The 56,089-nt window shown below is 40.4% G+C and overlaps 2 protein-coding genes across 6 annotated transcripts; both read right to left on the bottom strand.

Annotated features, from left to right (window-relative positions):
• Positions 1 to 5,814: 5,814 nt before the first annotated feature.
• ikzf1 (IKAROS family zinc finger 1 (Ikaros)) lies at positions 5,815 to 26,606 on the bottom strand. 4 transcript variants are annotated; one of them, XM_072677917.1, is made up of 8 exons: positions 26,495 to 26,606; positions 20,257 to 20,310; positions 19,104 to 19,223; positions 11,812 to 12,090; positions 9,782 to 9,949; positions 9,397 to 9,525; positions 8,802 to 8,930; positions 5,815 to 7,555 (listed from the first exon to the last, which is right to left on the bottom strand). In XM_072677917.1, the coding sequence occupies exons 2-8, from the start codon at positions 20,294 to 20,296 to the stop codon at positions 6,822 to 6,824; spliced, it is 1,599 nt and encodes a 532-aa protein (XP_072534018.1). In that variant the 5' UTR covers positions 20,297 to 20,310; positions 26,495 to 26,606; the 3' UTR covers positions 5,815 to 6,821. The 4 variants fall into 4 exon arrangements, with proteins under 4 accessions (XP_072534018.1, XP_072534020.1, XP_072534021.1 ...); XM_072677919.1 differs by lacking the exon at positions 8,802 to 8,930; XM_072677920.1 differs by lacking the exon at positions 11,812 to 12,090 and having other exon boundaries at positions 26,495 to 26,592.
• A 6,851-nt stretch (positions 26,607 to 33,457) lies between these two features.
• Positions 33,458 to 42,857, bottom strand: LOC140554092 (protein SPMIP7). Of its 2 annotated transcripts, XM_072676904.1 has the most exons (9): positions 42,213 to 42,857; positions 41,514 to 41,584; positions 41,080 to 41,156; positions 40,690 to 40,828; positions 40,499 to 40,566; positions 39,711 to 39,752; positions 38,493 to 38,600; positions 38,211 to 38,312; positions 33,458 to 35,067 (listed from the first exon to the last, which is right to left on the bottom strand). In XM_072676904.1, exons 1-9 carry the CDS (start codon positions 42,676 to 42,678, stop codon positions 34,953 to 34,955), a joined length of 1,188 nt encoding a protein of 395 aa, XP_072533005.1. In that variant the 5' UTR covers positions 42,679 to 42,857; the 3' UTR covers positions 33,458 to 34,952. The 2 variants fall into 2 exon arrangements, with proteins under 2 accessions (XP_072533005.1, XP_072533006.1); XM_072676905.1 differs by lacking the exon at positions 33,458 to 35,067 and having other exon boundaries at positions 38,234 to 38,312; positions 38,474 to 38,600.
• Between the last annotated feature and the right edge of the window lie 13,232 nt (positions 42,858 to 56,089).

The following is a 56,089-nucleotide window of genomic DNA, read 5'->3' as shown; positions in this document are numbered from 1 at the left end:
TATGGGGATCTGTCAGGGGAAGTTAAGCAATGTTGCAGGCATTCTGTTTTCATGATAAGAGTTGCCCACAGGCTAACTCTTGCACTACTCTTCCTGTTCTGGCTATGGCCGTGCGGTCTGGGACTGCACTAGGCTAATCTGAGAAAAATGATTTTGTATCTAGGATGGAGTCGGAAGGATTCATTTGTTAATGCTGCAGATTCCTATGATTTACTCTCTACACTTGCTGTTCGCATTTTTTTTTTCTTTCCCCCCCTACTCTAACGCAGCTGATTAAAATCATCAGCTGGGAGAGCACTTCATGATCTAGATCTGGTTGGTTTCATTAGAGAAAACACAAAGATGCAGAGTATTGTATCCCTATAGATGACAGTGATGCTATTGAGACCATTTAACCATTAATTATTATCAAAGTATTGTGAAGCTGTCTGCCTTTCGGACACAGTTACATGCAAGCGTGTATGCATTAATTCATGTAGATTTCCCTCAGTGGCCTTACTTCCTTTCGTGGGAATATGAGCCTCTTCAGATGTTTTAGGATGTTGCAGTGCCCGTTAGCTCACTAGTGTTTGCACAAGCAGTTTTGAAGACATCCCAGACAGTTTAATGAGTTCAGGGTCTTCTGTTGCTACAGTGTACTGTGTGTAAATTAGTTTCCTGACTGGTCATAGACTCGAACCTTTTTGTTTCTGATATGTGACTAATAGCTATGATCAGAGTTCCCTGTGGGTGAGCAAAATGGGGCTCTGAGCTGTGGTTCTGAGCTGCTTCAGAATTTCCCCTCTTTAGTCAGTGTTTATCGGAGTACTTTAAGCATGAAAACGCATTTTTGAGGTCTTTTAGAGACAAAGTATTAAAACGAGGGTGCTAGAAATGGTTCTTTAAGTGGTGCCATAGAAGAACTATCTTCCCATACAGAACCATGTTTGTAATAGTGCTGAGCGAGTGTGAAGAACTTGGGTGAAGACAGAAGGAGACCGTTACATCAAGTGAAACTGTCTTTAAGTCTTTAAAAGAGACTTCACACTCACACATCTATTTCAAGCACGGTTCTTTGTAGAACCAAAAGTGTTTGTTTCTGTGGCATTGCCGTTTGTAGCACCTTCATTTTTAAGAGTGTATTTTTGATCATCTTAATCAATACATGTTAATATTCCATGATGTAAATGAGGGTTATTGGCTGGTTTCCTGGAAACAGCTTTGTAACCGTAAAGTTAAAAAAAAATTTAAAATCCTTAGTTGACTACAGAGTGTAGTCTAAGAAAGCCTGTTTATTTTAATGCAGTATAAAGTATCCGGAGGCCCAGATTTACAAGAAGACAAGACAAGACAACCATATACACCATTTTTGACATTGTGTGAATTTGGAATTTGGCTTCCACCTTTAACCCATCTGTGCAGTGAACACACACACACACCAGTGAAACACACATAGTGGACAGTGAGCACACATGCCTGGAGCGGTGGGCAGCCATTGCTGTGGCGCCTGGGGAGCAGAGGGCCTTGCTCAAGGGCCCCAACAGTGGCAGCTTGCTTAGCCCGAGTATCAAACCCACAACCCTTGAGTTATCGCTCAGTCTGCACAATGGCATGAAAGGGTTACTGTGTGCAGGGTTTGGTAGCAATGGAATACATGTAACAGTGTTACATATCAGCATCCAAAAAACAAGGCAGTAAAAAAGTGAGTAATTAGGTTTACATGTAAATATTTAAAATAGAGTGATTATAAGCAGAATTACCTTACAGTGTAAAAAAAAAAAAAAAAAAAAAATATATATATATATATATATATATATTAAAAACTACGTTTACCATGTTTGTTTCTAATCGAGTGCGCAAGGGTATTTGTGAGATTTGTAAAGACACAGAGCTAGTTGAGTGTAACAGTTGAGTCCCCTGGTGGAGAATCTTGAGCTTTCTTTACCTGGCGTGCTGTAAAGAAATCTCCCAAAAAAAAAACAAATGGCAAAAACAAAATTTAAAGCGAAACGGAGAAGATTGTTATGCCTCCAAGCGGTGAATATTCTCTCAGCTTCAAAAAAAGACTTTAAAGAAACACTTGAAGTGAAGAAAATCGCCTTTGAATCCATGTAGATGTGCTGCTGTATAAGTGGCTGACTGCTGGACGCTGTGTTGCTTAAATCTTTCTGCTGCTGAACGAATGTGCAGGCGTATTGCTGTGGAATATTGTGCTAATAGTATCAATCACAATAACCTGCCTTCTTATATTTCCTCACTGACATGATGAAATATAATATACCACTTTGATGTTTTTCAGTTTCTTACATACTCTTAAAGAGGCAGCTGACCTTTACACTGTCCTGCTAGACAAAAACAGCATTTCAGATGAATGTTTAAACAACATTGTAAACTGAATGGACCAATTCAACTCATCCAGAATACTGTGAATAAAATCCTTTCACTTTTAACATTTTTTTTTATATATGTTTTTTAGATATGTCTGTTGAACACACGTTTAATGTGGAGTTGGTATTGTTTTTGAATTTAAACTGTAAAGTCAAGTAAAGCTTTTTATGTCTTCATTTAAAAATATAGCTTAAAAAAAACAGAACTGAAATGAATCAGATTACAGTTCTTTAATATAGTAATCTTTTGGATTATTACTTTTTTTAACAGGTAATCAGTAATCTGTAATGGAACACATTTTTAAAGTTACCCTGCCAGCCCTGCCTATGTGTATAAGTAAGTGAAAGATGACATCATTTCCAAAAAGCATAACATTTTTCCATCTTACAGTTTCAAAATAACAAAAAAGAAAAAGGCCACTCAGCCAACGTTTGGGAACCCTGCAGGCTCAGTACTTAGACTACTTAGACTTTTTTGTAGTCAGTTAAGAGCCTTTTAGTTTTCAGGGGGTTTTCCGGCTATCCAAAGTGTCCAAGGCCAAAGCATAATCAATCCACCTCTATTCTTTTTTTTAAAGTTGGAGATGTGTTCTTATCCTTACATTCTGCTCCCTTTTCTCCTGAAACACATCTTTTGCTCATTGTTGACAAAATGTTCTAACTTAACTTCATCAGTCCAAAGGGTTTAATTTTTACCCCCAAAACTCATCGGGCTTGTTTAGATGTTTAGATCTTTAAAAATGTCTGATGCTGAAGTTTATGTGGAGGATGCAGGAATATTTTTCTTTGATGACTCTTTCTTTCCTGAATATATTTGGGGTTGACAAATGAGGTTGGTGGTTTGCCTTTCTATGCGAGCAGCTCTCTGTAAAAGTTTTCTTGGTCGTCTGGACCTCAGCTTACATTCAGATTACATTTACCCTAAAACTGCATAGTACAGCATGCATAGTAGTCCATTTTAAACCCAGAAGCTGAAAGATCTTTGAAAGATCAATGAATTTCCCACTAATTTGCTACAGGTTAAAAACACTGAAGCTGTAATAAAATAAAAGCTAGCTTAAACTGACTAACTGAACAGAATAATCATAGTATGGTCCTGATGGCACTGAAATAAACTGTTCAGTTTTGTATGTGTGAGAGAAAGTCAGGGCAATATGTACAGTATCTGTATTCCCCTGGTGTGTGTGTCTGTGGTCTTGGGGAAAAAATGTGCTACATGAGTTTACAAAACGTTGTGCTCTCTGAGGTAATATGACGTTTAGTTCACTAGAATCTCTGGAAATACTCATTAAGTGATGATTCATTAGGCAACGACATAAAGGGGTTGTAGGTGTGAGACTGAGATGTGTACTTCAGCTCTGTTGTGGCCGCAGATGGTCTAAGAAATGGAGTTTGCTGGTCCAGTGATGGGGAGATCATTATCCATGCCAAACCATGAGGCAGCTCTGATCGCACAAATTTAACATTATCTTATTTTTTGCACAATGTATACCTATATCCTCTTTCTGTATTTATTAAAGGATATTCCATAGTAATTTTAAAAAATTCCTGATACTATTGCTGAATAATGTCACAGGGTAGTGAGTTAGATAACCATCACCTTCTTATGAAGCTGGTGGGGTATCTGCCAGCCTGTGGAGAAAGTGTTGTGTGGAAACGTACTGAAACCAAAGATGGCTATCAAGAATTAAGGTCAACTTAAGCTTTAAAATGTGTTAGGGGTGAGATAAGAGAGGCTATAGCTCATCTATAAACTCCTGGATTGCTCTCGCCAGTTTTAGTGACACTCATTATAGATTGTACCCGCATGAAATAAACCGGTCATGTAATTTTTATGAAACAATCTTAGAAAAACTGGAAGCCCATGAAAAAAGATTTCATTTATTTTTCATCTTTTTTTTTTTTTTTTTTGTCAAGTCGGTTAATGAATATTTCAGGGTTGTGTGGTTGGCTACAGTGTTGGAACTTTGTAAAACTGGCCAGCAGTGCAAGTAGTGAGCACATCCCTAAGGGCTGATGGAAAGCTGTCAGAACAGCAGGGGCGGTCCTCAACTGGACAGAGAGGACAAGACGCCCAGAATTCCTCTGGAGCAGTGCAGACTCCTCCCAGCACTAAGTGTTGTCTTTATATGCATCTTAACTACACCTCAAGAGATCTAAATCTATAGATAGCTCACCTGAATACTTCTAGTATGTATACTGAGTACATATAGACTCTCTTATAATATAAAAACTTGAAGTTCTGTAAAAAAGGGCTGTGCTGTAAAATAACCACTTTTGGTAATATAACTGGATGGTTCCTCAAGACAAAGTTTTGTAAGTTAGATGTTTGAGTGTGAAGATTTTTGTTTATATTTGAACCTCCAGACAAGAAGGTTTTATACATTTAAGCAAAGAAAGGATACTTTCTCTGGATTCATGTATTTTGCATACTTTACATACTTTGCGTACTGTGCCTAAGGCTATGCACTAACCCTGCATATTTCAGGGTTTTGTTACCAGTCCAGTCGAAGGGCTGGGGACAATAAGCAGACTAGTAAGCCTTGTATTAGTTTGCCTAGAAAGGAGAAGTGAGATTTTGGATAGAGGCTGGTGGGTGGGTGCTGGCCAGATTATCCCTCTCATGCAAATGCGCTGTCTCCACCGTTAGGTCCCACTGAAGCGTGGGGACTCCGCACTGGCTACAGCTGCTTCCCGTTTCCACCCAATCACACAGGAGCCATCTGGATGTGTGTGTGTATGTGTGTGTATTTTCAAACACCGATGACCCAGTACCTTTCCCAGCAGCCATTAGTCTATCTGATGTCAGTTGTGGATGTAGCAGGTGTATCTTAAACATATGGCAAGTGGATGAGACACATAAGTGAAATTCCATGGCAAGTGTTTACTGCTATGTCATTTGTGCCTTTGATGTTGTCCAGGCATCCAGTTTTGTATGTTGTGGGCAAAAGGATTCAATCTGTGAAGTTGAGGTTTGTTGTGTGAGGTATGAATTTCAAAATGAAGCTTATAACTTATATTAATAAATATATATATATATATATATATATATATATATATATATATATATATATATATATATATATATATTCATTTGAAATGTAAGGTGCCATCCTTCCATTTGCCCCATTATTCACTGAATTATGTTTTGTTTTTTTTAAAAAACCTTTCCAGCATAAATTCATTTATTTTCATTCATATAATGTGGGTGTCAATCATTTGTCCATCCTACACATGTTTTTGTCTGACAGGTGGCAGCTACAGTCAGGGTTGATAGACATTTGTGGTCAATTATTTACAAAAAAAAAATGTCATTTAAAATTTTGAATTTCTTTAACTTAACCATTCCTTGTTCAGCTACTTTAAGGGAGGTGAGTTTTGGCTGAAAATGAACATGGACCTTAATCAAGAAAATGCTAATGGAAAATGGAAAACTCCCGCACTGGTAGATGCTGCACAAATGTAAAATATCTTTATTGATATTTTGCAAGCATGTACTTTATTAGGCACTGACACTAACGTGTAAAATACTGTCAAAATCTACAGTTAAATAACAACAATAATAATAATAACAATAATAATACAAAAACAAGAAGATACAAAAAAAAAAATACAGTGGGCCAAAAACTGTTCATTATTACACAGGTAGGAAGATTACAGTTCTATTAGAGGTCTCAATACTGCTGATGAAAAAATGTCATACAATCATTATTCCAATATATCATTGCTGTCATACAAAACATTGTATTACTTTACATGAAAAGAAAAGCCTTCTTAATTTTCAGTGAGGGTCAATGAAAAAAAGGTGTTATTCCAAGGCATTTTGGAGAATTTCTGTTGATCCATTCATCGTGACATTTGGATACAATGTAAAGAGCAACTGCCAGATGTAAATTATGTCCAAATGTGAAAACCAACGAAAATGGAGGTACATTGCAGGACAGCGATGATATATAAGTTTTTATTTTTATTGTCTCACAGACACCATTACATTTTGGTGTGATTTGGCCAAACTACTGAGAAATACAAAAAGAATTTCCACTCACTCTAGCAAACGATGCATATGGAATTTTGTCTTTAAAGCAATTCACTTTTAATGTTTTTTTCTTCAGTTCCATTTCCAGTGTCAGGAAAGTGTCTTCTTCCACAGGTATCTCCTACCATTTATTGGTAACACACAATTGTAGAAAAATAGACAAGACAGTAAATTATATTTACATCTGTCCACACTAATCAGTGACGAAATGTAATGTTCAATTGAATGTTGCAACATGCCTACAGTGTTTACATGTGTAAAAAAAAAAATCCAAATAAAACTCATGTCTAAATAAGATACTTATGATGCATATCAACTGACTGTGTGTGTCTGTGTATACGTCATCTGTATGTTAATGTCTGTGTGTGTGTGTGTGTGTTTGTGTGTGTGTGTGTGTGTGTGCATGAATGCACGCACACTCAGTAGCGGTGTTCTCCACGTGTGATGTGCGAGGAGAACTCGTAGCGGTCCTGGCTGCGGTAGCCGCACAGGTTGCACTCGAAGGGGTCTCGGAAGCCGTGGCAGCCCATGTGAATGGTGTACATGACATGGTCCAGAAAGAGCACCCTGCAGTGGATGCAGCGGTACGCCCTGACCTCCTCACCCTCCGCAGTCAGCACCTTAAAGCCTTCGGCGGTCACTCCCATGCCTAGCTCCATCCCAGCTGCTCGCAGCGCTTCAAAGTGCCTCTGCTCCTCCTTCACCAGGGGCAGGCCTCCGTTCCGCACGCCAGGGGCCATGTGATTGGTCAGATAGATGAGGCCTCCTGCAGCCGCCGCTGCTGCTGGTCCGCCTCCCCCGGCACCAGCCCGGTCCTCATTGTTGCTCTCTGTGTCGGTGGAGTCCTGGCCACTGGGGCTGGGGGAGCCATCCTTTTCGCTGGATGCTGATTTGGACTTGGACAGCAACAGTAGATTCTCTGCTGCACTGTCTTTAGCCGACAGGCCGTTGCCCTCCACTGGCTGAGACTTGTGCAGGTTGTAGATGGGGCTGACAATGTCTGTGCCGGTGCCGGGTGGGGTCTGGACCAGTGGGCGCAGAGACTCTGCCCCCAGGTAGCTTATAGCGCTGTTGATGGCCTGGTCAATCACATGAGGCTGCATCATTTCTCCCGAGCCACTCTCATACGGAAGGTCAGCAAAACGCTTCTCACCTAAAAGAGAGTGAGAGAAAGGCAGAAAGAGAGAACTGAGAAGATGCACACACATGTGTATTTACATTACTGTGCAGAGGATTTAGGCACCTGAGCAAACAGTTTAAAATGTTTGATTTAGGCGATAAAAAAAGAAAATCCAAATTCAATCCGAATAAATGTAAATAAAAATGATTTTAGTAAAGGTAGTTGATATGAGATATAAAACATATATGTGGTTCAAGAACCCTCACTGATGCATTGTCATCACATAAATATGTCCAAAACATAAGCAGCATCAGCCAAACTAGGTATTGAATAAAAACTACTATATATAAAAAAACTACAACAGGAAAAACAATATGGTATTTTGTGCAATTTGTAGAGTACAATGCCTGCTTATTTACTGAATGTATATACAATATATTAAATAAATAAATAAAAATACTGTATACTGTAATGTAAAATGTGTCATAACCTTTCTACATGTTACTGTCTTCTTCCTAATATGTTAAAATTAAATAATAACAGTACTTGTGCATTAAATTTTCACTTAGGTGATACATTAGCTAATTTGCCCAGTGGTGCCTAAAATGCATGCAACTGTACATATACATAAATCATTGCTGTCACACAAAAACATGTAACCTATGGAAATCCCCAAAATGGCAACTTTACATGAGGAGATTATAAACTTAAATGGAAGTCAGTGTAAAAAGATGCCAAGTCATTTTGGTGCATTTCTATTGGTCCGTTCATCACATTCAACATTGTGACACAATATAAAGAACAGCTATCAGATGTCAAAATGTCAAAAGGTCAAAAATGGAGATAGAAGGTTTTGCCTGACAGCAACGATATGTACATATGTGTCTATAAAATTCTGAGATGTGATTAATGGATTTCACACTTTTACTTTTACAATTTTTAAAAAAAGAAAAATTTGAAAGAAAAATACAACGTCTATGTATGCAGTGAAGCACAAGTTAAAAGTAAGGTAAAACCTCAGTAGAAGATAATATGCTTGTCTTGTTCCTTTTTTGTCATAATAAATTACTGCTTTTAAATGATGAAAAGCTCCAGTACATATTAGACACTAACTTATTATAATAAAATATTATGGAATCTACTATTATCTTAAACATGTGCCTTATATGCACTTCAGTTAGTTCTTTAAGCACACAAATTTCATGCAGTAAAACTATCCTCATTTTGAGAAATATTGCAACTTCCTTTAAACATAAAGAAAGCAGACTGCAACTCTTACCCACAAACTTCTGTGGCATAGAGCTCTTACGCTTAGCTACATTAGCTATTCTGTCTAGCACCAATGCTCTCTCAGTTGCAGCCAGGTTTATGTCTTCCCTCTGCTCACTCTGGCTGTTCTCTTCCTTCACTACAAAAAGCAAGACAGAAAAACCATATATAAGATGCAAATACACAAATACACCTGGCTGGCAGTGATAATCTCCACTGACGCTCTGCTTCTTCAGTCTTTTGTTATCTTTAAGCTGTATGTCTTTTTGTTTCAGCTAAGTTCCTGCCTCTGCTTATGTTTACATGTTCAGGTTTTACTACTTTTTTAAATATATAATGCAAACAATTTACAATATAACCTCACTAGCAAGTTATGCCCAAACTTCACATTCCGGACGCAGTCTCAAAGTTATAATGAATTATCTTAGCAAATAAACACCTGCCACCAGTCATAAAGTACAGGCCTGCCTATTAAATCATTTGTTTTCAGAAAACAATATGTGAATCCACTCAGTGTTATTAAGGCCTTTTGGAGGATTTGATATGATAAGATTTGCTCTGTGTTGATAAGCGGGCATGAGAGCTGTGTGCTGGCCTGCTCCTACCTGCACTATAGATGCTGTTCTGGAGGCCCATGCACTGCAGGTAGTTATGACATCGCTCCTTGTGCTCTTCCAGCGAGCTTCGCTGCTTGTAGCTGCGCCCACAATAAGCACACTTGTGGGGCTTTCCAACTGCAGTTCAAAAGAAAAATATGAGGTGTAGAAGACGACAAAAACAAACTTGGTGGCACCAGTTTATTTCAACATTTTTTAAAGATTATTTTTCAAATTAAGAAAAGCTAATTTTATATGTTCTTTACTTTTCCTCCAAGTGAAGAACTGCTACCTAAATTATAAAATGGCCCACAACAGATGCAGGTTGTGGGCCATTTTAACACCCAATGCAGTATTTAACAGGATATATGTGACTGACAGTGCTGTGAATTACCTGAATGAGTGCGAAGGTGCCCTGTGAGGGCGTCTCTGCGGCGACACGCATAGTTACACAGGTGGCATTTGAAGGGTTTCTCTCCAGAGTGGAGTTTGATGTGCCGTAGGAGGTTTCCTTTCTGAGTAAAAGAGGCGCCACACTGAGTGCACTGGAAGGGCCTTTCACCTGAAAGAAAAGCACAAGGTGGCGAAAGGGAGTCAGCGCAAGACAAATCAGTGAAATCTATTTATTAAAAAAAGCTTTATTTATAGTTGATGTATTTGTTTTAATTATGTATAAATCACAGTGCCCCTGTTTCACTGGCATTTAGTTCTTTTGGTTTACTACTACATAAATCATAAATGCTGAAATATAAATACTAATACTATTTTTACCACTACAAGCAAAAAATAATAATAAATTAAATATATGCTTTTTTGTTTTAAATTTTTCTAAATAGTTGAATTCTTAATATTATTATTAAATTAAATTAAACAGAGGTGTAAATGGTACATAATGCGCCCTGGGCTCGCTGACAGCACTGCTAGCACCTGTAATCCAGCAGTTCTACCACAGTGACATGTATGCAGTGCCACATGTAACTCATTTGCACTACACGGATGGTCGCTGAGTGCGGGTGACACTGTTCTACAGCAGCACCATTACACACTGAGCTGGGGGTCACTGGCCTACAGCACTGTTACAGCATGAGCTCTGCACGAGCGGAGCTGGCGCTCCTCTTCATCGCTCCCTCTCCCTCCCTCTCCCTCTCTCAATCGCTGTCTCTCTCTCTCACTCTCCCCCTCTCACTTTCTCTCCTCGTGCCCCCCGCGCTCCGCTCGCGCTCTCATCCAACAACAGGCTTTTCAGCCTCGGCCTGCCAGTTTCGTAATGCACCACTGCCTGGGTCAATTTGATCTGAAAATCTCATTTTTGCCTCTTCTTCGGCTCTAAAATAAGAGCGACCCATCACAATGCAAATGCGGCGCTCATTTAAATAAAGCGAAGGAAACACTTTGTGTTTGAGAGCCAGTCTTCCTGATCAGCGCCTCTGGAATAAACCAATATCCCGGCAGCCCGCGTGTTCTGGCATTTCTCGGAGAGCTGCTTTAATACGAGCCTCTCTACAAAAGCCCTATAAAATAAGAGTCACCAGTGAAGCAGCAAAACTACGGCGGCAAAAAAAGAGAAACTCATTAAAAAGGCATTTTAGGAGAACAGTCTCAGCAGCCAATATTTATATTTAAATAGGAAGCACTTCATTATATCTTTTATTGTAGGCTCTTTTTCGCATTTGCATTAGGCCTCTGTTCCTTTCTTCCATTTTGGGTTTCATTAGCTCCTCAAGCGCGGAAGTTAAGTGCCTTTTTGAAAAATGTTCTCCACCACTGGTTTGGGCTCATTACAATGGAATATCAATCTTGGGTGAGAGAGAGAAAAAAATTAAAGACTCTGAGTTTTAATTTAGTAGAGGTTTCTCCCAGCCTAATTGTTGCTGTTGCCCTCCGATTGTGATTCCGATACACCGAGTTTTTACTTGATTTCCTTTTCAAATCTTACTGATGTAGACTAACACAGGAAGACACAGCACTCAAAGCCACCAAACTAACTTTTTGTACACATGAAATGTTCAGACAGGTAACAAGAAATCCCTATAAGCTAATGCTACTGAGGTTGCTAATGCTACAAAGTACTACAATGGCTAATTAAGTCTATCAGTTAAGTGTTGCATGTGTTCAGCACAGGCTCAGTTGAGTCAGTTTGGTGTAACCGCTTCCTTTCGTCAGTCGTCTAAATGCCAAAGCCAAATGTAGGACCTGAGGGTTGCACTTCTAAAATGCACTGTGGCTCCTGCTAAGAAACAAGACCATTATACGCTCTGCGCTCTGCCTCATCAGCCTGGCCTCTCAGCTTCTCCGCTTATGCACCTGCTCTGTTATTGTGCGTGTTCTATGCATCCTATCCAGCCCTGCACGCTGTCAGCTCTTCTGTGCTATGAGTGTGGGTGACAGTAAAGGGAGGGAAGAGTAGATGGCGGTTGTGCTTACCAGTGTGGCTTCGCTTGTGCACCATCAGCACATTGGGCCCAATGCACACTATCCCACAGATATCGCACTTGAGCTTCCCGTTGGGGAGGCGGATGCCCCCGGCCGTGGGGTAGGGGCCCGCTGGCTTGCCGTCGGGGCCCGCGTGGGAGCCGTTCACTTTGGCCCCCGAGCCATCGAGCATGCGCAAGTCTTCGGCAACACACTCCTCCTCCTCTCCATTCATCTCAGCGGCCAGCCCGTTCTCCTCGTCACTCCGAGCCTCAACTTTTATATTGCAGGCTGGAAAAAGAGGGCAGTGGGCCCGTTTAGTGAAGCGGCAGGCTGGATGGTCACCCTGACTGTCTATCTCTGCAGCTGTGTGGCTGACACTTTCATCTAGCATAGTTCTAGCACAGCTGACCACTCTTTACTCTGTGTGGCCTAGGGCAGGAGCCTCAGATTCATATTGAGTGTACAGGCTTTGGTGGCATTTTTCCTTGTGTGATTTTTTTTGTGTGTGACTGCTTTAATACTATACTGTCAGACAATAGGTACTGTACGGTTACATTTTTTAATGTTCACATGTAAATACACTTACAACTTACATCTTTATTGTTCAATTGTGTACCTTAAATTATATTTTCTCTTTCAATTTCAACCCCATTTTTTTCATTCCCGAATTCCCATTTAGGAGCTCGGACTCCCCCTATCACATGATGCTTCCAGTGCTGGAAGGGGGAGGGCTAGCATGTGCTTCCTCTGAGTCACATGAAGCCAGCCAGCACACTGACTAGCATAGCACTGAATGATGGGGGAGAGGGAGGGCCATCTTACTCACCCAGAGAGAGCGAGGCCAATTGTGCTCTCTGGGACACATGGGTGCTCATGGGTGGCTGTGGCATCACCCAGGGATCGAAGTGGGGATCTCCCAATAAGAGGGCCCTTAAAGAAGTTAAAAAAGAAGTATGCTACAGACACGCTTCCCAGGGTAAAGGTGCTTCTTTGTACCTTTTCATAAACAGAATAACTACAGGTCCTGAAAAAGTACACTTAGATCTGAGAGTGTAGATTAAGATACAATGAGTAAATTGAACATGGACTGTGCTGTGAATTGAATGTTCCCTTAGGAGTTACAGTGTGGACCTTTACTGCCTTTTAAAAACCTCACTTACATACAGTGGGCTAACACAGGAAGACACAACATTCAAAACAGCAACGTAGCTTTTTCTTACCCGAGTAACATCTCAGACCTCACATAATGTAACGTGAATGACAATGACATTGCTAATACAATGTAGTTGATATTATCCATGACTTTGATATTTGATATATCATTTCTAATATAATTACTAAATTATATGTTCCACTGAGTGTTCAAGCAGAACGTATCTCCAAACAACCACCAAAGCCGCAGCCGAAAGATCTTTAACAAAGGCGGTGGCGTGAATGTGAGTATCTGTGTAACACTTAGAAAATGAAACTGGAAAAAAATAACGAGTACTGCGTGTTCTTTTAACGCTACACACCGCCACTCTGTTTTCAGTATTCTAACAGTAAACTCCTGTATGAGTTTGCTCACTCAGGAATTGGGAAATTCAAACTCCATACACCATCTCTCTCACCATCACACTTCTCTGAAACAAATGACTGATAAACAGGAAACAGAGACACAGGAAGCTCTGTGAAACTGAGGAGTGCAGCGGTGTAAACCAGACCAACAAACCGTGGTAAATACACACACACACACACACGCAGTCATCACAAGGGAGGCCATAGAGATGTGAGGCTATGAAATGCGCCAGCCAATTAGGAATAGTTTAGAATTCAAAAACATTTTGTGTAGAAAAAAAGCCTAATGTACTTTTGAGCCATCAAAAAAAAAAAAAAAGAGACAGAGGTACAGGAGAAATACTGAAGAGGCAGAGGAGCAGTACTAAGACGACACCATTAAGAACACCTTTTAAGAGTTAATGGCTATGGAACTGCTGCCTGTCCAAATCTGTCCACTTCAATGATGGAACACTTTTCCCCAGAAACAGACATAATGTGTATGAAAATGGCATGGTCTTTGCTCGGAACGGTCCTCACAGACGTTGTGTCCTGCGGTCATGGTGCCATGCCTGATTTCCCCATGCCTTCACCTCAGTTTGTACAGAGTGAAGAGGAAGAAGTGGAAATAATGAAATATAGGAATCTAGGAAGAAAGGGGAAGCTTCAGTAACAGAGCCAGCCCAACTGAAAAAAAAGACCAAGAATTATGGAGAAGTGACAGAAAGGGAAGCACAGACAGGGAATAGTGAAGCTGTGCAACTGAAACAGTGTTTTTCTGTGGGACACAAAGGTTTTTTTTTTTCAGTCAAACTACAGGGATCAGCAAGTCTGTCACAAGATTCGCGAGGAGGGCACGTCGCCTTTCCTTTCTCTCCTCATCTGCACAAATAACTGTTTTTGTTATTCGTTTACAACTTCGTATCAGATCCAAGTGAGCCTATCCATCGCTTTGAAAGGCTAAACCACACAGGGAGAGGCACTGAAACGGAATAGCTGCTTTTGAAGACCAAAAGGAAGTTGAGTCAGTGTCAACCCAAAGATAAAAACGTGTGAGCTCACTTAACGAATAGCAAAAAAGCGCCTCAGTCCACAAGCGACAGTCAGCAAGATCAGCACTTTGCTTCTTACTGGCCTGGAAGCATGTTGCTATGGTTGATGGTAATTACACTAATATTAATTATCTATGTTTATGTAATATTTTTCAATTAGTTGCAAATTCTCAAAGTGCACTGGAAGATAAGATAAACTCTGGAAAGCTAAAACATTTCGGTTTATATAACAAAAATTGTAATGAAAAAAAAAATCAAAACAAAAACATGGTTACAAATGGACAACTGTAAATGATAAAGCAGATTTGGTTTTAAAATCTGTCTGGCTGAAGAGCTTTTAAAGCTAATGAGGCAAGTTATTTACTCTTTTATTGCTCATAACCCACCAGAGGGCCCATACTACCTTCCTCACCCCTATAACTGGAGAATAATTCAACCTCTTCACTCTATATCTTTATGTAATTCATGAGTAATAATAGGATATAAAAATGTAACGCACAGCATTTCATGGCTTATTAATTTAGCAAAAGGGACCTAAGAAACTAGACATACACTAGTCTAAATATCTGGATTTCAAAACACGCTTTTAAATCCAGATATTAAAAAGCCTGCATTGGCACACTCGCTTTAGCACACTATTCCAGTTCATATCAGGCTCCATTCAGTCAGGAGTTTATTTTGATGTCTATAAAAGCAATTGTCCAGCTATTAAGACACACAATAGAAAGCTATTTGTCAGCTCTACTTCACAACAATGAGCTGAAATGGATTAACACTACCCCTTAGTTCTTAATAACAGTAGGAACACATTTATAGCCAACTCCGTTCAACTCGGACATGCTCTCTCGCGACTAAGCGCAGCCCCTCTGCTTGCGTTGTAGCATGATCTGTCCAGAGATATGTGACCCAAGCTTGGCAGAGGGAACTAGCCTTGCTAGTGTGCTGAAGTCTCTCATGGATTTGGGGAAGTTGTGACTAAACTGGGGATGGGAAGAGGAGCTTTTACTTTATATAATGTTTGTCACACATCCTAATTTACCCTTTTTGGGAAGCAAGTTTCAAAAGCCACAGGCAAGGACGAACAAAGAGCGCTACACTCATGTAGAGGCAAACAGTTCTGAGTAGAACAATTCTGATGACATTAGATCTCACTTCATCCTGCTTACACTATGACTACTGTTCCTGTCAGGCACGGCCTTAACTTTGCACTCTACAAAACAGCACAGAGTGGGCTTACACTCACATTGAAACTTAATATATATATATATATACACAAATGGTGGGATAGGACTGACGCCTAACTACAGTTTATGTGTGTGTGTGTGTGTCTATATGTGTGTAAAACTGGGTGTCAGCTATGTTCCTCTCAGAGCGCTGCTTATGTTGTCTCAAACTGAAAATAGCGTTGTACTCATTGCAGTGGAGCCACACACTTAACCACGGCTCTGCTCAGTGTGAATGTGTGTGTGTATGTGCGCGCATGCATGCTTGTGAGCCTTGATAAGGAAAAAAAAGGCCCTGCTTTTTTTGCGTTTTCAGGAACTTCAAAATATTTGCCAATAAAATAGCACTGAAATGAAGGACATATCTCCAAGAGAGCAAATTTACAGGACAAAGAAATAACTTTCAATGTAAATAAATGTAAAGATATTTTAAAGGAATTTTGGAGCATTTGTATTGGTCCATGCTTTATGACATTTCTCTACAATGTAAAAGGCAGCTGAGCACCTGAGCTATTTGTCTGGACAGCAAGCATTTATTTGTCCAAAAAGATTAACATTATATAATATTAGATGCATTAAAATAACTACAAAAAAAATAATAAATCAGCAATACTAATTATCTTAGCCATTTAGGAACCTGCCCTCAAATAAGGCCAGTATTTACATCAGTTTTTAATCCAGTATCTAGTCAGTCCTTCATTAAAGTAAGGCAGATGAGCTGCTGGTGGAATTGAACAAATCCATACAGTTTCTGGAGCATGCAAAGAAGCAAGGAACCAAACCTGTACTCTATTAACTTTAAACAAATATCAGTCCTGAAAAGCACACATTCTCACTACTTTACTGCCTTCAATTTGTGTTTGTTTGCATTAATGGTCTTTAAACAGACATGCTTTACAGAGTGTGCTTCAGTTTGCTGGCTGCACTGTTCCGTTAGCAGCTCTGCGCTCTGAGTGAAGAGTCAGTGTGAGACTGTCGCCGTGTGTTTTTGTGATTCTGATGTTCTTCTCTTTCCTGTCTCGCTCACGCTCTCCAGATCGAGTGTGCAACGCTGCACCCCAGTAGTACACCATCAGCACAGATAGCTGTTGCTCCATTACCAAGTTTCTGCCTTAATCTGCGAGGCAGTGATGCACTGCAAAGATATAATAGTCACATCCTCTCACACACTGGCTGATTGCATCTTCAAGGACAGTGCAACACATGCATGCGCGCGCACACAGACACGCACTCGCAAGGCAGATTTCAGATTATCCGTGGCCCATATCAAATATCCTGTTCTTCCTACAAGATACACACCTTACAATGAGAAAGTGCAATCTCCTAAAAGTTCAGGTTCGAGATAACAGCAAATAAAAGTTTTTTAGATTTGGATTTCGTTTTGGATTCGTATGTGCATGTATATGGCCTTTGTGCCACAAGTGGCCTTGAACAAAATGTCAGCACGGTAGAAAAATGATGAGGTATTATGAGAAGCGTTCATCTTGCTGACAATGCCACTCTGATCACTAAAGCAGATGACTAATCAATAGTTATCTGTGTGGTACACTCGCCTAGAGAACAGCATACGTAACCACTCGAGCCCACAGTGCGTCTGTCTGTCATCTCTTCTAACGTACCTCTGCTACATGCTCCATGACCTCACTGCCATTACACACTGCCTTCTGATTCAAGACACCTACATAAGCAGGCTGGTGCATCTGCAGTGCGCTGCAAACTAACTGGCATTCTGTGGTATGGTCAGAGTCACATGCTGTAGTAGAATATGCAACATTCAGTAGTAAAGTCAGAGCTACAGAGACCAAATTGCAGATCTCTTTTTTTTGACAATTAATGCCACAATTAATTAATTGTGCGTAGCACAATTACTTAATGAAGGACACTGTGTTGGCGTATCAGATTGAATATAAAACTCCTAAGACCTAGCCTAGTGATGTTTGTGTGAGTAGGCCTATGTGTGTGTGCATGTGTGCATGTGTGAACAGCTCGGCAGTTGAAGTGAAAGCATGGCAAAAAGTGCAGGTGCAGAGCCGTGTGTGTATGTGTACTGATGCCTCGCTAGCCTGGTGTTGGTCCTGAACATTTTATCTCCCTGCACGAGTGTTGAAACTGAGTTCTGGCAAGTTCTTCTTAGGAAACTCTTGCACATCCTATTTCAGTTTCCTCTGACATCTCAATTTTTTTTTCTCGCTCACTTTAAATTACTACAGCTTCAAAGTGTTTGGGGCGTGCATTAAGTCCAAGCTAATCTGGAGCTACTGGAGGGGAAAATTCCAAACTAAAATACATCAAGATTTTTTAAACAGGCCATCTGCTAACTTCAGCTTAGCCAGCTCCATTCCTGCACACATCACAGCCCCTGCGCCTAGTTAACCTACTTCACATTCATGCACCACGCATGTGTTAGCCATTGTTCGGACAGCTTCGGACCGAGCTACAGTGTCCATTGCACTGTTAAACGACTGTGCCTATAAACAGAGATTCTTTGCCATTTTTATTACCTAAAAAACACTAATCTTGGCCAAGTCCATATATTAATATACCACACATCGCGTCCATCATAGTCTAGACAGTTCCTGAGTGAAATTTGATTTGATCAGAAGTGTAAGGCACAATAGTACTGATGGTTCTGAGATATCTACCGCAAGCTCAAAACGCATTGTGGTGCTTTTTTTATGATTCTACTTGAATTACTTTCATTTTAGCAAATTCAAACAGTATTTAATACAAAGAAAAATAAATCTAGTTTTTCTGACTTTCTTTTCAATGCCAGATCATGGAGAAACAGGAACACAAGCACTCACGTAGTCATATCATTGGTTTGCCAGGGGAATGTTATTCTCTGTATTATAAACTATTTGTTTTACTTGGGACATCTGTAAACAGTGGCTTTCATTAAAAATGGGAATGATTTTCATTGGACATTTCAGGCACTCCAACACACTTCTCCTATAGATAAGAGAACTCTTGTCTGAATGCCATTTCACTGTGAAATTACATCAAGCCAAATGTTAACTATGAACGGGGTTAAAGGTGGGGGTTAAATCACAGCAACTTCAAAAAATACTCATGTCATATTTAACAATCTGTGCTCCACTGAAGTCCTCCGACTTCTACCAAAACGTTTTGAGAGACCCTTGATATGCCACCAAAAAAAAAAGGATAGGAGAAACACCCATTTTTAGATTTTTCTCATTGATGGGTAAACGTGCATTTCAGAGAATTTGTTGCATTAACAGTTTCACAGTTGTTTAACATAATGGAATATAAGTGCCCCCTTTAAGGTAGTTTTTTTTTTTTAATGCTGGTCTGTATTTTTTTTAATCTGGTCTACTTTCCGATCTGAATCAGGTTTTGATCGTTGCATGTGTTCTAATCTCGGGATAAAAAAAAACTGTGGGCAAAGCTGTTCTAAGTGGCTGTTTGTGTTGTAGCTGAGTGGTGTTTGCTCTGTGGTGGTGTCAATGCTGGCCACACTGGCCTGACTCACCCACTGGTTTGTCAACGCGGTTGTTGTGCTGCAGGCCGGTGCTGGCTGACAGGTCCTCTGGGACAGGCATGGCCTCCTCTTGCTCTTCACCAGCTTCATTTGTAACAGGACTGTCCCTTCCTAATGGGGAAAAAAACCTCGGTTTCATCAGTATAAAGTGTAGTAAACTATACTGTGCCTTCAGTCTCAGTTTTTCACTTCATCACTAATGACTAACAAAGTAGCTTCATAATAGACACTGAATTATTTAAAAGTTTCTGGAAACACATTTTATGATTAATAACTGAAAAATGAACCTATGGCCATCTGGATCTTAAGGGAAGTTTGGCTGCAGGTGTCACTTACACACCCCATTACTTTTAAGTAAATATATTTAAGTGGAAAGTTGTACAAAACAAAATTGCCTTAGGACAGATAGAGCTGTAGTTGGACATCATATATTTAGCTGAAGTTAGACAGCATCATATGTATAGTCTGTTGCTACAGTCTATCACATCCTCCATCCTAACTGATTGTGTTGGTTCTGTAAAATATTTAAGTATAATTCTTTATTAAGAAGCACGGCTTAAAGGCTTAAGTCTAAGGTCAACTTATTTGTCAAGTATTTAACTTTAAACTTTAAAGAGGAGTTCTGCTGGGGGCAAAGTGAGGGATGAGACTGAGACAGCTTGGACATTGTAATTAAAGCTACTGCAAAAAACTTCTTATTCAACATTCAATTAAGTCATATACTTGCAACCATTAAAAGTTTGTTCCATATGCTCGTTTTCCAGATACCTACAATATCTACACATTTAAAACTTCTGTTTTTTTAGATAAGGTGTGATGTCCTACGTGTCACTGAAAAGTGCATGCTTTTTATTTCAGTTAGTGCTCATACTGCAAGCATGAAAGTCTTTCTGTTCCACACATTAGTTTCCCGAAGGTCATTGATCTGCTCCATTTAAAGAGCATGTTCCCTTTTCCGTTTCTCTGTTTTTTCCTGGGAGAGTGCATGCCGTAACTTTTGTCTGCTGCGCATGTGATCACATTTTAGTTTTCTGGATACTGCTGAGTTCTCATATGAACTACTTTGAGACCTCAGCAGGGTGTTGGGTTTGCTGAGGCCTACCACACACTTTTACTGGTGTGAATGTATGAGAGGGTTCTGTACCTGCTATTTGGGACATTTCCTGTGCCTCTTCAGTCTCCATCCTGTGCAGGTATTCTAACAGCAGTGAGTGAAAGAGACAGAGAGATAGGGGAGATGGGTGGAGGAAAGGGGGGTGGGGGTGGGTAAAAGACAGAACCAGACAGAGAAAAAGTGTTTCAGTTTCATCAACACCTACTGTTGCAAATACAACTCTCTAAGAGAGGGCGGCAAGTGATTAAAGGGGGAATGCCCTTTCTTTGTACATCTCCATCACCCCCTGCGAGAACGCTCCCATTCCAGCAGCAGACACCACTGTCCTCGACATTACATTACAAAGAAGTACAGACATTTTCATTACCCTGCCTGACAGGCCGGCTAAGGCTGAGCCGGGCACGTCTTGCAGCTGGATGGTGGGCTTTCAGGGGCGGGGTGCCGGGAAACTCGAGAGGAGCCTTTCAGACCACATTTGTTATTTATTGTTAATTTCCCACCGCATAATCATCCAAAAATGCAAACTGACTGCCGCAAAATTAAGCAGAAAATTAGATGGCCCTGGGTCATGGGGGATGCGGGTGTTTGGCATAGGCAGCTGATTGGCGCTCGTGTTCACTCTAATTTACTGAGCATGCATGGGTGAGCCCGGCAGCCCATCTCTCTCTCTCCCTCTCTCTCTTTTATTTCTCTTACTCTCTCTTTCACTCACTCTCGTGCACATAGACAAGCCATAGATAGAAACAAAAGGTAAAGTGGACACAGAAAAAAAGAGTGAGAGATATGTATGAAGGCAGAGAGAGACAGAGAGGGACCGAGGGAGAGGGAGAGAGAGGGGTCAAGGGGGAGAGTAAAGAGGAAGAAACGCAGGGAGTAAATGAAAAACAGAGAGAAAGTGAGAGAGAGGAAGTAAGAGAGAGAAATGGAATGAGAAAAAGAGAAAGAATGGAACAAGCCAAAGCAAGAATGAGTAACACAGGGTCGGAGAAAGTAAGCGCAAGAAAAAGACAAAAGGCCGAGAGACATAGAAAAAGGTTTAGATGAAGTGTTTAGAGGATGCAGTACGGCCATGAGGGACGGCAGAGTGATTTCTTTTTTTTCTTCTTCTTCTTCTTGCAGGAGGAGGCAGTTTAGTGAGGAGCGCTTCCTCAGGCCAGGCCTGCATATCTGAGGAGTCACCAGTGCGCGTGGCCCCATTAATAATGCAGCGGCCCCTCAGGCCCGCGGCAGATGGGCACAACAGCCTCGGCCTCCTCGCTGCCACTTCAAGACGCTCCCGCTGGAGGCCCGCGCCCGGCCCCAGCCAGCCGCCACACAGGGAGAAGTGAAGCTCCCGAAAATAGCCAAGCAAGCTGAAGCGCGCCCGCTGGGAGGAGGGGAACCTAGGCCTTCCTGTTTTCACTGACAGATGGCTCCACACATTTGGAACAAATAGCGGGAAGCGAGTGGCCGGGCCGTCTGTCGCAACGCCTCTGCCTTTCTGAAGATGACTGCCCACCAGCTCACACACACAGGGCCCTGGTGAGGCCCAGGTGTGTAGTCGTACAATGTGTGGGGTGGGGGGAGGAAAGGGCATATTGGGTGGATGGGTTGAAGATCACTGGTTGTGAGAGTGGGTGTGTGTGTGTGTGTATGTGTGTGTATGTATTTGCTCAGGGTATGGTATTCCCCCTGTGCCCCCTTTTCTGGTTAGTTGGTGTGATGGGAAATAGTGATGGTTTGGATAAAGCAGTGGGTGGAGTTTGATCAGTCTTTCACATGACAGCACACGCTTCACTTCTGGAGTAGGCTTGGAAATTCTGTGTCAGTTCATCTACATATATGAGTGTTCGAAATACACAAAGGAATCACATTTTCACTTTTACAGTAAAATTCTTGTTGTTCTCTTTCAGCACAGTACGTCCGTTGAGAGACAATTTTGTGGTGTGCTTTAGCACTTTTATAATTAAATACCACATAATTATAAATGTCATTAGCATATATGACTTATTTAAATGTGAAAAAATAGCGATACGCGGTGAGAAGAAGGGGAACCTACAACAGTGGTATAGTCTGGATGGGGGCATGAACTCTGGCATGGGGCACACTTCCTCATAGGTCTTCCCAAAAGTATTAAAGCTCTTCAAATTACACAGCATTCAAAATTAAAAAACAATGTCCTGTAATTTAAAAAGTTTTCAAACTTTTGGGAAACTCACCCCATAAGATCTAGGAGTGACTTTCCCAAAAGTTTCTCTCGCATTTATATCAATTTCAATATTTTTCTGGGCAAACCCACCATTCTAGATTTAAGAAGCAGTGGAGATCTTAGTGTGAGTGCCATAAACTCTAAACCAAATTATGGGCAATTCTTTTTCCAAAATCAAGGGTATTAAAAAAACATTTATTATGTTTTTTTTTTGTAGTAACTGTCTTCACTGTCCAGGGAAGGCTTTGTACTAGACTTTGGAGCATTGCTGTGAGGATTTGATTACATTTAGCAACAAGGTCATTAGTGAGGTCAGGACGTTGGATGATCTTCACCCCACCTCATCCCCAACTTCCCAACTCATCCCAAAAGTATTGGATGGAGGACCATCATTCCAGACAACACAGTTCCACTGCTCCACAGCTTAATGCTGGGGGGCTTTATACCCCTTTAGCCTACGCCTGGCATTAGGCATGCTGCCAATTGGTTCATGTTAATCAGCTCCAGAGAGTCTTTTTCAATTTGCAACAATGGGTGCAACCTAAAGTAGCTGAATGCAAGGGCGTCCACAAACATTTGGAGATTTAGTGTAGTTTTGGGATTGGTTCTTTGAGTTGTATCAATAGTAGAACCCTTTGTGGTGTAACAGTGAACCATCTACACAAGAGGTTCTGCATCATAGAGAAGAAGTGTTTCACCAGGCAAAGAGTATTAAGTATTAAACAGACATGTTATAAGCATTCAAATGGTTCTTTGGGGTCTCATGGCTCAATGTGGAACCAATGCTTTAATTAGAGTTAGAGTGTAATAATCAAAGGGTGCAGAAGAACCACTTTTGGTTCCCTAAACAAACTTTCAATAGAATTATTTTTAGTAAATGAGATGTGTGGCTGTGGATATTTCTTTTAAGATTAAAGAACCTCTACATAATGTAAAAGTCCTATGACTATTAATGTTTTTTTCCTTAATACCAAACCAAGAACCATTTAGGAACCTTTGTTTCTCGAATATAAGACGGAAGATTGCTTCTCGTACACATTACTCAAACATATTCAATTCACAGAAAGGACAGCGACTCCATGTGATCAAGATCAAGTTTTTAATCTTTACACAGAAGAAGCACAGAAAGCTCGGGATTTGAATTCAGTCATGCTTCATTGGGGACTTTTTCAGAGAGCAGGAAGAAAGAGTGTGAATTTATTATAGGAGTGGGGTTTGATATTATACCACCTCCTCCATCATGTAACAGATAAGGGTACAGAAATGACCTTCCTGACATTTCAGACTGTTTGGCTAATGTTGTACTGTTTGAATGCTGCTGTCCTGTTCTTTTCCAAACACCTCTATGTGCGAGCGTGTCTGTGTGTGTGTGTTTGTGCGTGTGGATAAGACAGTCTTGCGGTGTGGTAACACACCAACAGATATCTTTGCCGACAGTCAATAGGTGCAGTACAGTTAACCTGGTGATAGTGAAAAGACGCCTTCAAACACACATGTGTGTGTGTGTACGTGCACATCTGTATGTGTGTGTTTCAGAGAGAGAGGGAAAGAGAGGCCGAACAAGAGAGTGTGTATAGAGGAAAGAGAGAAGCAGTGCTAAACATGAAAACAAAAAAGCTAGAGAGGAGAAGGGTGGAGACTACGCACTGCGAAACCGTTAAACAGACAAAATGACATGGCTCAGCTCAGAGGCGTTCAGAGGTGAGAAGAACTTTTCTAAAGGACTGCTTGGAGTTCACATGCTTCCTTTTGATTTAAACAGGAACGCAGAGAGAAACAAGAGTGTTTGTAACAATAAAGGTTTCTATGAAATTGTTGAACTTTTACTTTGTGGGGAAATGAAGGGAATGTTTGAAGGAACTGAGGGAATCTAAGCATAAAACTGGCTTGTAAATTCCCTGATTTCTAAACCGGCCTCTTGAATTTCAGGGATATTCCTTTCGCTCTTAAAATGCATAATGTGACATAAAGAAGTGTTTTCTTATAGATCTCAGGAAACGAGAAGCTGCCTCGTTCGACTTTTTCTAAACGCACCTACACAGGTCATTCATCTCATCTTGATTTTAGAATTTCTTGGGAATTTTTTTTGTCTTTTCTACTTGCCTTCTCCTGTGGGATTTATCATGATTTTGTTTGTTTGTTTGTTTTTGGACAGCAACAATAATCACTATTAAAAGCAAGCAATTGTTTGTTTTTTTTGTGTGTGTGTGTGTGTGTCACAGGTCCTACTAGAAAGCCTTAGCACATTTTCCACTTCAGAGAAAAAGGTCATAAAATAGGCCACTTGGTTTCTGAAATTAAGCTAACCACGAATGCAGTAATATTCGAATCTTTTTTTTCTTTAATGTTGCATGTGTCAGAGAGCTGATCAATTTCATACTCACTAAATGTGTGTGTTCTTAGACAAAGTTCTAGACAGTAGGAGTGTGTGTGTGTGTGTGCACGCACTTCTGTGTGCATGTGCAGCCTGCAACATATCTGAATTGTAGGAATGATGATGATGATGGTGGTGGTAATGATGATGATGATGTGTGGAGTTAAGCTGGTAAAGCCAGTGGAGGTGGCTAAAGTTCCCCAAAAACTCACTCCCATATTCACTCTGCTCTGTTGCATCAGGGGGGATTTCAACAGAGCTGCGGGTGGATGTGTTGATCTCTATCTCTCTGACTGTCTGTCTGACTTACTGACTGTTGGTGTGTCTATCAGAGATGGTGTGTAGAGTTTTTAGTGCAGTTTGTGAGCCTCAGTTACACCTCCTCACTTTACTACACAGCACTTCAGAGCAGGATCTACAGCACTTCAACTCTGACTGATTCAATTATTCAGTTCATGAATTGCTGTAATTTTGTCCCAGATTCATGTCGGCTCAGACGGGACATATAAATGTAAAATTTGACTGGTTAATTTTTATTAAACTGTATTGTGTTTAATGAGAATTAGCTAATTCGTCGTTATATAATTTGTTGTAGATATAAAATAGCGTCGTCATCATTAAAGCGAAGTTCAAGTGTTTTTTTTTTTTTTTCTAAACGCCGGAAATCCAATGGAATTTTTTTTAGTTTTGAGGTTTTTCTGTATTTCTATATTTTTGCTCAAAACTTTTTTTTTTTTTATTTGAAAACTTGCCTTTCCACCTTTTATTTTTTATACCTCTATTTTATTTTCGGTTTCGTCGTGTACAGCTGCGACAGAGTGTGTAAAGTGAATAGTGAAGTGTTCTCATTTCTCCACAGCAGAGCAGCTTCATTTCTGTCTTCCAGAAGCAACAGCTCAGAAAGAAAGCACACAGAGCGAGCCGTAAATCTTTACACCTTCAGAAACTCGTTTCTCCTCCTTCCTTTATTTATGTTCATCGTTTTTTTTTTTTATTTGACTTTTTTCAGCATTTAACTTTTATTTCTCTGAACTCGTTTCGCGTTTTTGAATCAGCTCTGTCGAAGAACAGCCCAGGTTTAAAAGACACATCTTATCGCCCTGACTTTTCATAATAAACGTAAATCCACATTTGAGTATCTGCCTGAATGGAAGTCTGTTTTTCTTCAAGTGGGAGAGAAATCCTCTCGGTTTTCGTTCGTTCAGCGTGTTCAGCGAGAGCGGAGTGAGCAACAGGTGCGTACTGACGAGCTTCCGTGAAGAAGGGAAAGCAGCTCTCTGAGTCGAGAATATTCCCTAAATATCTTCAGCAAAAATACACCACACACCCCCCTATATCACCTTTACACCCCTAAACCCAGTCCAGACCGAAAAGGAAGACGGTCTGGGCTGTTTTAGGACACCGGGAGAACCGAATATTCCTGTGTGGAAAACTAGAGGAAAAAAAACTTTCCAGAAGTTTTCCCCCCGCACAGCTGTCCACTCCGGGCTCAGTGTAGATCACTAAAGCGCACTAATGAAGGCTTAAACACCTGTACACACCTTTTATCTCACACACCTGCTGCTTATATGAATACTTCGGGAGTTTTTTTTTCCCACTCTGCCGGCTTTGTTCTTCACTCCACTAAAAAACTTCAACTCTACCATTTTACCCTGCCCTGAGTGTGTGAGTGTGTAAGTGTGTGTCCCGCTGTGCATGGCCCCTACCTGCTAGTCCCGGGCTCTGCAGTAAGAAGCTGTTCCAGCTGTGGCCCGCTCCTCCATGTGCGCAGCTCCTCAGCGCTCCGTGGATGACGGCTGCCCCCGCTCCCTCCTCCCCTCTCCACGGCACTTCCTGCCTCCAGCCCAACATCACAGCCCGGCTCTTTGCGCGCGGCGCCCTGCCTCTCGCGCGCGCAGCCCTTTATTTTCCCGAGGCCCGAAGCGCGCAGAACAACCCCCCAACACACACACACACACACACACGCACAGGCACGCACACACACCAGCACCACTAACACCCCAACACCGCGTGCCGTGCCAACGTAGTCTGACTGGCAGCACAGCATCACTGGCAGCCATGCATGAGATGGGATGAGGCGGGCAGGACGAGCTGGACCCCTTCATTTCTTATTTATTTCTTTCTCTCAGTGGGACGGGGGTGGGGAGGGGTGATCGTGGTGGTGATGGTGGGGGCTATTCTCTTGTTACCTGATCTTACTCACAAGGCTGTGGGCGATAAGAATTCTTCTTATTATTTGTCACCATCTTCATCCTCATCATCATTTATTGTAATGATAATGTTGTTTATAATAATACTATGACACAGCATTGAATCAGGTGAAATTACATGTGTTTCATTTTGTAAGTGTAAATAAATTCCCATCCTCTACAGAAACACACTTCTGGACATTCTAAAGCATAATTATTGTTTATTTAATTATTCTTTATTTTAAACATTATGAAGCATGCTAAAGTGGCATATGCATATGCAAAAGTAATGGCAATGAAATATGCTGTTTTCTTTTCTTTCTTTCTTTTTTTTTTTTTTTTTGGAAAATACATAGGAATTGTGTAATTCCTGGTCATTTGACCAGGGCCACTGAAATGTGTGCATGCACAATGTAAAGTAAATAAATATTTTCCTATGTTATAACTATACACACAATATAAGAACCATTGAGGTAAATTTATTTTGAGGAATTTTTACATGAACATAATTCCTGGCATTACTGTGATTGATATTGTATGTTGTTAATATGCAATGACTCACTCAGAGCTCTGCCAGGCTGTGGTTTTATTTTAAAGCAGAAAGCAGATGTTTTTGTAAATGAGACATTTAGATGTAAAAGTTTAAGGACCCTCTATATAATGTAATTGCTCTATAACAAGTATAATGTTATGGCTCTATACAATGTTAACAGAACTGTGCGTTGAATTATTATTAATAGTAGTAGTAGTAGCTATAGCAGTAGTAGTGACTGTAGTAGTAGTAATTGTAGTAATATTAGCTGTAGTTGTAGCAGTAATAGTAGTAGTAGTAGCTGTAGCAGTAGCAGCAGCAGTAGTAGTAGTAGTAGTAGTAGTAGTAGCTGTAGCAGTAGTAGTAGTAGTGGCTGTAACAGTAGTACTAGCTGTAGCAGTAGCAGTAGTAGTAGTAGTAGTAGTAGTAGCTGTAGCAGTAGTAGTAGTAGTAGCTGTAGCAGTAGCAGCAGTAGTAGTAGTAGTAGTAGTAGTAGCTGTAGCAGTAGTAGTAGTAGTGGCTGTAGCAGTAGTAGTAGCTGTAGCTGTAGCAGCAGCAGTAGTAGTTGTGGCTATAGCAGTAGTAGTAGCTGTAGCAGCAGCAGTAGTAGTAGTAGCTGTAGCAGTAGAAGTAGTAGTGGCTGTAGCAGTAGTAGTAGTAGCTGTACCAGTAGTAGCTGTAGCAGTAGTAGTAGTAGCTGTAGCTGTAGCAGCAGCAGTAGTAGTAGTAGCTGTACCAGTAGTAGCTACTGTAGCAGTAGTAGTAGTAGCTGTAGCAGTAGTGGCAGTAGCAGTAGTAGTAGTAGCTGTAGCAGTGGCAGTAGCAGTAGTAGCTGCTGTAGTAGTAGTAGTAGTAGCTGTAGCAGTAGTAGTAGTGGCAGTAGCAGTAGTAGCTGCTGTAGTAGTAGTAGTAGTAGCTGTAGCAGTGGCAGTAGCAGTAGTAGCTGCTGTAGTAGTAGTAGTAGTAGCTGTAGCAGTAGTAGTAGTGGCAGTAGCAGTAGTAGCTGCTGTAGTAGTAGTAGTAGTAGCTGTAGCAGTATTAGTAGTGGCAGTAGCAGTAGTAGCTGCTGTAGTAGTAGTAGTAGTAGTAGCTATAGCAGTAGTAGTAGTGGCAGTAGCAGTAGTAGCTGCTGTAGTAGTAGTAGTAGTAGTAGTAGCTGTAGCAGTAGTAGTAGTGGCAGTAGTAATAGTATTGTCATTGTTTTTGCTGTTGTTGCCTTAACTTTCACGACTCAACTCTATTTGCAGTTGACTTTAGCCACTGTATTGGTGAACCCATCTGTTGATTTGAAAATGTTAATAAGCCGTTTTATTATCAGCCTGTACCTTCCATTCCGCTGCCCTGCATGTCACCTCTTGCACATCGAGCTCATTGGAAATAGAAGTCTGGTCTGTCTGTATGCCTCAGCTCATCTGCGGGGGCTTCACTGCTGAGAGCCTGCGCATGTTCTTTCTCTTCTGGTTTGACAAATCCTTTTCAACGTACTCCTTCTGTTCTTCTGTGCAAGTTTTTGATCAATGTTTTTAATGCACACTCTTATTGCAACTACCAAACTACTAAACTACCAAACTTGGTAACTAGAAGCCTTTGTTTGATGGTGTTCTGAATGACATTCTGCAGTACACTGACAACGGCTTCATTAAGTAATTTACTAAATCACTAGCAGGCTGCATTTAACTATACAGGCACGTTACAGGCCTGTTGGACTACCTGTCTCTAGTGGCCTTGCTCATTTAACTATTTTTAAAACTATTCGTTAACTATTTGTTGTTAGATATATCCCTAATTCCAACCAGTGTATGGTAATTCCTCACAGAATGATTTAGATTAAACAAATACATGGCTTCATATAAAGGAATGTATATAACAAGACAGGTGAAATACCAATTAAGGCATGACAGGTTCTATAATATTCATTTTTTGTATGTAATGGTTATATGGCATGTAATGGTTCAGTGGCTGCTTTTGGCTCTTTAAAAACCTTTTAATTGGTATTTCTTTAGAATTTTGTAAATGTTGGGAGTGTGAACAACAATTTTAAGCTTTAAAGAATCTCCCATAATACTTTCAAATAACCATCATTATTTATGTCATTATATCAAGGGTCTTTAAAACCTTTCACACAAAAATAGGATGACTAAATCAAAATACCTACCAGACATAACATATTTCCATGTTCATGGTTGCAGCAAAAAGCCATAATTATCTCACGAACCCTTTCTGAACCTTAAAGAGTTTATATATTTTGTTATTTTTGCATATAGACATGTTAACAAGTTACAAGTACTCAATCTTAAAAAAGTAAATCAAACTTTTAATTCTGATCTGACCTGCTCAACGTTTCTTCTTTTACTATTAAAAAACTAATCATTTGACTCAGGACGGATGCACAGATTATATTGCCACCAATCCTCCAAAGAGATGTAATTTTTTCATTAATATTTATAGAAACTGTCAATAAATAATGAGATAGACAGCAAGTTTGGTTAAAATAAATAGACTCATTTCATTCCCATATTTTGTCATTATATTCTAAACGATGTTTCCGGTACGCTGCTTCATGGCTGCACTGGTAAGGTCATAAAGAAAGTGAGATAATTTTGCCTTTTCTCTTCCAGGGATCCTAGTGTTTGACCAGGTTGCCATATCTCAGGAGCGGCTGGTGCAGGCCCTGAGCTGCTGAGTCATTTATGTAGTTGGAGTTAGCCCTTATCTCCAGTCAGCCAGGAGGACTTTCGAGGGCAGTTGGTCTTGGTGTGAGAGAGGGAACATGGATGATGTTGGCTTGTTGGACCACCTGTTTCTAATGTCCAGTGTGAAATGACCGGAGTCTTAGTCTCTTCAACACAACTGTCAGAAACCAAACATATACAATGTTCGTCCTACCCCAAATGTAGCTGGTCAGTCAGAACATGTTTAGCGTCCATTTGCTTATATGGTTTCTGAAACTGAAACTCTGTGAAGAACATCATACAGTGTCAGAAACTTAAAAAAATTATAGAAACAAACCTCAGATGACCAAACATGTCTTGGCTGATGAACTATATTTGGGGCAATTAAGTACACCTGTTTTTTTCACCAAACTATCAATATATAAACTGGGATCTCTCTAAATGGCATATTTAGTGGTAATTGCAGTCTTTAACACTGCAGCATGCAAATAGTGGCTGTAGCCCTGCTCCAGAGGCCAGGCAGAGGGAAAACTACTGTGGAACATGACTCAGCAGACCGAGTTACGACTCCAATCAAGACTAGCAGAGCTGAACATGGGCTCCCAAACCAAAGAGATACCAGAAAATCCCAGTGACTCGGCATAAATTACCATGCCTCGTAGGCTAGAAGCGTGGGAGTATGTCAGGACATGTGATACATCATTAGACCATACAGTATGTATTCTGATCAGTATGTGTTGACACAGTGCCAATGATTTTTATCTTTCAGAAGCATTGTGACCCAAGCACAGTCACTGGTGGTGCATTTTGCCAGAGAATGTTGTCTTTTTCACGATTATTATTGTTTATCAAATGTCACCTGTTTTCCTTTCCATTAACTGTTAACAACAGATTAGAAATACCAAAAGTATTGGGACACGTACACATTACACCTACAGGGACTTTTATGACATCATATTCTAAATCCATAGGCATTCATATGGATTGGTCCTCCTTTGCTGCTCTAACAGCTTTCACTCTTCTGTGAAGGCTTTCTATAAGATGTTGGAGTGTGTCTGTAGGAAGTTTTGTCCATTCATTCAGAAGAGCATTTGTAAAGTCAGACACTGATGTTGGATGAAAGAGCATACAACCTCCATTCTAGTTCATCCCAAAGGTGTTGGATGGGGTTGAGGTCAGGGCTTTGTGTGGGTCAGTCAAGTTCTTCCACACCAAACTCACCCAACCATGCCTTTATGGCGCTTGCTTTGTGCAGTGGGGCACAGTCATGCTAAATGGGCCTTTCCCAAACTGTTTCCTCAAAATTGGAGGCATACAATTGTCCAGAACGTCCTGGAAGGATGAAGCATTAAGATTTCCCTTTTTTACTGGAACTGAGGGGCCTCCTCCACCAAACGTTACAGTAGACACAATGCAGTCAGGCAGATAACGTTCTTCTGGCATTTGCCAAACTCAGACTCGTCCATCAGACTGCCAGATAGAAAAGCGTGATTCGTCACTCCAGTGGCGGTGTGCTTTACATGACCCCATCTGACGCTTAGTATTGTACTTGGTAATGAAAGGCTTGCATGCAGATGCTGATTCATGAAAACCCATGCAATGAAGGTCCCAGCACCACAGTTTGTGTGCTGATGTTACTTCCAAAAGAAGGTTTGAAACATTATTGAGTCAGCAGAGCTTTGGGGAATTTTATGTTGCTGTGATTGTTTAAACACTTCCACGTTTCAATAATATCACTCACAATTTATCGTGGAATATCTCGGAGGGGAAAATTTTCTGACTTGCTGCAATGGTGGCATCATATTAAAGCACTGCACTTGATTTCAGTAAGCTCTTTAAAATTAGCCATTCTTTCACTAATGTTTGTAAAGGCAGACTGCATGGCTAGGTTCTTGATTTTATACACTGGTGGCAATGAGACTCAACTAAAAATACCCAACACATGTACTCAAAAATACTTTAAAGATGATGGAACTAAACTCATTTCCAATATCCAGATGATGAATTGTTTTGAATCAGTTGACTGTCAGATTCTTTTTTGTCTTTTTTTTGTTCTTGTTTTTGTTGTTCTTGTTATTCTGTTGCAACAATAGCCCTGGGTCACTACAGGGCAGGCATTATAACAGTTTGGAAATCACCAAACTGCACTGGTGTTTTAGCTACAACCTCAGTGTATATTATAAATGTCTATATGTGTAAATTTCTCATAGGCGGAAAAAATGTTTCATTTTTCCAGCCACTATCTATAAACAATATAGTCACTGTCAGGACAAAATTCCTTTTTTTTCATTAATATATAATATTTACAGCGGCTCCGTTTAACAATGGAAAAATTGCCCAACAGCAATGCGCAATATTTGCTATGTATACTACAGTGCATATCTCATACACACACACATTACACTTTATATTATATAAACTTGGTTAATCGAACATGGAGAATTTGACTAAAAAAAACAAAATGAACATGAGCTTCATCACCGAATGATGTAGTAATTAAAACCCATTAGCTGAATCAAATTATGATCAAGTAGATTAAACTGATAGACAAGAGCCGCTCTTTGTTATTTCATGGATCTTTAAACACCCCTTTAGCCCATTCTAGGAGCTTAAATAACATGAAATCATTAATTGATTTAAATCCGTAAATAAGTTTGACTTGTTTGAGATTAATAATCACGTTCATAGTCAAATTAATTTAAATTCTTAATCCTGGGTTGAAGAATCTTACTTTCTTCGGGAATGCATTATGCAGCAAGATGTCAGGCTAAATTAAATTCCCCTGTGCTCACTAAAGTGTCAATTTCCTTATGGTAATCATCTGCTGGAATGGATGTGTCACTAGAAGGAGTCAGGCATGCTTGACATTTACCCTCTTTATGGAGAAATGACGAGAAAAAAAAGTGGTGAGGAGGGAGAGAAATTAATCTTTCGCCCGAGCGAGTACGGAAAAGAGCCTAAAGGACTGCTGGTGAATCAGCCATTATGTTTGTGACCCCAACATGAAAATTGAGCCAATAATAGGATATAAAGCAAGAGGAAGACGAGACAAGGAAGAGGTTTAGGATTATGGCGGGAGAAAAACACACACACAGATTGTGGGGAATTATTGTTTTGATGTATGTGATGCTATACAGTTGGAGATCAGTGCCAACAAATCAATAAAGAAGTGCTTTAATTTAAGAAGTGAAGCCTTGACATGACAATATATCATAATATTATATACTGTGTATTATAACACAGCAAATTGACTTTGTTTCTTGGGATTAACACTGGCACATGTTCTGCTGAGAGACAGTGAGCATGATAACAGAATTGACACCGCCATGCTTAAAGTACTATTTGATGGTATCACCACGAGGTAATCACAGCCACAAATATGAGGTGATCATGTGTGAAGTCATGTGGAATGCAGTGGGCCTTAAATGCTGGAATTTCCTTCTTTTCCTGCTGTGAGTTGATAAAACTTGCACACTGTGTGAATGTATCTTTATGCACTGGTGCACACTGTAGCACATCTGCTGGGTCTTATCTGTTCAGTTTGATCTTTTTAAGGCCTTTGCTTGGGGTAAAGGAGCTGAGCAAAGAAAGTGAGCCTCTCACAAAGTCAGGGCAGTAGAAACATCCATAGGCCCAGGGTGGACGTTACGTTATCTGCTAACCACATCTCTGTCTCTGGAAATGTTGCGGACAGGGCCAATCCCGCCACGCCGATGCTGTCCAACTAACAGACAGAATCAGCCCAGTGCTAAACTGTGCTAACCTCATTAATAGCATCTGACATTGTGAAATTAATAGAACTAACCTTCCTGGGGTCTTTTTTCCCACACCTATAAATTCAGTACATATCTGTAATAACTATGTTCAGTCTAGACAATGATGAAGTCACTCATTTGGTTTAGCCTGTTTATTTTTGTATTGTCATGAATAAAAAGCTGTATGAAATCATTAGTCTCACATTTACAAGTCACAAGTGACCTCCGATAACCAAGAACTGTGATACACCGCAAGTAGCCGTGCCAAACGTGTACCTTAATCTTTCTCCTTTAGACGAAAGTGAGCTTAGGCATGCTAGCTGAGCTAAATCCTGGGGTGCTTTTTCAGCGCAGAAACAAAGGTTACGGGGGGGAACAGGAAACCAGCACGTTCCTATTTCCTGTCAACAGGTGAAGCTACATTGCCATTCTCTCTTTTATTCTCCAAACCACAGTTCTTAGGGTGCAGAAGTAGAGCATTTCAGAAACATGAGCTTTTCGAGAACCGCCAGGCTTTTCTTTTTTAGATTTCCGACTGCCACATGAATTCCTGGGGCGAAATCTTTCTGCTTGTTTAACGCAAGGTCGTAAGACGCGGTTTCGAGACCATGGCTGTAACGTTTTCTTATTGTGAGAGGCATGTGGAGACCCACTACAGCAGGCAAAATAGGTAAAAAGAAAAAAGGATCTGAGAGAAAATAATATGCAGACATTACACTTTGATGCACACGCGCACACACTCACCACACACATATGCAAAGTGTAATACAATGACATATCTTCCACATTCACCAGACGTCTCATCTGAATCAAGGGAAATTATGCAAATGAAGCATCTCATTATCCTGAACTCACAGAAAATCAGTCATTGACATCACATCATTACAGATCTATTCTCAAATACAGATTGGATTTCTTGAAAAAGGGAAGGTCTTTTCCCACCCGTTTTTACCACTTTATCCCTCTGTTTAACATTTATAGTTCTTTTTTATTCTGCTCAGTGGCCTTGAGAGACGTTAGATGGGAACTGTAGGAGCTTTGGGGTGGAGAAAAGGATTGCCTAGTGGGATGGTGGTGACCATTCTGGACAGAGGGGCTCTGTGACCGTAGGCTGAGGGGGGCAAACTGCTCCTGCAAAAAGCATACATTAGCCTTAATTAGCCATCGGAATACTGGAACTGAACTTCTATGACTCAACAACTGATCAGATAATCAGGTGTATAACCAACTGCATAAAGCCAGTCAAGTTCTACAAGATTGTATTTAGAGGTAAAAATAGAGAATTCGTTCTACCCGCTACTAAAAAAGTTGTAACAGTAATTCTTGGTGTGAACACAGAGGGGGAGGAGAGAGTTAGAGGAAGTTCTTAAGGTGCTGGCTGGTCCTTCACTGTGCTATAAGGAAAAGCTGGGAGGCCTGCTTTATCAGCAGAGGAAACAGATTTCAGAGGGCCAGTGGCTCCAGGAGAATGGATCTGGGTCGAGCGAAAAACCACGATTACCACCAGCAGCTCATACAGTTCAACTTTGGATAGGACCATCTGGAGAAGGCTGCTCCAAAAGCCGGTAAACCAGCTCTTCTGAGACCCGGCTAGGAAACACGTTTTCAAAAAAAACCACCCAGTCCCTGGGTGAGGAGTTTGGTTTTCCTCCAGTGCCTCTCTCAGACACCTCCTCCTCCCCCTTCCTCTCTGCTCGAGCTGCAGATGCCCCATTCCTACTCATTCTGAAAGCTGAGGACGTTTTACCGTTGCCTGTGAGAGTGAGAAGGTGGTAGGATGTTTCTGAGCTCATCTGCATCACATGGGAGGCCATGAACTCCCATAGAAAAAAACACTTCACAATATTCTAAACAAATTTGTGCCAAAAGAAAACCTAAAAAGTAAATGTTCAAACTTTTTTTCAGTTCCTTCATTTTAATCATTAACAAACTCCTTTTCCCTCTGTCTTCACCTTTCCATCCCACACAGTTCAGCCAGCTTTCTGGATTAATGACCTCACTAGCCCTTGTATTTAAATCATGTTTGGGTGCTTTAAATCTACAGAGTGACATCTCCGACATTCATTAGGGACAAGCTAGCCACAAGCTGCAGAACGTTGAAGAGTTGTAAATCTAGGCCAGGCGCAGAGCTGTGTTTCTAACAGAACAAGGAACATGAGGGAGGTGCATACACACACACACACACACACACACACACACACATTCACACACACAAAGGCTTACGATGTTGACAGTGGCAGTTCTGACATTGTTTATCATCCTACATGCATTTCCCTGGGTAAAAAAATGTTTTGATGTAGGTTAGATAACAGAGAGACATCACACAGCAGAGAATAAGAGGGATAGAGTCCGCAAGTGTGTGTGTTTACACTTTTTTATGGACTCTCTGTGCAAATTACAAATGGAAATACTGCTGAGCAGCAAAAAAGCAAACTTTTGAGTTTAGCTTTTCATGTTAAAAATGATTTACATAATCTTGGAAAAGACTATGCTATCACATAAGTATAGCTTTATCGATAACACAAACTTTCCATCTCTAATTTCTCATATGTTACAACTTGTGTACCTTTCCTGACTTCCCAATTATCTACAGATAAGGGCATTTGAATTGTTATGCTAAAGTAATCCTCTGTCTATTAGAGCTGTCCGAGCACTTTCTGTTTAGAAAGTCTCAGTCCAACTTTACCCACCATGCAGTTATTTTTTGTTGCAGTCTTATGACCTGACATTTAGCACAACATTTTGTATCCAGTGCATGTTTTTAAGGCATTAACAAACATTTAAGGCATCAACTAGTAGGTTCTTTGTCATATAGACGAATAATATTTGTCTTTTTTTTTTATCCTTTTTTAAAGAAAATATCTGTTTCAGGTAGGAGAAAGTGAGAAAAGGAAGGAGAGAACGCAGTGATTGTTGTTACATTTTGTGATCATAACTGAAACTCTTCAGGAAATCGTTTTTTAGACAGAATCTGTATAGTGCCTCTCGTTTCTGGTCACAGGGAAAGCTTCTGAATACAATACATTGCTGCCATCTGCTGAACTACATGAGTCTACACACACACTCTCATAAAATCAGGATAAACTCCTGTGAGAAAATAAGTGCATATGTTTCTGAACATAAGTCCAAGGTAAAATCTGGCTCCTTTGAAACTAACCAGTGGCAAGTTGCCCAAAAGCTTTGCAACGTATATAATATACATTCAAATATAATGTTTAACCCAACCTACTTGTTAATAACATAGTTTTGTTTTTATTTTAAGAAATTATATTTGCTTACACAGTAAGGATTGCTGTTTGAAAACTATATGCAAAGCAATGCAAACTGGCTGATTACAGTTGCAAACTGGCAAACTGGCATCGTTACAACGATGGGGACAAAAGCCAGGAATTGTCTATATAGCTTATGTAGGCAATAATATATCCTATATAATAAATAAATATAATCACTCTAAAGCAAACGTTTGGGCACTGCTGGTCAAATTACATGTACATTTGTGTTCACATCTACACAGATTACGCTTTTGCAGTTCTAAAGCATAAATACATAATTATGTTCATTTGCTCATTTATTTGCTTATTGCCATTCCAGACATATTGTACACTGTTAAAAATATCAAATCCTTAAGGAGCTTTTTCAGGTTCCTTAGTTTGAAGCTGTGGAGGAACCTCTTAAGGTGCTTTAAGGAGCCTTCAATGAACCTCTTTCTTCTAAAAACCTTTTCTTAAAGGTTCCTCAAAGCACCTTAAGAGATTCATCAACAGTTTCAAATAGAAGGACCCCCAAATGTTCCTCAAGGATCTTATACTTTTAACAGTGTACATGAAAGGGAACGATTTTAAAAGCACACAATAGCACTATTAGACATACTATATTTAATAAGTTAATACTGTAGATATGGACTAATGAGATCTAAGGGATGAACAAGGTAAGGCACACTTCTTTGTTATATGTACATAAGCACTGACCAGAAGTGACCGATCTACATGAATACAGAAAACACCAGTAGCCTGTTTTGTCAAACACTTTTTTGTATTACTTTTTGGTTTGTTTATAATTAAGATGTTATGTCTAGTTACAGCATTAGTTTATACATAGACAAAGTATTTTAACAATTCCTCACAGAGGGATCTTTTAATTGATTAAGGAAATAAAAGATCTGTGTTGTTTGGCATCAGATCAGTAATCATTATCAACCAATACCCTGAGTTCAGCTGTTGATATTGGAAGAGAAAAGGAGCCTGTGAAGCTCAAGGAAGTCATATGTGTCTTACCCAGGAAATGGATGAGTCAGTAGTGATGAGGGCAGTGTGGTGGCTGAGGTGTGTGGTCTGGCATGCAGAGCTTTACCAGCGTAACCAGGTATGGTGGGGCGACTTGGAAAACAGAAATATTACAGTGTCATATTTGATGCACACAAAACAATAAACAACAAGTGAAAATTAATCTGTAGCCTTCACATCACTGTAGTATTGGGTGCACAGTGGGTTAATATAGCTTGTTAAGCATTGCATCATATTGTACTATATCTGCTTACATTCCTAAGATGCACCTACTGGGCTGTGGGAGTGTAGGGGGGCAAGGTGGTGCGCAGCACTGTCAGAGGTTTGAAATCTTGCTCTGGGCTGTCCACATTGTCCATGTTCTCAGAGCCCACCACACCACTATGTAGGAGAGGAAGCACATACAGTCATAAAACTGCAGCTCATATTCACTAATTCGGTTATATCATCTAGCAGAGAATCTCAGTACTGACAATAAAGAATATATCAGCTATGTCTCAATGTGTAACATGTTGTCTGCAGAAAGAGAATTTCAGTCACAACACAATGGTTGTCGGTTTTTAAATAACAGGGCAACGCAAGCCGATGTAATGACAAGCTTTCTTAAACAATTTCATTCACGATAGTACACTGCAGCACGCCAAGAAATAGGTTGGGTGCTGATATCAATAGCCAAGAGCCAGAAAGCACAGTGGGTGGCAGGAGCATAATTACAGGAATGCTGAATTGGTTCTGGCTTGGTCACTTGGTCTCACCAATCTGCTCTTTTTTATAATCATATTGATGAAAAGATCAGAATTTGATGCAAGAGTCATGAGACCATCCATCCAGCCAGTGTTGTATGAGAGGCACAGGCCGTGGTGGAAGTGTGATAGCAGGGGGAGTGTTATCCAGGAAATTAGGCCTTCTGAATGGCACAGTGTATCTTGACCAATGTCATACCTTCACAGCAACTGTTTATCCATTCCTAAAAAGATGCTTGTAGCATGTTAATGCACCAGGCCAAAGGGCATGTCTGAATGGTTTTATGAACACAACACACTCAACATCACAGTTTTATTGCTCTGTTGGTCTGCACAGTTCCAGGATCTTAAGCAAAACAAGAATCTTTGGAATTGAGGTAAAACAGAGCTGTTTGTAGCAAGACTGTGGAGACACTCAATTTGCAGCAACTGTTCAGCGCAATCGTTTCCACATGGTAACATTTCCACACTTCCAACATTCCTGCACAACACATCCAGCACAGTGTAGAAAATGAGATCATACTGGTCTGAAAGTCAAGGTAGGTGTGACATGCTACTTTATAATGGTGTCCTTTATAAACAGGCAGCTCAGTGAAATTGTCTCTAAATTGATAAATAAGCTTATGAGGTAACAATTACACAGGCTGTGTGCAGCAAGGCAGTTCAGTATACACTGAGACACACCCCAGTGTACTAGTGTCCGAGTGTACTTCTCAAAGTGTCCTATCAAATGTTTGTAAATGCTTACCAGTATAAAGGAATTTGACCCGATTTGGGACATGGGCTGACGCTGTTTAAAAATAATAAACAGGGAAAAAACACAGATACGGTAAAAGAGATAAAGTTTCCTTCAGTTCCAAATTTACTAGAAAACACTATTATTTCCTGCCTTACACTGTGAAACTACTCTACCTGCTTCCTACCTTTTCCAAAAAAAAACTAAACAGTGTTACAATGATACATATCAGTGGAATCAGATTTCTATGGGTAAAAGTTACATTTAGTGACAATGATTTTACCTTAAGCACAAACACACTTGCTGGGCAAGGCAAATTGCTGTGCAGCTTTATAGGTCAAAAGCTCTTTGGAAAACAACAAGCCTCTATTTTAAAACAGTGAAAAGGCACATTTTCCATCCACATAAATAAGTAGCTCTGCCATATGATATCAATGTAAATATGACCAGGGACCTGAACTAACAAAGTAATGAGGTCCATTTTCATTTCAGGTGAACCTAGCAAAGTTAGCAGTAGCATTAGGATTTCTCAACTAAGAGCTATACTATAAATGTACAAACCCCTAAGTTCACCTAAGTATAGGCTGCTCTCAGCAAGTCAATTAGGAGAGAGAAAGTGAGATTTTCATTTATCGCAGGAGGTCATGTTGTCAAGACATCGGTTCACATTTTGATGGAGACGACTGTCGAGCAAGTTCCCCTTTTTATAAGTTAAAAGATTGCAGGTAATAGAAAGTAGAAGGCCATATCAGTGGTATTACCTATATAAAAGGGGTTAAAAGTTTTTACAAAGCACTTACAAACTAATAGGTTTCCTCGCATTATATGTGGCTCGAAGTTGCTGCTTATTCCAATGAGGTCCAATAGCCTTGGAGGAAAACATTAAGCATTAACCTCTGAGCATTAAGCAAGCAGAACAGTGCCTTACATTTCTATTAACAATTCCGCATTTTATTAAATGCATGAGTTCACAGCTATACAGAAGACTAACCTGCCATAGTTCAGGCCTGCTATTATATCTCTTCAGAGTGAAGTGCTGATTAATAGGGTCAGCCATTTTCTCCAGAGTGGTCAACGGTACTCTGAAACGAGGGGGTAACTTAGAGTCCCAGTCTACATCCTCATAGCCTCTGCAAAGAACAATGATGTAATCAAATTACATATCACAGTAATGCAAACATGCCTCAGAAACTGGTCTTAGCTTAGTGCAAAAGGTTTTGTTTGCTTTTTTATCAAAACATCTACAATGTGTTAATTACTTGACTTCAATGCTGATGATGGCTGTATAGTAGGCTACAAAATGCATAAACTAATTATAGAATGAAACAGGGTAGTGGAAGCAGAGATCGCTCTGGTAGACATCAGATAGATGTGACTTGACCTTTGAGCTACTGAGGTGTAGATGTACCGCCGAGCTGCCTTGTCCACAAAGTGAGAGAGAACAGAGGAATGTACGTCCTACATTGGTAAAACAGGATGAGAAAAGACACAAGGTAAGGTCAAAGATGTCAGTGCTGAAAAGATCACAGCAAATCTGAGAAGTCATTGGATAAATATCAAAGGCACAAAACCTCCCAAATGAAAACATTCCAGCAGAGAGAAATGTCGGCACTGCAATTACTAGAATATGTGAGGTATGAGATTGGCCTATTACTGATTAATAACCTATTAAGACACAATGTCATATTTACTTAATTACACAACGAGTCATTGGTATAGATCTAATCATCAGTATAACTAGTCTACCACAAATGCTTTTCAGTATCTACAGTATGTACAAAAAATTATTTCTGTGACTTAGGATGTTTTACATACCTTCTCTAGACATTTGGCAGACCAGGGATTTTGGGGGAAATCTACTTCAATTTCCTCCTTAGCTGTCTGGCCTTGTCACAGCACAACAACGCATACATGAAAAGAAGGCCTATCATGAGTTTAAGGACACCACAATGAAAATTCTTTACTGTAACTGACTGCTGTAATTTTACAGTGAATAATTCTAACATACTGTTTTCATACATTATGGTGTGTTATTTTTTATCTATGGGGATGCACCGTTCATATTTTTTTGTACAGCCAAATTGTTGATTTTTTATTTAAACTCATGAAACACGTTTGCACACTTCTATTTTTTTTCTTGCTCGCCAAAGTCACAATATAAATAATACTGTTATCTCCTTAATAAGCCGAAGAAGAATCTTGAACATTTTAATGAAAAATCAGTGGGAAATGTAAATAATAAATTGGCCAACAGTTGATTGCTTGTTTGGAGCAAAATCAGAATTTAATTGTTTATCCCAAGAAACTCTTAGACATCTAAACAAAAGTAAATTACTGAATTAAGATCAATATTTGCACACCATCGACACTAAATATGCAAAATTGTAAAACAAATCATATTTAACATGTGTGTGAAGCAAGACTTCCATAACCATATGCCACATCTAGCATATTATATCTAAGTGAATTAAGAAGCAGAATAGTCATACTAGCCCCAATATGGGCTACAGATACCTGGAAGGCTCGCTAAATGTGACCTAGTTCTTGAGTTCCAGCGCTGGTCCTCGGACAGGTCATCTATAACAGCTGAAGGTCTGCCTGTCGGAGTTTGGGGTCTGTCTCTAGCTCCAAATGGGACTCTCAGGTCAGACGGAGTATAAACTCGGTCTATAAACCTACTCGTTACCTGCAGTTTGAGATCAGCTCGAGCCCCTGCGCTTAGCAGGCCCGTGCAGGGCTCCGTTAGCGGGACGAGGTCTCGGAGAGGCGCCAAGGGGGAGCTGTCGGCGAGATGGTGGGCTTGAGGATTGAACTTGATGAAAGCAGGATCGTCTGTTTCAGCCAGGCTCTTAAAATCAGACCGACCCCTTTCATAGGGCAGGTTCATGTGTCTGCACAGCCATTTGCTTGTTTCCGTGCTAGTCTCACACGGTCGCGTAAGGAGTCTCACGCTGGGGGGTCTGGAGGGGTCCTGCCTCATCAGAATAGGTTTGGAGGAACTCACGGATGGAGTGGAGATATACTGGGGACTGTGATGTTGGTAGTTTTCCTCTCAGGACTGTCTTCCCAGACTGCTCAACTCCTACTTCTGGGATTCGGTCGCGTTCTAACCTGTTCTCAGCGTCACTTGTTGCCTAGCGACCACTAACTGTTGGACTCGAATGTCTTTTGTGACGCCACAGGAGTGGAATTACTGGGAGTTTTATTTTTACCCCCCCCCCCCACCCCCCCCGTTCTGAGACACGATTGGATAAAAGGTTCGTTTGACGTCTTGTGATTATGAACTACCAGCCAACCATGTTACAGGAGATGGGAGCTGTCAGAATAGGGGTGGGGGAACATATCACTGACGAAGTCCGTCATCAAGAGAGCCTGGAAACAGACGCCACGGTCTGGATTTGAAAGAAATGATAGCATTAAAAACCCAAACCCATGGAAACTGCCAGTTGCCCACTATACTCACTAGGTGGAGCTCTTGAGTTAAGAATATGCAAGAGGGCTGGCAATGAACACAGGATTTAATAGATTATTTTAAAAAATCAGTGATAATCCAAGCCAGTGTTGTCAGTTTTTTATTTATTTATTTATAATGGAACCCTGACTGAAATTACTGCATGGGAATATTAGGAGATGCTTGAACACCCATTTGAATTTAGCTGTAAATCAAAAAGGGAAACCTCTGTGATTAGATCCATGATTATTGACTTGATATTTTACAGAAGCATCTGGACAAGTGGCATGTGTCATATACAGATATTTGACACGAAGCAACTGTTTAAAAGCGCTGCAGTGTCTTCTGAAAAAAGCACGTCGTGAGCAACTGCTTGGGCCCAATAATTATTAGTGACTAATCTGGATTTTGTGATGCTCCTCTGCCGACTGCAAAAGGCTGTTTCTTTGTGCTCGGTGAAGCCAACAGCACGTCATCCATTCTGCTTCAATGGGCAGAGATTGTGATTCCGCGATTTAATGAAATAGTGAAAACTCAGTGGAAATGTCTCAGTTCATTCAGGAAAAAATTAGTGTGTGTTATTAAAGAGTGAATATTAGCCGCCTTGGTAAAACTGCTCCTCGTACATCTGGGCAAAGCAGAGTGGCGCTGACGATGATGAGTGTTGATAGCTGATAGTAAACCCAGGCTATCTTTAACATAAATACTCAGCAAACAGGAACGGAGTTGTCTGCTCTCAGAATGCTGGTTTAAAAATAACCCAATTAGCGTTATTTGACAAGGGAGTGGGGCATGTACAACAACCCCTCAAGTTAATTATGTTGAAAATCTGTACTTTCATTTCAACAGAGTGGAGAAAACAAAAACAATAGCACAGCTCCTCTCTCTGTGGGTGCCCACACCCAGGCTTTTACTTGAATAATTTACACTCTTCTGCAGGCCTCATTCTGCTCCTGCACTGTGTTTAAAGCTGTGTACAGTGACTCAGATTGACCCACCCCAGTGTTAGTTACTGCACAAAACAAACCATACGCATTGTTTGAATCCTAAACTAAAATTCTAAGGTTTACCTAAAAAAACAAACAAACAAAAAAAAAAACTAAAATCATATCGCCTTTAGATTTTTTAAGCATTACGTTTGTGCCTTCAAAGGAAGACATGGAACAAAAATGACCTCTCATTAGCGTTTAAAGGGCAGAAACTGCCTCCAGTCTGGGTTCAAAATAGTTTTGTACCACCTCAAGCCTAGAAACAGTCCAACATCACAAATATGTTTTCATATTTCTCTATACGTTCATCATATTTCTCTCTGCAAACCACTGCAATAGTGCTGCAGAAATGCGAAAAAAAATTCATTCATAGCTCCAGGCCCATATTTAGTAGGATGCCAAAATATACATGTTGGTACGTATATTTTAGAACGTTCCAGAGTTTAGCGTAACCTTGTGGGCACATCATTGTTTCCCTATTTTCTTAAAACATTCTTAAAATGGTTTATCTTGAATTTCCATATGCAGCATTGAGAGGAAGAGACATTACATTTACAAGCAGTCTGTGGTGTAGGGAAATGGGACGAAAGGGATTACTCCCCGGCCACAACTTCTTGTTACAGTAAGCTTGAAGACTGCAGCTGTGCTCAGGACCATCCAGTAGATATCAATCCTCAAATCCATGGAGCTAGCCATAAGAATGCATTTATTATGAGCATGTGGCTTTGGTTGGGGAGAAGAATGCCCAGATGTTGCCTTATACACACATTATTTTGCCCCAAAATTGATTATTTTAAGTTGGGCACATGGGGAAAAAATGATCTCTCTTTTATTGGCTCTGCTTTTATTGGCTGGTTTACGGCACTATATTGGCAGCTCACAGGAGTCGTATAGTATCACCTAGCCTACCATGTCAGTCCATTGTTCTGAGAACAGTAGATTTACCGGTGTGATTAGTAATTTTTTTGTCTGTATGCTTTTTTAATGCTGCATTCAAGAGCTCATCACAAGGACGTATATGCCAGGTGGTTGACTAGTGAATACAACCTCACTCTGTTAGGGTTCTTGTCAGAAGATCAGTCACCCACTGAGCATGAAACTCCAATGGATACTGCTACCAACACTGTATAAAGAATTCATATTAGTCAGCTAAGCTTTTTACTGAATGTAAAAAAAAATGTAGATTGGTGTGGCGCAACAGATAACACCACTACCTGCCAGTGAGCTACCACATCATGTGGGAGACTGGGGTTTGATTCCCGGTCTGGGTGACTATGGGCAAGACTCCTAACACTACATTGGCCCACCTCTGTAATACTAGTAACCTTGTAAGTCGCTCTGGGTAAGAGCATCTGCTAAACGCCAAGAATGAATAATACTGATAGAATCCACAGGGAAGTTTATAAAAAAAAAAGCTAAAAGGTTACAGTATTCGGCACATCACATAAACTTATGTAGCATTGAGAATACTTGAGTTTCCCACTGTTACATTCCAGTTCATTGGCTGTTTGAATGCAATTTACAAGTGGTACAAGTGGTTCTGATCAGATCCACACCCTCTCCACAGCCTTGAGTCATGTTTTCACACTGGAAGGATGACAAGAGTGAATGTTTTCAGTTCTGAAGCAAGAGTTCAGCTTGATTTTCTCCTCTCTCTCAAAGATGACAGCTTTTAATGCTGTTTGTCTAATGCTAAACATCCACCAGAATACCTTAAAATACCTTAAAAAGTATTTTGACCATCTGACCATCTCTCACATCTATGCAAAGAGTTTTCAGTCACAGAGAATTTTGCAGGTTCACCATTTATAAGACTGCAACTAGATTCCTTTTGAGACTATTTCCCATTATGCTCCTGGTGGAAAATTTAAGAGAAGAGAAACTGTTAAACAATGGAGCCGAAACAGAAGCAGCATTTGGTCACAGCTGTCTTTGTGTGGGCAGTACTTTTTTCAGAAAAATCGATTGATTTTATTCCAAAATTAGAAATGTCCCATTTTCTCTCCAATTTCCAATTTTTAAAAGTGTTTCCCATTATCTTTTATCTAATCTTCTCAGTTACAATACTGTACTCTAAAAATGTAAGACTGTATTATGCTGGAGGTCAGATGTCCAGTTCTATCTAAAAGAGCCAATGCAGCTGTAGAGCTATATTCCAAACAAAGCTATCCTTTGTGAATGAGATTGTACATCCCTGTTGCAGAGTATGGCTATTGTTGTACTGATTAATAGATGAAATTATGCAAACATTGCTCTGGTAGCACTGCATGTTTTTGTGTTTTCCTGTTGTACCTGATACCTGATATAGGATACCTGATTCGTCTTATGAATAACTTAATCATTAGCTCCTTAGTTAATCATTAGTGTGGGCTGTGCAGTAAAGGTGGGATATGGGATTGGAGCATACATTCCGAGAGCAATCTAATATCAGGTAGAGACAATTAATTAAATCGTAACTGAAACCTTAAGGACTTTATAAAATGGCTGCACTGATGCAACTAATAGAGTTTCTCTAAACTAGAGCAGACTCAAAGTCCTTATAGGAAAGTCTGTCTTTGCCACACAGCCAGGCAGTTATTTCCACAAACTAGACCAAGCTTAGATCCCTTGTGCAAATCTCCACATCGAGCAGGGCTTTCCCCACTGGCATGACAACTCTGCTCTACTCGCGGCATTACCACCAAGCTGACTGGCTCTTTCTGCGAGACTTTATCTGTAAACTGATGCCATGCTGAGTCTTATTCATATTTCAACCAGTCTCCTCATTTATAATGTCTATGGCCAGACGTATCTTGGAGTCGTAGGAATACACAGATGGCCCAAGATGCCAGTTTTATATACAACAATAATGTATTTGTCATTTTATAAAAAAAAAACAATGCTTGTATTAGTGAATTGATTGTGCCGACATATTAAACCCATATTCAGATAGAATATCTACCCATACAAAAATACTTGATTCAGTTTCAATCATTTATACACAACTACGTTGTAGCAAATGTTAAATAGTAAATTGTGAATGACTTAAGGAGTGAACCATTCTGAACCCAGCTTAGGTAGTAAGCAACTTTGGTCTTTGAGGGCAGGAGTTCAGCAAAGTTTGGTGATTTCATTTCTCAAACACAGCTGACTAAACTCATCAGTTAATTATAAGTTTTGGTTGCTGTGTTTAAGTAAGGTAGCCACCAAGCTGACCCTCTTCAGCTGAAGAACTGCATGGTTCTAGCTGGAGCTTTGTCTTTGACTTATATTCATTTGCATTTGTGATTTTTAAAATCAGATTCTCTTTTCCAAAGCTGATTATAATGTAATCATGTTGGAAAAGTGGGTGATTGAAGTGTTTGGAGTCTCGCCCAATGACTCTTATTAGTATATTGTGCTGTTCCTGATTCATACCCCAGTCTGTTGTGTGGAAGATAGGGGTGTTACCCACTACAATATGCTAACCTGTGCTCATGTTATTTTAAATTTTAATATTGTTTGGATTATTTTAGTTAATATTCATGTTCATGTTCAGAGCTTATTGTGCTTACTGTAATTGACTAAATCATCCTTTTGTTGACATTTTTGCAGCATCAGGGAAAAACACACTGCCTTGGCATCTGTAACACTGTGACATGATCCATGAGAGGATGCCTGTGGCGAAGCACGAATGCGGCACAAAGATGTACGGCATTGCTGTTTCCTCTGTTGTCTGAAATATGCGTGGAATCTGCTCATGCATACACTCGGCATTGTGGTAATATCAGCCATACTATTTCTCATTCCAATTAATGCTCAATCCGGAATTCATTTGCTCTCCCTTTCTTCCTCTCTCTCTCATTGTGCTGCAGGTTCATTCAGTGTGGGAACTCTTAATGAATTAGAATGTCTAATATTTTTGTCAGGAGTAAGGATATTTTTAGTGTAAGAAATCATTTTCTCCAAAGAGAAAGAGAGAGAGACAGAGAGAGAGAGAGAGAGCGAGTGAGAGAGAGAGAGTGTCATGTTGCTAAAAGCTGTGGTTATTATTAGTCATCTTGTCCCCTCCTCCTTTTCTCTGCAGCATCTGAAATTATTTAAATAGCACTAAATTCATCCCATGGTGCCCAGCCATACACCACAGTGACACAGCAGCTAATTTGAGCAGGTCTAATTCATCTGGAAAAAAGGAATGCGGCTGGATATTTCAGAGGAGAGAATGAGGGAGAGGGAGAGAGGTTACATTTGTAAGGACAAGTCATGGATTTTTATTTCTGTGGTCAGGAGAGATTGGTGTTGATTTTCCTCTAGGCCAAGGATTATTTCGGGGCTGCCTTTAATTAGCTGAAGTGACACTTAAGATCACGGAAATGGTGGGAGCAAGAGGGTGCAGGGCTACATCTAGCTATATTAGATTTCATCTGAGCCCTTTTTTCCTGCCTTTTGGGCCAACTGGTATCAAATTTCCTGTGTGTCTCCACATCTTAAAACTGGTTTCAAAGCGACAAGCTTCAGCGTTTTTGTGATTTGAGAACTGGTATAAAATTCTGGGCGCGTATAGGATGAACACCCTTCAGCAATCTTATATTTGGTTCATATGCAGTGCATCTGCTGGCCTATCAGATTTGCTGTGTGTTGTCCTTTGCTAATAGTGGCTCTAAATTAATCCATGTGTTTACTTAATAAATAATAAACACAAATGTTTAGTATTATTTATAACTCTGTGCCATGGGTTAAAGCTCTTGGCCGTGGCCCAGCTAATGGCTGTGCTTCGTGTGGCCCATGCGTTTCCCCTTCCATCGCCTTGCTGGCTTCAGCATTTGCACACTTTTGAGCAGAAGTCCTCCCGTGAAATTCCCATGGGCACCAGGAGCAGACTTGTCCTGCCAGTGTGGCCTTGGGCAGCGTTGGGGTACAGCTTTCTTTGCCCTGCCTCCCTGCTTCCTGCTCTGTGCCTGTCACACTCAATTAGCCCAATGAAGTAATGAATCTGCCGCTCTATATTTTTCATTAGAGACTGGGGAAGGAGAGAGATATCTGTAAGCTGTCATCTCCGCCGAATATAGAGATGTTTGCAAGTGGAAGGGTCTACTGCTGCAAACCATGCTCATGACTCTGCTCTTTCCCAGGGAAAGAATGCAATTCGTGGAATAGACAGCCCGAATGAAAAACAGTCATAACCAGTGCAGTCTTCTGTAAGAGTCTGTCCAAGACTGCCACGCAGCATCTGAAGTGTCGATTCACGAGGAGGCCGGTTTCCATGCTTGCGAGCTGCCGGCACATAAAAAATACATTGTGAGAGATTTGAAAACAAAAGTCTTCAGAAAACCTGAAGCAACTGAAAACAACACCTTTGAAACCCCATTATCACACTGCACTGCGGGGCGTAGTGTTGAAGCCCCTTTTCTGTGGAACACTGCATTTGATGGACTTGAACCCGAGGAGAGAGAGCACACACAGCTGCACTGAACTTTCAGCCTTCTCAGACATGAAAAGAAGCCAAAGCTATCATTCATAATCCACCTGTAGACAAGCAGCAGCCTTCTGTATAATGCATTTACAAATTATATCTGTAGACACTCATCATCATAATGGCTGCCTTGATTACATACCCATTTCAAAGTGATGTGGCTTGCAATATTTCTGTTAACAATCATTTGAGCTGGCATAGCTGTTCTACATACAATTGATCTGTCTGAACTGTGTTTAAATGACAGGTGACAGTTCAGAGACACCTTATGCACTTTAAATCTTGGTCCTATTTGGGTTACTTTTTTCCAATCACTAGCAAGTAGGCCTACTTCATTGTCAGAGCAACCAGTGCAGAGGAGGTTAAAGGGTTCATATTGGGGTATGTCCAACATCTTTTTCACATATTTTATTAATGTTTTATTAATGATTAATTATGTCCAGTATGAGACATGTGTGGGTTTATGTACCAAAATAAATCATTTTACCACCCTTTATCCTTTTCTCTTAAACAGCTGCTTTTGTTACTGTGCCTCTAAGAATAACATATATAAATGAGCTCTGTATTGACTGGCTACCCTGCACTGTAGTGTTTTTGGTATTTTATCCATCCATCTTCTATTTCACTTCTTCCTGGTCAGGGTCACGGTTGGCCTACCTGGAATCATTGAGTGCAAGGCAGGAACACCAACTGGACAGGTGCCAGTCCATCACAGAGTACCGCACAGGGTACCACACACACACCCATTCAGTCACATCTGGGGGATATTTAGCATAGGCAATTCACCTACCATAGTAGCAGGGAAGAGAAACCAGAGCACCCACACAGTTGCAATGAGGACACACCAAACTTCTCACAAAGAGCAAAGAAAAAAGCCACCAACCCACAGGCGAGTGTGCGGCATACACACTACCTGTGGAGTGTCATCCAAAAAGTAAACTTGTTACATTCAAACTTGTTTCAGCTGATTAAGCTGTGAATGTTGTCATTTTAAGTTGAATAACACCAGGGCCATCACCTAAAAGAATCGCTCCACTCTTGAATGTATCTGGAATACCTAGATCCCTACATACTACATCAAACTCCTTTATTTAAAAAGATGAAAAAATAGTTTTCATTAAAAAGGCCCTTTGAATGTGTACTAGTTCAATACAAAGGGCTGAGATTGTCCTGTAAGTCTACCAAAATGTGGTAAGACTGATATTAATTTATGAGCTTCTCTATTAAATGACATATTTGGCATTATTTAACTATAAGCATCACATTAAAGTTCTTTAGTTATTAATTATTCCAGTCTGGGCTGCGTGTGAGTGGCTTTTGGTGTAGTATGTCCTCACTGGAAAGATCATGCTCATTGCTGCTCGCGGATACATATTTTTAGAGCTGTCATTGCCAGTGGTGGCGAAGAAAAGCAAGCCTCTGAATTTGGCTGCCTGTATGCTCCCTCTTCCTCCCTCCCATGTCTTTTGTTTCAGCGTCTTTCTATCTGTGTTATAATACAGCCAACGGTTTCAATTAAAGAGTAAGAGGCAGCATTAGGTAGGCAACACAGAGGGTAATGGACTTTTTCTGTTGCTTGGAGAAATGGGCTCGTCCCTTGAGACCCTTACATTTCCATTATTAAACTGCCACACAATTGCACAGCCAAGCTGTTTTCATTCCCCTGGTCTACGGGCCCGAAATTACCTGGGCCAGAGGAACTTAAATGCAACGGAAGGAGCCGCTCGAGTGAATGCCATTCTCTTAGCCCCTTAATTGCTGTCAGCTATCGGGGCGTTTTAGCAGTGCCTCATTTAAAGCGTGTCAGATGTGGCTCTCCTTTCCCCCTGACATACATACGCTCCTCTGGGCCTCTGCTGTGCACTTGGGTAAGAGGTCCAACAGTTGTCCATTCCACAGTGTGTTCTTAAGCCATCTTGTATAAGAGCCATGGGTCGTATATAGTTCATAAGGAAGTGAGAGGAGCGAGGCCTTGTTTGTCATCCTCTTCAGTAATATAAGGAACCTCTTGGAACACCCCCTGGCAAGAAAGAAAGAGTGGGAAAATTGCCTGTTGTAAAGCAAGCGAGGTAAATACCTGGATTGTAATGTTCCTTGGAGCAAAGAGAGGAGAGCAGGTTTCTTTATGTTAACATGACCTCGCCTTCAGACAGCTTGACATCTAGTTATGCAGACATCCGTATCAAAACAATGCTCTCTCTCCCAGGCTGAACCTCACCGAAGCACATTCTGTATTCAGGTCACAGCGGAGCGGAGAGGAAAAGGAGACTTCTCCCCGAGCACACACACACACACACAAACACACTAACTCCGGAGAGGAGGAGGATGTGCAGGATTAGCCTTCCTGTCCAATCACTCCCCGACAGAGCCACACACCAATCAATAACACACATGCGGAGATCCGCAACAGGTCGGCCCAACTCGCAAAAGCGGATCGTCAATAGCTACCCGCTCCCCTGCTTCTGCTTAAAGCAGCTCCGTGCCATGTTTTCTCCCTTTTAATCACTCTATTCATTAGCTGTGAGGTGCAGAGGAAGGAAGTGCTGGGGGAAGGGGTGGGGAGTCGGAGGGGTGGAGGGGGCAAGGCTGTCTCATCACAGACGAGATCACACCTTCTGAATGCAGCGGTTCCATCTGCCGAGTATGCTGCCGGGGTGGTGTCAATAACATGCGGCAAGCAGAGACACGCAGCTGGCTTTACTGGACCAGACAAAATATGATACTGAGAAGAATAAGCCATGATGGTTTCAGTCAAACACTATATTACAGTTGTGTTAATGCTGCTGAAATGCTACTGCAAATAAAGGCATGACTATGTTGCTGTTATGTTTATTTTCATAAATATAAGCAATGGTATCAGACTTTTAAGGCAGTAAACAAGTTACCATCATTCTGGGGAAGTCAATCGTTGACATGTAAGCAAAAAGGTTTTGACATGAAATGGTTAATTGTAGAGAAACTTGGACTTGCATTTCTTTACAGTGGTGGAACCGGATGTTCTTTGGTTGTTATTTTACATTATTACCTTGAAAGGGCTATAATAGGTTTTTAAGCAATTCCATAGAAGAACCAATTTGCATATCCAAGAAATTGTGCATGAAGAACGTTTGAAGAAGGTGATGAGGTTCTTTACCACTTTGAAGGGTTCTTCTTGGGTATTGCTCAAAACATCTTTGTAGCACCTATCATTTATATGAATTTTAGATTATAGTTACCTGTCAAATAGCTGTAAATCTGTTTTTGTTGGGGACTGTTTTGCCTTTCAAAAGCACCTCCAGGTTCCTCCACAGTTCCTCCACGGTTTCAAATGAAAGAATCCTTTGAATCCTTTTAACAGTGTAGATTTTCATGTTAGTCTCCAGCTGTAATCAATGTAGATTTCACACTGTTTGTAAGTTCCTGATGACTTAATAATAAAATACAGTTTCAGAGCTGAATCTGGACCTCACTTTATTTCTGTTTGTTTCATTTTTCATCTTTTATGATTTTTGGCAAAGGGATGTGATCCCCTCGGAATAACATTTTCCATCCATCTTCACTGCGATTGGTGCAGTTTACTGCACATCTCCTTCTCATTGTCATCTCCTTCTCCGTGACGATGTTAAAGATAAACCTGTCTAAAGGGCAACATTTTTAAAATCAATTTCACGTAAAAACTATCATCAAGGTATAGCCTTTAGAGGCAGTACACTCTTCAGATGTCTGGATCCTATCACTAGTGCTGTAAATAACTAGAGAGTTTATATGTCTCTGCATTAAGCCACTCTGAATGAGTTTTTACATCTTAACAATTGTGTCACATTTTGCTTAAAGATAATGATGAAGATAATGATAATGACATAAATATCAGTAAAGATCTGTTCACCTGAGTTAGTGGGAACACCCCAAAGGTTTTCTTTGTTTAGATTCAAAATTTAATACAGCACTGTTAAGCAATACACAGCTATCGATTCATCGTAAGACATTAAACAAAATGAATTGTTCTGGAAATTATATCCATTCTACTATTATCTTTCTCTGCCTTTCTCTCCATAATGAACCAAGTCATTGATAATTTGGGTCTGGGCTTTGTTTCAGGCTTTTGCTAATTTTGAGGCCCTGCTATCATTTAATTGTGTCATTTGCCGGAGTGTGCTGGGAACAAGGCAGGGTCAGTAATGATTTTTTTTTTTTTCTTTGAGGGTATTATTTCCTCTTGGCAAACTGTAAGCGATGTACTGAGACTGGATCACAAGCAGCAACACTCCATCCATTCTTCAGTCCATTCTTCAGTCCATTCTCTCAGCACTGCCACAATTATTCAGAAAATCACTCATGGAACCATCCGAGGAAGTTATCTTTACTGTCAAAATCTATAAAAAAGTCTTCTTTGGATCGTTAAAACCAGCGGGATTGCAGACGGGCCTTTGAACAAAGCCTAGTTGTGGAGACAAACTTGCAGAAGCAAGCATTGACAGGCAGAAGCAAGAGGACATCAGTCTTGCAGGAACTGATGTGGCTACAAGCCAAAAATTAATGTCATTGCCTGTTAAAGGCAAAGCATCTGATAGTATTTGAATGATTGGGGGTAGTGGTGGATTGGGGTTACTTTTTCAAGCAGGGTAATCGTTTTGGTCTTCTGCAACAGATTTTCTTCATTAAGAGCGCCCTTTGAAGGAGGCTGAGGCTAGCTGGGTATTAAGACACATTGGGGAATTCCATTTCAAAGAGGAAGACTAATTTAGGGTATCCTCTAGTATATGTAGTCATTAGAGTAAGTTTTCATAATTGGACTCTCTCTGCATAGGAAAACCAAGCATGCACTAACACTAAAAGTGCTTTGTATATATATATATATATATATATATATATATATATATATATATATATATATATATATATATATATATATATTTCCAACAGTCATTTTATATATATATATATATATATATATATATATATATATATATATATATTTATTATATTTTTATGTATGAGCCTGATATATGATACACATTCTTTTCAGGTACATCTACCCTATAGATGCATTATGTAAGTTTACAGTGACTGACTGCAGCCCATCTGTTGCAGCACACTTTACCAGCCCCACTCTACCAAAGGAACACGACTATTACATGGCTGCTGCTGGTGAGATATTAGTTGAGGGATTTCTCATTCTCAGCACAGCAGTGACACTGACATGATAGTGGCATGTCAGTGTGTGTGTTGCACTGGTACAGGCGTAGCTGGTAACCACTTAATGTAAACACTCACTGGCCACTTTATGAGACACAACCAGCCTGTAGGCACACTTTGTTGGTACACTACAGCTCATCCATTTGCATGCACAATTTGTGCCAGTCATCCTGTAGCCTTTCATCCGCGGTCAGTTACTGGCCACTTTCATCCATCTGTGCAGACTATTATAATGTGAGAAAGAGTAAAGGTGGGGTGGGGGCTAGAGGTGGTAGAAAATGGAGATATAGAGAGCATGAAGGAGAGTCAAACACATTAATGGCAATTATACACACCTGCTAGAAGATCAGAGTCTACAAGAGGGGGCAACAGAGAATGCATATTTTAATCCATATGGCCACACTTGCTGCTAGTGAGAGAGAAAGAGAGAGAGAGAGTGAGCCTGATGGGCGAGACTGATGGATGGCAGTGTTGTCTAGCAGAGAGCACTTCAGACTGTCATGTATGTGCAAGCATTTGACTTTATTTCTCACAATCCCTAAGCTTGGCCCTGAGGCATGTCTGCTTGACAGAGGGATACACTGGATCAAAGACAGAAACAGTGCCGGATTTTGGAGGAATGACAGACCACACACATCTTTTGTTATATAAGAATAGAGAAAAGCTAATAATAACATTTCTAATGAAATAAAATGTATAATGGATAGCTTCCGTCATACTCAGCCATAATCAGATTTTTTTAGAGGTTATTTAAATTTAATATTATTTCTAAATAATTCAGATGATTTAAGGTGTTTTGAGTTTGTCAGAAGGAGGTGACAACATTTGTGCTGGACTATCAAGAAGGAATGTGACATATTTGTAGATGCTCAAAGCTCGATTTTCTTTTTGAATAGAGCACAATGGTTTGTACAGAGCAGCAATTAAAGTGTAGACTCATGATGATCCATGCATCTTCAATCATTATTATGCGTTTTTGTAACCGGGATTTAGAGGCTTTTCATCAGGCTCAGTTGCAGCTAAGAGGTGACATATGGGATGATGGAGTTGATTTAATTACTTTGATGCTGCATGCAGCTCATAATCCTTTAATATCACAACACCTGCTGCTGAGACGTGTCATGCTACCTCTCTCATTTCCAATAGTGGGAGCCCAGCATTAAAGACTTTTGAACCCTCCCATCAACTGAATCGTCAATATTATGACAGTAAACTTTGGAGTCTCCATCCGTCAGGGCACAATGACTAATTTGCGGCGCTCCACGAGGGCACAGGAGCCAAGTTGCTTTGACTTTTGAGTCGGGCGGGACCCCGTCATCCAAAATCTGATGCAATCTCTGAAGTC

This window comes from Salminus brasiliensis, chromosome 4 (assembly GCF_030463535.1).
Source record: "Salminus brasiliensis chromosome 4, fSalBra1.hap2, whole genome shotgun sequence".
Lineage (NCBI taxonomy): Eukaryota > Metazoa > Chordata > Actinopteri > Characiformes > Bryconidae > Salminus > Salminus brasiliensis.
This window is presented reverse-complemented; position numbering and strand designations above follow the sequence as displayed.

Coding starts and splice junctions, on each gene's coding strand:
- LOC140554092 (XM_072676904.1), bottom strand. CDS start 42,678: ATGAGGCAGGACCCCTCCAGACCCCCCAGCGTGAGACTCCTTACGCGA. Junction 41,585..42,212: donor ACATTTAGCGAGCCTTCCAG/GTATCTGTAGCC, acceptor TGCTGTGACAAG/GCCAGACAGCTAAGGAGGAA. Junction 38,601..39,710: donor GGTCAAATTCCTTTATACTG/GTAAGCATTTAC, acceptor TCTCCTACATAG/TGGTGTGGTGGGCTCTGAGA.
- ikzf1 (XM_072677917.1), bottom strand. CDS start 20,296: ATGGAGACTGAAGAGGCACAGGAAATGTCCCAAATAGCAG. Junction 8,931..9,396: donor GAACAGCATCTATAGTGCAG/GTAGGAGCAGGC, acceptor TGCTTTTTGTAG/TGAAGGAAGAGAACAGCCAG. Junction 7,556..8,801: donor TATGCCACAGAAGTTTGTGG/GTAAGAGTTGCA, acceptor ACTCTCTTTTAG/GTGAGAAGCGTTTTGCTGAC.